The following is a 72,089-nucleotide window of genomic DNA, read 5'->3' as shown; positions in this document are numbered from 1 at the left end:
TGTTTCTTTTATTTAGAAATGAATGTAAAAATTGGTTATAAAGCCATTTATGCCTAAACTTTGTTATTGTTGAGATTGTTGATAGGGGAGCACTGGTTTAGCTGAACCCACAATCTCAGTGATATCTGTGTTTTTTATGATGACAAAACATAATTAATAACACATGAGTATTGTATGTTACATGTTTTGTGCTTACATGTTATATGTTTTTGCTTACTGTGATAAATTTGTACAAGCATATTTGTGAACATGATTGTGTTGTTCATTGCATATCACTGTGTTTAATATGTGATTTTATATTTGTATGCATGACATAAGTTTTTGGAAATGGAAAATCACAAGCACTTTGGTTGAACTTTAATGTGTAGCAAAACAACAGTTTTAAGTTGATTACATTATGGGATGAATCAATTAAAACTTGTGTGTTTGCACAAACTTTTATCGACTATGTTGTGAGTTATTTTGAAGAAAAAAGTTTTCAAAAATGTGCTAAGTGATTTTTTTTAATCGACTGCATGCAATTTGTATTTGACTAAGTTGGTTGTTATTTTGAAAACTGGTTGAATGTTTGACATAACTGTTTTAACGGACATATTTTTAAATATATTGACCAAGCATTTATTGTGAGTCGACTATATTAAATGTGCATTCAATTAATAAGCTTGACTGATGTTAGTCTATTATAACTGCAAGATGTATTTGATTACATTAGTAGCTAAATCGATTAAAATGTGTCTGATGTGTGTATTACTATAAATTGACACTGATTTGAATTATGTAAGAACTTTTGTGCATTTGACACTTTCATATCTTTTACAGAACATTGTGTGATCTTACAGAGAAAGGAAAAGCTCCAAGAATCAAGATTGACCGTGGTGATCAAAGACCTGAGGTTTCTTGAGAAGCAATGCTTGCTGATTTGAACGTCTGATCAATCTACACAACTGGTGTATTCTGCGCGATCAGGATTTGCAATCTTTAAAGATTGGCTTGGATTCCCTGCGGTGTTTGCAGAAGAAGAACAATGTTCTTGACTTGGAGGGTGCCTCAAAAGGATAAACAGCAGAAGAGGGGGTGTTCTTGTTGTTGGTCTTGTTTTTTTGTTGCTTATATTTAGATTAGATGGTTAAAGAGGTGTTTTACACTTTTGACGTGAGGTCTCTGTTAAAACCTTGATCTTTATAGTGTATTTGCTTCCCGTGGTTGGAAGGACACTCGATGTAGGCAGGTTGGCCGAACCACTATAAAAATCAACGTTTGAATTCTCTTATCCATGCACTCTTTTATTAAGTCGATTAAGCTGTCAGTATATTCGATTAAGTTTATTGCTGCATTGCATATCTTTTAACTTGAAATTCAAGAAAAGTGTAAAAGCATCTTATTTTGTGAAATAAATTTTGAAAGCTTATATTTTTACACTTCACCAATCCCCTCCCCCCCTCTCTTATTGTGAGAAACTAAGTCATTCTATTTTAACAATTATAATGAATGAAATAGACATATTCTGGATTATGTCTTGTTCTTGATCAGTTGATTGATTGAATGAATCTGATTGGATATATTTGTTGTAAAAGTGCAAACTGCTTTTTCACTATCATACACATTATTGCATACTCATACTCATTTGATTATGTTTTTTGCTTCACAACTGTGTTGTATCACTAAACTAACACTCAACATAATTGAGAAAGATGTGTTTTGTAGGTCTATTACTGAATATGACAAGTGTACATGAACATACCATTGATCTGAAATGGATTAGCAAATGCTCTGCAGAAGTTAATTGATTACAAAAATAGTGAAATCGATTATCACAAAAGAATGTGATATTAGTTTCTTTTATGTTGAATCATCAATTTTGAAACATTTATTCTGAAGTTATATGATTTCATGCATTCTAATTCTCATTACTTCATATCTGTTGTTAATCAATTTTGAGTATTCTGAATATTGCACACAAAAATTCATTGGAATCGAGCATTACTTTTACTCTGATACATGTTACATGCTTGAAACTAGTTCTACAAATCATGATCTAATACTTTGATTGGACTATACAATGTTAATTGTTTCTGTTAGCTCTGATATGAAACTAAGTTTTATATTTGGAATGTTTGAAAAGAGCTAATGCATATTGATATGGGGAGCATCAATTTCTACAATTGAACTTTAAAAACACATATTGATGTATCTCTGTATGCACTTTTGTTTCTGTTATTTCATACCCTTTTTTTCATAATTCCCAAAGGCGAGAAATTGGAAATAACACTAGAAAAAACTGGAAAAATAGTTTTTAGTTGTGCATCATCAAAAAAGGAGGAGATTGTTGATAAGGGGAGCAATGTGAAAGCTAGACTCAATCCCTTGTGTGTTTTTGATGATGACAATAACAGAAATGTTTCTATATGTTACTTGCACAAACTGAAATGGTTTTAATATGCATAGCTGCATTTACATGTTTGTTAGTGCTTGAACTGTTTGATTTGCATACTTATTGTAGTTATACATGTGTTTATATCTGTAGTATGCATATTCATATTTTTAAGTGTCAAAACTATTTACACTACACATATTTGTATGAAGTAATCGATTACAATGTTTATGTAATCAATTAGATTCATCAAATATCAGTTAATGCTTAAATTGTGGAAAACTACAAGTTTTAACCGATTACACTACATGCATAATCGATTAAAACTCGTTCCTTTGCTAACACCTTTGCTGAGTGCAGTGGTGAATTTTCAGAAGAAAAAGTTTTCAAAAATTTCTTAAGTTTAATACTTAACCGATTAAACAATTTCCTTAATCGGTTAAATCTAGTACACATTGAAAATTGTTTTCATGTTAAGTCTTAACTGTCATAACGATCATATTTTGAATTGTTTGGACTTACAACAAGTGTGTAATTGATTACATTAATTGTGTAATCCTTTAAATCTGTTTTGATGTAATTTTGGTATAGCAGTATTAAATGCTTAACCGATTACATTAATTTTGTAATCGATTAAAATGCGTCAGACATGAGGAAATCTATATATTGACGCATAGCGCTCTGCATTGATAACTTTTGTTCATTCAATCTTTAATATCTGATATAAGAGAGTCGAGATAAGATTTTCTAGGTGTGTTATTTCTCCAAGAATCAATAAACGATAGTTTTGCAGATTTGAAGGGTTGCTTTATACTTTCATTGGCTGATCAATCATCCGCACTCTGAGGTGTTTTCTTTCCAGATCAGTATTGTGTTTACAATCCATAGATTGTGGTTTCCCTATTGCGTGTTGTCAGGAAGAGAATGTGTGGCTCTAGTGTCTTTGGGAGGAGTCTCAAAGGGGTTCTACAGAAAAATGGTTGTTCTTTCTGTATTGTGTTTGTTCCTATATTAGATTTGGAGTTGGAGAGGAGATTACATTGAGAGAGGGTCTCTATAAGTCTTATTATATAACTTAATCTTTTCTAGTGGAAGGTTTTTCAATCTCAGGTTGATTGAAAGAGACTTGATGTAGACCGAACCAATATAAAAGTCATTGTGTTTGTTTTCTATCCATTGACTATTTTACTGCATTATATTCTTTATTGCGTTGTGTGTTCAAGAAAGCGCTAAAGATTTTCCAAAAGATAATAAAAAAACACATTTTTAATAAGAACCAATTCACCCCCTCCCCCTCTCTTGGTGTTGAGAAATAAGGTCTAATTTGCATTTGTATTTATAGATTTCGGGATGAACTTTATATTACCACCAACCTAATCACGACTCAATTAGTAATGACAATAGATTTCGGGATGGGCTTTAGATTACCACTAGCCTAATCACAGGCCAACTAATAATGTTCATGCTTTGGTGTAAGCTAATCACCACCAAACTTAATTGTAATTTAAGGACGATCACTCGGTGCATAATGTCCGACTACTCCTTGCATAAGATCCAACCGCTGGATCTTTGAGATGGTTTAATCGATATTCCTAAATGTCTATCCAATCTTAAATTAATCAAACAGTCATATAATACAATTTTTTTTCTTCAATTTCTAATTCTCTTTTGATAAACTAACACATCAATATGCATCGGCACATGTTTAAAACTATTTTTTTCTTGAAAATGATTACATATGGAAATATAGTTTAAATTATTTGAACAGTAACGTTATTTATGAAAGTTAGGTATAAGTTTCTTTTCGAGATTCACATCTTTCAATTCCACACGACTCTAGCGATTTTTTTTGTCTTATTCCGTGAGTAAGTAGTTATTCAAATGAGTGATAATAAAATTAGTTTTAAATAAAAACTATTTTATAAATTAATTTTAAAGTAACATGACTTACATTTAAATAATTTTTTTCTTGCAAAACACAATCTAAATATATTATTTTTATTTAACGCAAAATTACTTAAAAATTAACTCCACTCAACGTTAATTCTAAACCTAAAATATATTTCTGAGCAAGAAATCAAACGTACTAAAGTTTAATTAAAATCACGTTACCAAATTTCGACATCATTCTAAAAAGTTTATTATGCAACCCACACACAAAGTGAAATAAAGTTCTGATGAAAAGGTTAAAATGTTCCTGAATTGTAAGTATTTAGTTGTTATACTTTTACACGTTTTTACTACCTATGAACAAAAAGTTGAAGAGAATAAAAGAAAGTTAAGCTAAACACGTGAATTAGAGTCTTATAACACAATTTACAAGATCATAGCAATGTAAATATTCGAAAAATCATTCCGAATATAAAGGGAAATGCATTGTGCCCAAGATCAAGACTTTACATATCATATCAGGAATTCGACATGATTAATTAAAATCATAAAAAATAAAAAAAAAATGTATATGATGAAACAAAAACAATTGATTATAAGAAAACATGTTTAGCATTTCTACTAAAAGAAAATTACTTAGCATTATTGTTTCAATCTTGTGAGATTTTGGCTTGCAGTTATTATATATAGCAAAAGAAAATGAGACATCAAAAGCTATGCGATCAATAATTGATGATATAATTGAGTTGATAAAATTGTCATGACAAAATATGAAAGTACATAATCTACTACACATTTGCAAAAGTAAATAATAATTAAGGGAATGTGATGGGATGAGAGACTAATTAATACACATTAATGAAGGATTTATGATTAAGTATGAGAAATGCTATGGCATCCAATATATCCAATTTTAATCTACATTAGTTGTATTAGGCTTTAACATCACCCCATAGACGTCGGACAACAAAATAACCAACGTAAATTATTGACCAGTAGCATTTTCGTAAATAAGTGGGCATATAGACGTCTGTTAGGAGGGGTCCCGACATCTATAATATTATAGACGTCGGACCCCTCCTAACAAACATCTTAATGTCTGACAGGTAGGTGAAAAATCATTTTTTTCCGCCTTCAAGACGTCCGATCCCGCCACCCCGACGTCTATATTCGATTATACACGTCGGTGCCCCTCCTAACGGACGTGTATATGTCTGACAGGTAGATGGAAAGTTATTTTTTTTCAGCCGTACAGACGTCTAAATGGCCTGTGAAAGTTGTTTTGGACGTCATATGAGTGAGAGCCCCGACGTCTAGTTTAGAATAGACGTCGAGGCACCTGAGGAGCCGACGTCTAGTTTGTTGTTAAATGAGACATGAAATCCGCTGTTTCGAGCACTTCATCGTCTTCATTCTCTTGCCTTTTCTCTCCGCAGCATTGCTTTTCCAAGTGGTTTTTGTCTCTTTCGAACTGTTTAAACGTACTTTTATTCCGATTATATTAGTCTTTGGTTGATTATCTTTCATTTGAACCGATTAAAATGAGTTTTTGTTGTGTTTTGGTGCAGTTTTTCTCGTGTCTTTGGTTAGCGTTGTACCGCATTCTCCCTTTGCTAATTTCCTCGTAAGAAAAGCTTGCGTCTTTTGGATGTCTTATAACGTTTCAACCCAAAACCGAACTTCGGTCCTTGCCTAGTTTTATTGTCACCATTCGTTTTCATTGTCGGTTTTAATGGAACTAGGCAAAGACTCAAATTCGGTTTTCGGTTGAAATGGCATAAGAGATCCAAAAGACGCAACATTTTCTATGACGAAACTAGCAAAGGGAAGAAGGTGCTACACTACTCTACCCAAAGACGCGAGCTGCAGTAGATGTCGGTTAATGCAATGTCCAGCCTCCATGAAGCTCTTTAGACGTCGGGGTAATGTAGTAACCGACGTCTATAGAGCTCTTTAGACGTCGGTTACTGCATGACCCGACGTCTATAAAGACGTCGGACCTATTGGTGTCCGACGTTTGATTAACGTCATCCACAAAGACGTCGGTTCTGGAGCTGACATTAAAAGGCCAAAATAACATACATTAAATGCCCGCACTAGTGCTATAATATAAAAAATGGTACAAACATATTCTTGGATAATTTTTTATTGATAAACATATAATGAAATTATAAAATTAGAGACTTAACAAATTTTGTAATTTTCAATATATCTATTAATAATTGTTTTCGTTTCAAGAAATAATATTATCATGGTTAATTATTGAATTTGATGATTAAAACTTAAATTATTCATAAAAAAGTTAATTTTATAAATTATTTTTATTTTAATTTTTAATTAAAAAAAACCGTTACACCCGACCTTTAACCCACCCGATCTAACCCACGAGTTTAACAAATTAAGTAAAACAGGTCAAAGAAGACTGACAGATTAAAATACCAACCCAACTCTTACGATGTAACCTGTGTATATCTTTTCAGATCCAAACGTGAAAAGTAGCTCATCTTTCACCGTTTCTTTTTTTATTTTCATGGTAAATTAGATCCAAATTTAGTGTGAAAAATATTAACCGAGCGGTTACAAACAAACCAACCGGATATTCAAGTAATCTGTGTATATCTTATTCTGTTTATATTTTATTGGGCTTATATCAGCTCAGGATCCATGAGGTAAATTATAAATACAAAGCCAGGACCAAAAGCCAGGTACGTTCCACTTACGCATTATTTATTCTACATGACTCTCAAATACTCAATAGTGATAATCATTCACTAAATATTCAACCAAGAGCCGAGGCTCTTCAAATCACACGCCTAACTTGGGCGTCGGAGTACCTTTTGCAGGTACATCCCCCTCGTCAAGAAGGAGACCGATCGGTTTGTGCCAACACCGATCGGCCAACAGGAGGAGTTTGGAAGCGAGCGAGCGGCCCAGACGCGTCAGCAGGTTAGTCTCTCGGTCCCTAAAAGTATCTACCGAAACATTTTGGCGCCCACCGTGGGGCCGAGCGGCAAACCCAAATGGTGACCACGAGGAGCATGGAGGAACAACAAAGCACCAGAAAGATTATTAGAAACCACAAGAAACCAAGACGAGCGTTCGGTCTCGACATCACTATTTCGGATCAACACGAGAAACTTTCGACAAAGTAAAAACTACACGTGAGACGTCGTCAACAAGATAAGTATTTTTTGAAATATGAATATTTCATAAAATATCTAATTGATAATAGATATTATAACAACTATTTTTATGTTAAATATATAGTATAATCCATAATATGATATATGATATATAATATAGTACATAACTATAAATATAGTTATCTAATTATTATAACCGAAACATTTTCTGGCATGATTCAAATAGTCAAATAAGTTATTGTGTTAGAGATAACTATCAACAACAATATTATAAAATCTCGAAACGGTTTTGATACCTTGTTTATTATCTATGTTATTTATTCGGTGCAATTCATAATATCTGGTAACCGAATCATTTATTATACGGTTATATACCATAATATATATCATCATGAGAATTTCAGCAATGAACATCTTGAACAAATATATATCGAAATCCACGCCATCAACTATGCAAGTGCAGACTAAGATCTAGTCATAAACGAACTTCATGCTTAAAGTATCATGGAATTCAATTAACGAAAGGGAAGTCTCCTATTGCAAACACTGATTGCCAATTTTGTCAGCAAAGTTCATAATTAACGATCAAGTCCAAGACCGAGCGGTAAATCCCTCTCGGGAGAGAGGTAAAGCCCTCTCAAAGCCGAACGGTAAAGCCCGTCCACTAGGAAACAATCCTAGCTCAAAACAGAGGTAAAACCCTCTCAAAGCCGAACGGTAAAGCCCGTTCCCTAGGAAGCACTCCTAGGTCGAAGACCGAGTGGTAACTCCCCCTCGGGAGAGAGGTAAAGCCCTCTCAAAGACGAACGGTAAATCCCGTTCACTAGGAAACAATCCTAGCTCAAAACAGAGGTAAAACCCTCTCAAAGCCGAACGGTAAAGCCCGTTCCCTGGGAAGCACTCCTAGGTCGAAGACCGAGCGGTAAATCCCTCTCGGTTCATGTTGAAGGACGAGCGGTAAATCCCGCTCGGTTAATGTCAAAGGCCGAGAGGTAAATCCCTCTCGGTTCATGTTGAAGGACGAGCGGTAAATCCCGCTCGGTTAATGTCGAAGGCCGAGAGGTAAATCCCTCTCGGTTCATGTTGAAGACCGAGCGGTAAATCCCCCTCGGGAGAGAGGTAAAGCCCTCTCAAAGACGAACGGTAAATCCCGTTCACTAGGAAACAATCCTAGCTCAAAACAGAGGTAAAACCCTCTCAAAGCCGAACGGTAAAGCCCGTTCCCTGGGAAGCACTCCTAGGTCGAAGACCGAGCGGTAAATCCCTCTCGGTTCATGTTGAAGGACGAGCGGTAAATCCCGCTCGGTTAAAGTCGAAGGCCGAGAGGTAAATCCCTCTCGGTTCATGTTGAAGGACGAGCGGTAAATCCCGCTCGGTTAATGTCGAAGGCCGAGAGGTAAATCCCTCTCGGTTCATGTTGAAGAACGAGCGGTAAATTCCTCTCGCTTAATGTCTAAGGACGAGCGGTAAATCCCGCTCGGTTAATGTCGAAGCCCGAGAGGTAAATCCCTTTCGGTTCATGTTGAAAGACGAGCGGTAAATCCCGCTCGGCTAATGAGGTAAAGCCCTCTCGGTTGATGTTGAAGACCGAGAGGTAAATTCCTCTCGGTTCATGTTGAAGGACGAGCGGTAAATCCCGCTCGGTTAATGTCGAAGGTCGAGAGGTAAAATCCTCTCGATTAAGGTTGAAGACCGAGAGCTGTTGAAGGCTGAGCGGTCAATCCCGCTCAGTTAATGTCGAAGGTCGAGAGGTAAAACCCTCTCGACGTCGAAGACCGAGAGGTAAATTCCTCTCGGTTCCTGTTGAAGGCCGAGCGGTCAATCCCGCTCAGTTAATGTCGAAGGTCGAGAGGTAAAACCCTCTCGACAAATGTCGAAGACCGAGAGGTAAATTCCTCTCGGTTCCTGTTGAAGGCCGAGCAGTCAATCCCGCTCGGTTCATGTCGAAGGTCGAGAGGTAAGACCCTCTCGACAAATGTCGAAGACCGAGAGGTAAATTCCTCTCGGTTCCTGTTGAAGGCCGAGCGGTCAATCCCGCTCAGTTAATGTCGAAGGTCGAGAGGTAAAACCCTCTCGACAAATGTCGAAGACCGAGAGGTAAATTCCTCTCGGTTCCTGTTGAAGGCCGAGCAGTCAATCCCGCTCAGTTAATGTCGAAGGTCGAGAGGTAAAACCCTCTCGACAAATGTCGAAGACCGAGAGGTAAATTCCTCTCGGTTCCTGATGAAGGCCGAGCAGTCAATCCCGCTCGGTTCATGTCGAAGGTCGAGAGGTAAGACCCTCTCGACAAATGTCGAAGACCGAGAGGTAAATTCCTCTCGGTTCCTGTTGAAGGCCGAGCGGTCAATCCCGCTCAGTTAATGTCGAAGGTCGAGAGGTAAAACCCTCTCGACAAATGTCGAAGACCGAGAGGTAAATTCCTCTCGGTTCCTGTTGAAGGCCGAGCAGTCAATCCCGCTCGGTTCATGTCGAAGGTCGAGAGGTAAGACCCTCTCGACAAATGTCGAAGACCGAGAGGTAAATTCCTCTCGGTTCCTGTTGAAAGCCGAGCAGTCAATCCCGCTCGGTTCATGTCGAAGGTCGAGAGGTAAAACCCTCTCGACAAATGTCGAAGACCGAGAAGTAAATTCCTCTTGGTTCCTGTTGAAGGCCGAGCGGTCAATCCCGCTCAGTTAATGTCGAAGGTCGAGAGGTAAAACCCTCTCGACAAATGTCGAAGACCGAGAGGTAAATTCCTCTCGGTTCCTGTTGAAGGCCGAGCAGTCAATCCCGCTCGGTTCATGTCGAAGGTCGAGAGGTAAAACTCTCTCGACAAATGTCGAAGACCACGAGGAACATTCCTCTCGGTTCCTGATGAAGGTCGAGCGGTAAAACGCTTTCAATTCCGCAAACACAGCCTCCCTCACACTCATCAGTCCTATAGTTAACCACGGCTAAAGCCAAACGCTTAACTCGGACTTGGGGGGCATAGTGTACAGTATAAAATATTAACCGAGCGGTTACAAACAAACCAACCGGATATTCAGGTAATCTGTGTATATCTTATTCTGTTTATATTTTATTGGGCTTATATCAGCTCAGGATCCATGAGGTAAATTATAAATACAAAGCCAGGACCAAAAGCCAGGTACGTTCCACTTACGCATTATTTATTCTACATGACTCTCAAATACTCAATAGTGATAATCATTCACTAAATATTCAACCAAGAGCCGAGGCTCTTCAAATCACACGCCTAACTTGGGCGTCGGAGTACCTTTTGCAGGTACATCCCCCTCGTCAAGAAGGAGACCGATCGGTTTGTGCAACACCGATCGGCCAACAGGAGGAGTTTGGAAGCGAGCGAGCGGCCCAGACGCGTCAGCAGGTTAGTCTCTCGGTCCCTAAAAGTATCTACCGAAACACATGGTAAATTAGATCCAAATTTAGTGTGAAAAATATTAAGACGACTATAGATCTTTAAGTTTTTTTTTATTATATATTACTATTTTTTTTTAGTTATATTCCATTTAAGATCTAAACTGATAATTGAATTCTTAAGAAATCAAAGTACGTGTCTTAGTAACTGTACTAGGCATGTTCAAAAACATTATCCGTACATAATTTTGTTTGTTTTTGTTTTCTTTTTCCATGAAGATGCGGTGCAGAATGAAGACAACGAAGCTGCTGCATCTGCCCTTCAAGACGAAGTAGATGGGTCTCCGACAGTGACGGGTCAACATCCAAGACTATTCCAATAATTTAGTATTCTTCTTTTCTCAAAATTTTCTAACAAAAATATTTTTACTTCAAAACCAATTAATTAAACACCTCCTAGATCTAATAATATCGAGATCATTATTATATGTCTACCAATAATATTAATAAATATTTTGCTTATGTTTAATTTTGTAATTCACATTTAATATATATGTATACTTTAAGAAATATTGAGAGAATTCTTTTATAGATTTTTTACTCTTGAGTATTTATTTTAAGAAGCATACTTTCACCAATTAAATTTATCGAGAATCACAAACATATTAATTTTACTAAATTTTAACTAGGCTTAATACTATATTTTGAGTGTTACTCCCTCTACACTTCATCTTCTTCTTTCACCTCCTCAATTTTTTCTAAATTTCAATCTTACCATTTTTACTTTTACCTTTATCTATTTTATTTTTTTATTTTTTAAAATTCTAATCCCTTTTCACTTTCATTCTTTTTATCAGAGGCAAACCCCCACCCCAACCCCCATTTTCACTTTTTATAATCTAATTAATCTCTACAATCTTCTTCACCAACAGTGTCACGAGTCCCCTTCACCTTCTCTACGTCACTACCATATATCACATCCTGTGACTTTGAATATCAGAACTAGTTTATTGAATCTACACCGCATTGAGAAATCATCACATTTACATATGTTGATGAACTACCAAATGAAATTTGTTGTTCAAACTATCAACTTCTTTCCATTACTTTTTAAAAAATATGACAAAAGTGATCAAACCATATATAATATAATGTAACTAAGCTTTCCAGAATAAAGAATGAAGAAAAGACGGAAATGGAGAATGGTGTTAACAGATGTGATGTGAAAATTGAAAATAAAGAGAGAAAGTGAAAGTGGGGTGGGGGTTTGCCTCTGAGAGAAAGAATGAAAGTGAAAGGAGATTAGAGTTTTAAAAAATAAAAAGTAAAATAGGTAAAGGTAAAAGTAAAAAGGGTAAGATTTGGTCTCGTTATGGGTAATGTTTGTTCAAAGTCCTACCTTTTATAAAAAAAATTAAAATTGTCTCATATAAAAATAGTTCAATTTGGTCATTTTTACTTATAGTTTTAAAAATACTAACTACAGAATTGTCCTCATTATGCGTAGCCCTTGTCACCATTAACCAACTACAATGAATACAAGTCACACCGCAGCCTCCATCACAACTTCTCCTTCATTCCACCACTGATTCCCGAAGCCATTGTGAGCATCCTTGTTCAACTGTGAAGCTTACTGCAAACCCTCATTTAATCCTTACATCAGCCATTGAAATATCTCCGCACCAGTGCAAATTTGGGAACCCTAAAATTGCAAAAACCCCAACATCAAAAGAAATCAAAATCGTGAATCATAGAAAGCAGATGTCAGCCACCCAGTTTTGTCCATCTAAACCTTATTCTCTTCTTTTCTTAATTGATTTAAAGAAATTTAATTGTTCTTCTATTATGTTATTAGGTTATTAAGAATAGGGAAAATTGGGGAAGAACTTGAAGCTCTGAAACAAACCTTTTGTAATTCTCCCTAATTAAAATTGTAAACATCTCTCCTTAGCTTCGAGTGAAATTGTGAAGCAACTTCCTCATTTGATCAATATTGTATAAATTACAGAGTCAAAGCAACTTCCATAATTAATTCTAATCAAACATGAAGAATTGAAACTATCAAAATGAGTACGTAAGACGAAGAATCGCAAACCCAATTTCAACTCCAATTTCAGCATATTCTTCCACCCCAAATCGTCCTAAATCACAAATTGATTTTAACCTAAAAGTAATTTCTTTAACCCTCTGTTGTAACTAATCCACGTCATTAAGTTTTATTTTTAAAATTGACACCTCAATTGACCTTAGAGTGTCGCGTAATGATAAATTGGATAGCTCATTCAGTTTTGTCCAGAAACAACTTTATCGTTAGTGTTTTTAACCCATAAACAAAAAGGACAAAATTGAACGTTTTAACAAAATATGAGACAATTTTAAACTTTTTTTATAAAATGTATAACTACTTTGAATAAACTTTACAAATCGCTGGACTAAAATTGGTATTAAATAATTTTAAAGAAAATGTATCTAACGATCTTTTTCAATAAATATTTCTGAAGTGATTATATATGTTTATAACTTAATTAAATAAAATATATATTCTTCATCAACTTTAAACTATATTTTATAGTAATTATTAAATACGTCGTACAGTTTTTAATTCAACAATAAAACAAAATATCTACTGTTACATTGACTTAACATTCAATTAAAAATAATTACTTTAATGTTAACGGTATTATAGGAAGTCTTTAATTTAATTTTATAATTTTTATAATTTTTGAATTCGATTTTGTTTTATTACTAAATTCATTTTACCAAATTCTATGTTTCATATATATATATATATATATATATATATATATATATATATATATATATATATATATATATAACCAACTATGCTTGAATAAATAATGTTATGTCATTTGTTTTTGGTAAGAGAAGATCGAAAAGTTAATTGTCTATCAACTTATCAACTTATGTTTAATTTATAATAGTGAAATATTATTTATTGAGTAAAGTGTCTAAAGTTGTATTTATTAAGAATAATGCTAAATAAAGTTGTATTTATTAAGAATAATACTAAACAAAAATATGTATTGAATGAAATAAATATATATCGATTTATGAAAATAATTTTTTCTAATACATCTTTTGATTAATAGACACATATTTCGACTAATAGACATGTGAAAACATTTAGCAAACGTTTAACTAAACACTAAAATTTAAGATTTTATATTTAAATAGTGTTTGAATAGAAAAGTGTCTAAAGAAATAAATCATATAGATATCACTTAAATGCATCAAACGTTATCAAATAATATGAGAATACCTTATATCACAAGAGTGTCTAACATATACATAAAAAGCGTCAAACGCTATAGAGCGTGTCTAATCACTATATCATCTAGTAAAAAGATAAAGCGTAAAAACACAAGTTTCGCTAACTAAACAATGTTTTGACCAGATGAAGTGACATGTGCCAATATGTTTTAAACACCAATGTTGGAAACACTTATTGAATCTACAGAAAAATGTTTCTTTACTTGTATGTTTTGTTCTCTTTATCATTATGAAAGTAAAAAAGACCTTTCCTCAAATCCTTGCACAAGATGAATAAATACGTTAAGAGATAAGAAGACATTCTTGGAATGTGTTCTCAATATTTTAAGCTTTGAAGAACCATACAAGTTACTTTTGAAGAAAGCTTTATTAAAACATTATCACTCTACAACGTACACTTGAGTCTGACTACCTACCTAAAAAGGCTATGAAGTCTACATGGAAGTCAACTCTATGTATAACGGTTATCTCTCAAAAAAGACTATATAAAGAGGACTCACTAGAGAAAACAAGAATCAAGAGAACAATACTATGAATTCTTGTTGCTATTCCTTTAAGTTCATATAATCTAAAGCCTTTCATTCAAAAAGAAAAAACTTTTACAAGGTTTCAGAAGTTGATTGTATTGAATATATCATCTCTTGGAGAGTCATTTGATTTTGTACTTGTATTAAAAAACACTTTGATTGTGGTTGATTCAAAAGTGAACTCAAACACTTGTATTATTTAATTTAGTAGAGTTAAACCTACTAGATAGTTTGTCTAGTTTGTGTACCAAGAGTGGTTAAACTCGTCTAGTTAAGTTGCCTAATGTTGTAACCAAAATGGTTAAAATACTTGTTGTAAACTCAGAGTGGTTAAACTTATTGTAATCTTTTTGTACATATATCACCTGAATTTGGAACAAATCGGTGTAGAAATACTTGTGCTATTAATTTCTTTCTTTAAAATGTTTTTTTAAACACTATATTAAATATGCATGTTTCCAACTTATAGATCTTCTAACATCTATAATAATAGTTAAACATTAATTTGTAAAAAAGTTTTAAAATATTATTCAAACTCCCTCTTTCTATTGTTTTTCTTTATTTCAATTTCCATAATAAAATTAATTTAAGCAATATTTTTTGAATTAAATAAGTATATCATATATGAATTGAAGTAGCTGAGAAGAGTAACCGACAGTAAAATTATTTCAGTTAAACTTTTGTATTTGTTACCGTGAAAGAAATCTACTATAAATGTAAATATGTTTCTTTTTTTTATTTACGATATTATGCTATTTTAAAATATGTTAATTTAATCATCAAGATTATCTATGTATCTCAATCCTTATATAATTTTAGTCTTTATAACTCTTATTATAGTCTCATTTAATTATCATAATATTTCAATTGTTAAAAATAAATTTATCGTGCCAATATTAACGTAGATGACCAAAATTTTACAAAATATTTGACTAAAATAAATCATACCTATACTAGTTTGTACATGAAAGCTACGAATGTTAGAACCTTTATATCATTTATTTACACCGTCCTCACATGTCAAATCTCAAAATAATGTATAATAAAACTACATAAAAATAAAAATAAAGAATTTTTTTACTTGCATTTAAACTATATTGTATATTTTTTAATTTAATATCTTGCAGAAATTTTATCACATGTGTCCAATATGTTCGGTTTGTACGTTTTGTTTTGTATGATGATATCTCCCGTGAAGGTACTCTCTACTTCATATGTCTCATTCAAAAGTGGAATCTTATCCATATCATTTTACCAAAACCTGTGGTATTAATTTACTACTGTTTGGAAACAGTTTCAGTATGACACTCTAAATTCTATATTTAAAAAAAAAAAAGAGAAACTATGTTAAAAAAAATTCAAGACAATGTGTTCTTAGAGAAACCGTGTTTACATTATTTTAATTTTGAAACATGACATTGTATATTTTAAAAAACATTAACCACTTTTAATAATAAATATTTTGACTATAAATATTTTTAGTTTATTTGTATTTGTTAAGTTTTTTTTAAAAAGTTTATAAGTCAAATTTAGATTAAAATAATGTCAATCCATTGAACTTATATTTGATTTATATTATTTTTCTATAACGAAATCTCTTTGAAGATTAAGCCATTGTTTACTTCTAACATGTTTTATATGTATGCAGATGTAATGACGAGAATCACGCATGTTCGTTTTAATGAATTAATGCGTATTTGAAAATAATAATTTGTGGGATAAAAGGAAAAAGGTTAAGGGATCTCTGGTGTGGAAAGGAGAGAAGATTTATAGTTAATATTAGGTATTTTTACATAAATTTCCTACAACCTTTCTACAATTACGAAAATATTTCCTGTTTTTTTTATTGTTTATGGATGTCTAAACAGATATTTGCCCTAGTAGATAGTTAAACACAGCAAAATTTCACTTTTTCTCTATTTTTTTAATTACAAAAATAAATATTTAATATTTATTTTTATGCTAAGTAAATTGTGTTTTTTGTTACAATAATTAATTTTTTTTTCAAAACTACTCATCATAACATTTTCAACAAAAAAAAATCAACTGATCTAAAAATAATTTTATATTATATATAACATTAAAAGTAAGTTGATAATTTTTTTCTTTTTTTATTAAAACATTTTAATTTATCACAGTTAAAAAAATAAAATTTTTATTTTTAAATTCATTCTCTGTTCTTCTAAAACTCTTAAAAAACAACAATAAACACTTTGTTGTAAAATTTACTCGTATCTATAGTTGAACAAAGTATACGAACAGGTAATCATTTGATTGAAATAGAATTTGCGAACTTTTAGCGACATGGTTTGTTAGGTTCTCTTCTTCTCGCTGTCACGGCTCTCGTCGCTGTTGTTGCTTCAGATATTGTTTTCCGTGTCTGCCATCCATGGTTGCTACCACTTTTTCTTGCAATTCTAGGTTGTTTGTTTGTCGTCGTTGCCAAACTCACTTTTTCTTCTCTACTTTAATATCACGTTCCATATTCATACTTTATTAATGTACGTGTACGTGTTCTTCAATATTGTTATTTATAATTTAAGCTATTTTAAATTTAAGTTTTCTGTATACATATATGTTGACAATTTTTATTAGAATTTAATATTTTGTATTTATCTTTGATTTTTTTTAATTTAAGGTGATATTATAAATTTAAAGAATTATTATTTATAAGTTAAGTTAATAGTATGGTAGATGGGCTTTGGTATTTTGGATGTTATATAAACTTTGATATATAACTAATAATGTTCAAGAGTAATTCACCAACCTCTTGATGAATGTAAAACTAGGATTAAGGTTGGATAAAAAATTCAAATTGTGAAATCCAATTTGTAGTTATCTAAATATATATTACTCTAATACTATTTAAAAGGATTTATTCAAATCCAATTCCATATTTTTGGATTATAAATCTAATTCATTTTACTACATTTGGATTAATAAAGATTATATAATTTTTAGATTTTGAAACTTTAAAATTAAGATATTTCTATGTTGAGTTGGTATGGATAAAGGGTGAGTCAATTCAACTTTGGTATAAGGTTGAGTAAGTCGATTTTGGTAAAATTCGTGTTGAGACAACCTAGGTCAAAGGTTGAGTTGTGTCAGTCTAACCACTAGTTAAGCCAAGCTAGTTTAGCATAAAGTCGAGTTAGTCAATTCAATTCCAGATCAAGTTGGGTTAGGTTTAGCCAATGTCAAGTTGAGTTAGTTTGGGCTCATGTCAAGCTAAGTTAATCAAACCTAAGTCAAGTTGGTCGATTCGGGGCTTATGTTGAATTGAGATTACCTGGGCCCAAATCTAATAAAGTCAACTTGAGTATGTCTCGATACGATCCAATGTGGCTCAAAAGTTTAAACAAATAGGCTTGGACCCAATTCTGATTGAGCTTACCCAAGCCCAATTTGAATCGAGTAAGTGAAACCCAAATCAAGTTCGGTCGGCTTAGGCCAAAGTTGAGTCAAGTTGGCTCAAGAAAAGGTCAAGTCGAGTTGGCTCGAGCCAAGATCGAGTTGAGTTGATCTTGGCACAATTCAAGTCGAGTCAGTCCAAGTCGAAGTTGAGTTAGTTCATGCCTATGTTGAGTTGAGTTGGTCAAACCCTAATCCGATTTGAGTAACCCAAATTCAGGTTAAGTTGAGTTGATCAAAACTTAGATCAAGTCAAGTCATCTAAACCCAAATTAAACCAAGTCGACCTTGGCTTAGATGGAATTGAATTCTCCCAAGCTAAAATCGAGGCAAGTTCACTTAATGTTAGGTTAGGAAAAGTTTATTGAATCCTAATTAAGTTAAGTCAGTCATAATCCAAGTGAAGTCAAGCTAACTTTACTTGAAATTGAGTCAAGTTAGTCCTAACTTAGAATTGACCAAGTTAGTTCAAACCTAGGTCTAGTCAAGTCGTTTCAATCTCAAGTCAAAATGTGTTAATCAATCTAAGTTAAGGCAAGCCAACCAAACCTAGATCGAACTTAGTCTACTTGAGTTCATGTCAAATTCATATGAGATCAAGAGAGACCGAACAAGTCAGGTCAAGTTAAGTTGGATTTGTGTTCAGATTAGGTTGATTCAAATCAGATGTAATCAAATTAACAAAGTTAATTTAATCTAATTTAAATTAAATTTTAAAAAATATAAATCAATTTAATTTTATTAAAATGAATTTAAATTATAAATCTAATCTATTTTATTATATTTAGATTAGTTTTAAAAATATAATCCATAATTATATTTTATTAGAATTAATTATCTAGTTAGAATTGTTTTTTAATACACAGATCCCGAATCTTTAACTTCAATCAAGTGAAGAGCTTAAAGTCCATCATTAATGAAAGTCTATTTTTTGGTTATTTTTTTTTTCAGTTCAAGTTAATTAATATTAATCAACGACAAAGGTTGGTCTTAAAAGTCGTAAACTTCACTTTTTATTTCTCCATTTTTCAAGTTCTTTTTTCAGTCCCTTGAGTTATGTTTGTTCAAAGAAAACAAAAATGTAGAGAAAATTGACAAGAAAATGAGGGTTTAATTATTTATTTGGTTTTTATTTTGAAACGAAAGTTCTAAATTGATATTTTTTTCCAATTATGTTTTTATTTTTTAAAATCTAATATAATTTGGTCATTTCATTATTATTTACTTTAAGTTAAAGATGTATCTCGCGTTAATTTGTAGTTTTTTTTAATTTTAATTAAAAAGTGTCACGTGTTAAGTTAGTGTCATATCATAGGTATGATATATGACAGTGATAATTTTTCGTGTTAATATCATTATCTTAATCTGAATTTAATCTTTGTATTTATTATTTTGATTTAATTTTGTCCTAATATTTTTAAAAAGAAAAAATTTTGTTCTTCTTCAAATTGAGATAAAATTTATTTTTTATATAAATGTTATACTAATATTTTTATTAATTTTTTTTAACAATATTAAATTTATAATTTGCATTGAACTTTGCTTTTTTTTTTTAAATTTATTTGTATTGATATTTTATTACAAGATATTTTAATATTATTTTTTATTTGAATGTATATTTCAAACAATTGTATATAAATTTTTAAAAAAACTACTAATACAACATTTAATAATTTCTATACAAATATTAGAGTTGGTTTATAAAAATTCTAAAAGTATGTAATGAAAATGTAAATTTTAATAAAAATATTAACATAACATTTATATCAATATAATTTGGTTGTCAGTTGGTTGTCATTTATATTAATATAACATTTATATCAATATATGATGTAATTTTTGGACACTATTTTAACATGGTAAGTAGTTATATTATATAGGTTGAGATATGATTTTGTTGGAGTTATGGTGTACTATGGGAGACTTTATATATAATGAGACCCTCAAATATACTGATGATGGAGAAATAAATAAACAAGTTTGTGACCCATATTAGTAGAGTTATTTTAAGATATTAGAGAAATTTAAAGAGATGAGTCATAATGCTGTGACGGAATTATGATATAATTTTGGTACTGGTTTTGTATTAGAGAAAAAGTTGTAATGATAACGTGACAATGCATGGCCAATATTAAGAGAAGAAATGGTGAGCTGCATATGTTTATAGTATACATAAATCTAAAGCGGAAGTGAATTCTTTAATATCCATATTTATAAACGGATATTATGAAGATTATATTATATGAATTTACGAATATATATTACTCACAAAAAAATAAAAATAAAAATAAAAATTTAATTTATATAGTATTAAGTAAATTTAATTAAAATTATAATTTGACTCATATTTTATAAGATTAAATTTAATTAAAATTTAATTTAATTTAATTTATATTTTGTATATTTTTTAATTTTATTTAGATTTTATTTTAAAAATTTATAAAATATTTTTTTAAATAGAATGGATATATGTTTACATGTTTTAAAAAATTTATCATTATATTTTAAAAAATAATGATACTTTTAACAACATTTTCTTGACAACACAGATGGTATTAAAATATTATAAAAAAATGTTGTCAAAGTACTGTTTTCCTATTTTAAATAGGTATCTCGAATAACTAAACAAATTAACTTTTTTTTTATTACAAGATAGTAGATAGACTATGCTTATAACTTATTATTATTCTTAAATATAAGTTGATTTAACATTGACAATCTTTTAATTAAAAATAAAATAAAAAATTACTTGTAAATGACACATTATGTTATTTGTATATGAAAATAACCAAATTATATCTTATTTTTAAAATAAGAATCTATTTGAAAAAAAAAATTAGGAACCAATTTAAATCTTTTAGACAAAACATAATTGTACCGACAACAAACATGGTACCATATTTTTTGTTCTTTCGAAAAATGACAAAAATGAATTCATTTTAATTAGATTTACATCTTTTCTGCTTTCTACTCAAATGAGAAAGAAAAGTGACATTTAAAAAAAAAAACTAGCTTCATAATTAATAAATGTAAAAATAACTTTATAATTAAATAATTTATTTAATTTTAACTCATTCATATTTTGAAAATAATAATATTTTATAATTTCTACGTCGCTTTCTCTTCCAACCATCAAATATTTACTTTATTTATCCCACTTTCCTTTTCTTTCGTTTTCTTTTATCTCCATCTCATCCATTACATGCTAACCCTTTAAAGAAGCAAAAGATTGTGATAAAATTGCTTCATCATTCTAAATAAAAGTTCTTTTAGACGTTATTCTTTAATAGAATTTTCAAGATTTCTTCACCGTAATTTTTCTAATCTATCATTTTCATCTTTATTTCTAAATTAGATTTCAATATTATTTTAACAAAACTATTATCTTTTTATATATTCGTTAGAATATAACAATCTTAAATGATAACGTTTTAATGACTTTCCTCAAACCAAAGCTAATTTAAAAGTTTGTCTACAACAAATTTTTAAAACATCTAATTCTCTCTGTCAATCTTTTTCACCTTTTACTTTTTAGCTGAAGTTTAATATTTTTAAAATAAAATAACAAGTAGTTAAAAACTAATTTCGTATCATAATATAATATAACTTGAAAGATAGAGATACGACCAACAACTTAGTTATCTTTAATATTATATTTAAGATATTATTGGATTATATATATACTTATCATATGCATTAAGAGATACTAACACATTAGTATTAATTTTTTTCTAATATCATAATATAGATCCGTTAGAAGTAAGTTAAAAGAATTTATGAGTAGTTTCTTTTAATGATATAGAAAACTTACGTAGTTATAAATTTCTGAGTAGTTTCTTTTAAAGATATAGAAAATTTTAATACGTGAGTGGATAATATTTTTTTTTATTATATATAGAATTTAAAGATACAGAATTTTGATTTATTTTATTTTATTTTTAAAATGTTTTATAAGGAATAAAAAATTTAAACTAATTTACTTTTTTCTTTCATACGGATAAAGTATTTCTATTGTCAATCAACACAATATAGTTGTAGTATTAAACATATTTAACTATTAAAAGTACTATTTCATAATATTGTTTAGTTTATGTTAGTTAAGATTATTTGTGGATTAAAATTTTTATAAGAATTTTTTAGTTAAAATTAATAAGAGTTTTGTATCGGTTAAAGTTACTTTTAATCAATAAGCCATTATTATTTCAGTTCGTATGAATCAAAATAAATTTTTTTATGTGATAGGGTTTCTTTTGTTGATTTTCAATTAATATCAATAAAAAGAGTTTTCCAACTGAAATTAATATCATCTAAATTATAAATTTCAACATTATACCATGCTAAAAAAAATATCTATAATTTCTATACACATTTATAAAGTCAATGATTATTTCAAAATTAATAATGTACAATTATATATCTTTTGAATTCTCTTGTTGTAAAATTGACGTTAACTAGAGCGACATGTGGACTTCCCTGCTTTTCAGATTCTCCTAAACTCTAAATCAATCCCATCAAAATTCAACCACATTGCGTGTAGAACCACATTATATTTATTCCTCTTTCTTAGACCATAAAAATGTTATATTTTAATACTAAAATATAAAGAAAATAAATTATTTTTTGCAGATTCTTAAAAAATATTTCTCCAAAATTAAAAAGAGTAATTTTTTTCTTTGGTTTTAATTTTTGTAAATTTTCATATTCAAAATTATATTTTATATAGTGTATTTCCATTTTTTTCTTATTATTCATTTAAAAAAATTTCTTAATTATTTTTATTTGATTCATCTAATATTTTGTTAAATTTGTGAATAAGTTTTTTTTTTTTTAAATTTTAATATCAATAGGGATCACACGTCGTTGAATACAACCGGCGAACATATAACATGGATGTTTTTTCTTTTCTCCAATTTAATTTAGTTTTCAATTTTTTAATATGGAATCTATTTTATTACTTTTAAAAAAATATGAAACTATATTCTAAAAAGAATCCGAGACAACAGCAAATTTTATTTTATTTATTGTCTTCTGTTTCTTAAAAAAATTGATTTCACTTGAGATTTGATTTTGAGTGTGTTCATATGTGGGCGAGAGAGAGAGAGAACAAAAACTGAAAGTGAAAGGATCATATTCATATTCACGTGTTGTAGCTGGACACATACACCGCTGAACCCCCATACCATGAAATTTTTTGTTTGAACCAGGGTCAGCCCATGACCAAGATCTTCGACACTTCTTCACGAATTGCATGTGGTAAACTTATAGATTTTGAAAGTTTCTTTTTTTATGTTTTTTTTTTGTTATTGAATTTTGTTGGTATATTGCATTTGTAAATGTTATATTTTTCAATCCAGGGCTTTTTTCTTGTTTTTCCAGAACCGCTTCAGATTGAATTTGCTGGTGAAAAGTAGCTATGGCAGCGGTGGAGAGGATTTTGTTGGCCCTGCAGAATGAGGGTGCAGGAGGAGAATCTCTGTTGGGGTCAATAAGAATTGCTGTGATGCCCATAGTTAAAGTGTTCACCATGTGTGCTTTGGGACTCCTTATGGCTTCCAAGTATGTTGACATTCTGCATGCTTCTGGAAGAAAGCTTTTGAATGGGGTATGTATGTGTATGTGTGTGTAATATGTGATGTGACCTCAAATTCTCACACACCCTCTTCTTGGTTCTTGCAGCTGGTGTTTACACTGTTGCTACCTTGCTTGATATTCTCCCAATTAGGACAAGCTGTGACCTTGCAGAAGATGCTTGATTGGTAAGCTTTGATAACTAGTGCCGAAATTCCAAAACTTTTATTTTCCCTTTTCTATTATTTTTCACAGACACACCTCAAATCATTAATCTTGAACAATATGCAGGTGGTTTATTCCTATGAATGTTGTTCTGGGTTCCGCAGCAGGCTCACTCATTGGTTTTATTGTTGCCACCATCATCCGTCCTCCGTACCCTTTCTTCAAGTTTACAATTGTACAAATTGGAATTGGTAAGCCAATCCTGAGCGGACCTTTTTCAAATCTTGAGTCTTGGACTAGGTCACGGACACCTTCATCTTTAGTGAAGGAGTTGTTTTGAATCCATCTGCTTTTGCTTTTTCTCGAATCCTAACATTGCATTTTATTACACAGGGAATATTGGGAATGTTCCACTTGTTCTGCTTGCTGCTTTATGTCGAGACCCATCAAATCCCTTTGGTGACTCAGAAAAGTGTACCAAAGATGGAACTGCCTATATATCATTTGGCCAGTGGGTAGGTTCTCAAAGTCTCGCTGACTACTGTTGATATCTTGTTTATTCACCTACAGTTGATTTACTTCTTAGTCATTTTTTCATTATGTTCAATATTGTTCTAGATATAAACCTAGTACTAATTGGGAGGTATTGTTCTCATTTGTCCTAGGTTGGTGCTATCATCCTATATACATATGTATTTAATATGTTGGCACCTCCTCCAGAAGGCACATTTGATATTGATAATGAAAGTCTTCCCTTAAAGAGCACCCCTATGGGTGATACTACACCTGAACAAGTTCCGTTGCTCACTAGGGAAGAGGGGGTCTGTACAACATCTCAAAATACATCAAAGAAGTGGGAGGTGAGTTTTACTTCTTCTTCTTCTTCTTCTTCTTTTCTGAGAGGAGAATAGTTTCTGTGTTTTAAGGTGATATCCATTTAGATACTGATGATATAATTTTCACAAGTATATTTACCTATAATCTAAGTCTGCATTTCCCCCTTCTCTTTACACTTTTGTTATGACACTTGACTATTGTGGCATGCAATGATGACATTTGTACCATTCTGTACTCTAGTATATCGTCTTCATGACTAATTTTGTGTAAAAATTAGTGTTTATATTGTTTCATGGTATTTTCTTTATTATGTTCTGGGATTTTTCTGGACGTGCATTTTTTATTTGAAAATTTCTTTCTTATATCTTTCAGGCTCGACTTTTAAAATTTCACTATTTGGCATGTATGAGGTTAACATTTGTTTGCTGGTGCAGATTAAAAACCTATTGCCGTATCTATATGAGAAGTTAAAGCTTAAGCAAATTCTTCAACCCCCTATCATTGCATCAGTAAGCTTTTCTTAATTGACCTTATCATATTTGGTTTATCTTTTTTCATTTTATATTCTGGATTCTCCTTATTAGAAAGTCTCATATTGCCTCACTCAAATCTTTGGGTGTAACTTATATATTGGTTGGGCCGCTTTTCTTAATGTCAATTGGTTTTGAGTTGAAATCTGACACTCCTCAACTCCTCTTTGTTTTGAGTCAACATGTATATGGAGGTTGTAGATTACTTTGTTGTCCTGATAGGGTTATGTAACTTACCTATGATGTATTTTCTGCAAAATCTGATACATTAATTACAGAAACACATCTTTACACTAAATCTTGATTTCCTGAAGGTTTTGCCTGCTTTCATAATAATCAAATTTGCAGAGTAAATACTTCACACTTCACTTGTTAAAGTAGATGTTTGTGAACTAGTTTACTGGTATTGTGGTAAATAAGCCAGCGTCATGTTGGCATACTAATGGAATTGATTTTGATTGAAGTATTGCGTATGTTTTGCAGATCCTTGCCATGGTACTTGGGGCAGTCCCATTTTTCAAGAAACTGATCTTTACACCTGATGCTCCACTGTTCTTCTTCACCGACAGCTGCATGATTCTTGGGTATGTCTATAGAAGAGGACATTCTGTCTTCCTCCATCTTTTTTCTCTCAACAAAATACTGTAAACATTTTTCAACCTTAATTATAATAAGTCAAATCCAATGAACTTCAAAAATGTGTTGTGGGACTAAAGTCTAAGTATCTTTATTATTTCCGAGATAGAAGTTATTTAGGAATCCTTAAGATGCTATTACAGCAAACACATTCTAATAGTTCCTTTGGTGATCAGGGAGGCCATGATTCCTTGCATTCTGTTGGCTCTAGGGGGCAACCTTATTGATGGTAAACTTATGTCCTAATGTTCTCATTATATTAATAACTGTCGCTTTACATGTTTGTAAGAGTCAAATGACCTTTTTGATTGAAGCATCTAAATGAACCATTTTGTCTTGGCTGCAGGACCTGGAAGTTCAAGACTTGGTTTTCGAACAACTGCTGCTATTATTTTTGCCCGGTTACTTTTAGTGCCTCCTGTTGGAATTGGGATTGTCATGTTGGCTGACAAGTTTGGTTTTCTTCCCCCTGACGATAAGATGTTTCGATTTGTCTTGCTCCTTCAGCATTCCATGCCAACATCTGTCCTTGCAGGTATACCACACAAATCTCCCCTAACCCTTTATGGTAGAGACTTATCTATAAAATCTTATAGGAGTTAAAAGTACAAACTTTTATACATGTTCGATAACTAGCACATACATAACTAGCACAACAGAGGTTCTTCTTGGGTTGCCAGAATGGAAAGCTCATAAGTAGTTACTGCTTTGGCTTTTTAGCTGCTCCAACGAATTTTGTCCTTTGTAAACAAGATTGTTGATATAAACTAGTTAACAAATAGCAAAAAAATGTTAAGTTGGTTTTTTACGGACAAGTATTCTTTCTGTTGATTTTTACACTCATATATTCCTTGCTCACAGGTGCTGTTGCTAATTTAAGAGGATGTGGAAGGGATGCAGCAGCTGTACTGTTTTGGGTTCATATATTTGCTATAATCTCTATGGCAGGATGGATTATTCTATTTCTATACATACTTTTCTGAGACTGTAGAGAGCCCTCATGGCTTTACATGATTTTGTATTTTAGTCCTATTCATTTAGTTCATGTGATGTTGATATTAGTGGAGAAACGTTAACATATATATTATATAATGATCAAAATGAACATGGTTGCTGTCTACTGATTGTGGTACGCATATTAGGGAGGTATAGCTGATAAGAGCTGGAAAACACTTCAAAGTTTGATCATTTGTTTTAAACCGTTGGTCTATTAACAATTCCAAAATGGTCTGGAGAACCCATTCTGCAGCATTGCACAAGAATGTTTTTCACTTTTTTCAATGCATTATTATAATGATAGAGACGAATCATCAATAATTATCTTCACATGCTTATGCCTGAACAGAGGGCACACCGTACCCAACATTATCTCTCAATTTGTTTTCCAGTTGCTAAATCACAGGAAGGACAAACTTTGTTGTTGCATCAAAAGAGAATTGTTTTTTGTCATAACTGGTCGTAGTAAACTCTTTCCATTTGTACATGGATAACTTGAACACATAAAGCGGTATCTAGATTAGAAGAGCTATGGCAACAGTCTTTGATGCAGAACAATTTTTCAATACTTTATTACAAAGTTAATTTTCAATTTCAGAAACTATTGACACTCTGGCAGACCGATACTGTGCCGTATTTACCTTCTCTAACTGGTAGTTGTGCTTGTTCACACACAGTATGGTCCACCGATGAACAATAATTATGATGTCATTGTTCGTGAGCATGACTTCATGAGGTTGCTCGAAGAAATTTGTCTATGTAATTTTTAAGAGAAATGATAGGTAAATAAAATGTAGTTGCATTAGTAGTTTAGTTTAGGCCATTTGCATGCATAATTATATTAATTGAATCAATTTATTAAACATTATAGTCGTTTCGGATCATACAGTTGGATTTTGTTTTTTTTATTGTTAATAGGTGTTTTGTGAGGGTTAAAATCACAAGTCAGGAAGAATAAGTGCTTAAGATGTAGAGGTGAAACCAAAGAGCGTCCTGAACTATGGTTTTTTTTCCACAACATGTGAATTTAACTAAGGTGTGCAGAATGGAAACCAGAGAGCTTCACAATCAGATTGTGGATTTTTTCATGAACTGTGGAAACGGTCAGAGCAGTAATCAACCTCTGATATTACGTGGAATTAAAGATTAAAGAAAAAAAGCAGAAAAACAAAAAGGGACATGAGAGATGGAACAGACCAATTTCACTAATTTGGAGGGGGAACGCACGTAGAATTCCACGATTTTGGAGGGGGAACGGACGACATGCGGAGGATCCAGAACGCAAAATTTCTTCTTCTTCTCCCTGGGGTTTTTGGTGATTTTTATTCCAGTATGCAGAACTAATTTCCTTTTGTTAGAGAATTGATGTAGTACTTTGATTATAACTTCTGAACCTTTTCAATTGATGTTTCGTTAATTTTAATTTATCTCAGTGTTATATTTATGTTTTGAATGTCTTTCTCTACGAGCAGTTTCACAATTGGAAAATTGGGGATTGCTTGCGATTGTAAATAGAACAGATTAGAAATTGTCTTCGGGGTTAGAATTTGATGAATATGTTTGCCTATCTAAGGGATTAGGGGTAAACAAGCTCTTAATAAACTTAATTAGATAATTATAATTTGCACATCAATTCTCTAACATTGTTTATCTTAATTGAATTTTTGTCATTTGTTTATGTTCACTATTTTACTTGATTTTTGGTTGCTCAAAATTATACGAATTAGTAATCTAATACTCAACTATTTCAATCTCAGATGACGATATTTTATTACTACAATAACAATTGGTACACTTGCCAAATTATTTATCAAGAAAACTAATAGAAAAAAAAAATCTAATTCGTTTTTCTTTTTGTAAATAAAATTAGCTTATGTATAGTTGCAGAAACTAAAAAGGAATAACTTTTAGAAATCGACTTATACACAAATTACTTTTAGTTTATCGAAAAACTGATTTTTTTTTCTTGAAAATACTTGTGAAAAAGCTTTTCTAAACTTATCATGGGTTAATTAACTCAGTGCATCATTTAAGGATTTGATTTTACTCAATTAGACAAAGGAAACTTCCTTCTACTTTTAATTTATAGGAAAATGAAAATGTTTGTGAAAACACATCTAAAATATATTAAGAATTTATGACAACTAGTGAAAACATGGACGTTGTTGTATCGCATTTTTTATAAAAATTGACGCAATAATTTGAATTATTATTAAATATTATAATAAATAAATAAATTTCTTAAAACATATTTTAATTGATTTTCTCTATTTGTTAGATATATTAAATGTGGAGCAAATGTTATGCTAAAGATTAATCTTGATAAAAAAAAGTATACAATGACATGATTCCTACCATGCTAAGTTACTTGGTTAATTGTTCATGTACCGTCATTTATTTAATTTAATAAATAAATCTAAACTTAAAATTAGGCTTGATTATTTAGATGATCAGACCAAAAGGTTTAAAACTGGACCACAAGGGTTCGATAAGTCGACTTAATTTGTGTATACTTAGAAACATTATTCCTTGATCATGTTTTCCGAAAAAAATGTAGATTATGTATTTGTTATTGAAATTCTAAACGAAAGTTCAATCTGTAGCTGAAGCGCGAGAAATCTTTAAGAAAGAGGGTGTTAGCCTCAGCCATGGCAGAAAGTACGTAACAAATGTGTAAATCGGACGCAACAAAAGCAATGCTGCAGTATTGTAATCTAAACGAGCCACGCAAAATTCAATTTACTGGGAGTTGTGTGTATTAGTTATGGAGCTGATAAAACCTGCCACATGTGGACTCAGTAGTTGGGAAAATTTGCAATGAATAGGATTATAATAATAGTAGCGATAATGGTGCTTTCCAAGCTAAGAAATTTCAGTCAATTGAATGACTGATATAAGTCCAACACACTGAATCATCAACGAAAGGTCACCAAATATTCAGACATTGGGTCATTGAAGCACAAACAAGGAAAGAAAGGAAACAAGAGTGTCAGAAAACAGATAAGGTATTACAAACTAAAATCTGTACATGTCTTCTTGAATTGGTGAGGAGACATGGCACGCCATGAGTCAGTTAAAAATTTCATCCCAAGTGGCCATCAGGAGGCATTATTCATAAACAATTCAAGAAATACTTAAAATGGGCACCACCATCTTCTGCTTCTACTATCCCTCTGGTTTGGAGATGCATAAGCATGTTGATTTTGCCCGGATAAGTAATGACTGCCCAGATGTCTATTTCCCTCAATTTCAGAGTTATTGCCTAACCACAATACAAGAACAATGCCCACTAAACTAACAATTGGAGCTGCAGCAAGAAAAAGCCATCTTCCTCTACCACTTCTTCTTGTAGAAGAAATTGCTGTAGAACCTGAGCTAACATCTTGACTACTACCATTCTCTTCATTCAACTCATCTCCATCAGAAACATCAGAGGAACTATCATCTATTACATCCATTTGCTGCCTCTCATGGATCACATTTCTACCATCAATGTTCTGCTTTCCTTCTTCATAATCCTTATCATCGGTTGGAAGCTCATAACGACAAAGAGGGCATGAATTCCGTGCACTCAACCATGGCAAAATGCAATCAATGTGATAAAGGTGAGAACAAGGAAGTTGATTTACTTCAGTGCCAGGTGCCAGGACATCCTTGCAAATGGCACAAACTAGTTCATCATTCTTCTCATGTTCTTTGCCAATGACTACACGTGGCAGATTTTTCGTGAAAGACACGGCCGCGGGAGGTGCTCCTCGTCTTGAGTTGTCATTCTCAGCAAGATGCTCAAGTAGATCTTCGAAACGTCTAGCATCAAGATAATCCCCAAAGTTTGCTCCATGAGGTAAATCAACATCCTCAAAAGCTTGCCAAGTATCCCTGATTATATGGCTAAACATTCCCTCAGATTCAGTAGAATTAAACCTCTGTTCCCAATTGTTGCGATCTGCGCTCTCACTTGGACTTGAGGTGAAAAAAATTTGAAGGCGGGCTGTGGCTTCAGCTTCCTCAGCCTCAGCTAATTCCCATTCCCTATCCTCCTCCTCTTCATCATAATCATCATCATTTTCTTCTTCTTCTTCTTCTTCTTCTTCCTCCTCCTCCTCCACCTCCCCATCTGCATCCTCTTCTTCATCATCTTCATCTGAAATCCATTGGCCATGGCCAGCATGCATTGGATCAATGTCAGTGTCACTATCGAACTCATCTCCCTCATCTCCCTCATCTGGCAAATTAAAGAGTCCATTGCCTACAAAACTATGAGTATCCATAGAAATATCTGAGTCGCCTCCATAAGCAGAGAAAGACTCTATCTCATCATCATGGGGAACCCTGTACCGTCTAAAACTCACACTTGATTCATTTTCACCATAAAGAGAAGTCCAATTATCAAAACCATCACTGTCAGTGTCAGACAGAACATGCCTCCACCTTCTAGACCCACTTGGGGTAGTGTGTGTACTAACATATTGCATTGACCAAGCAGGGGTGTCACCATCCACAAGTTGATCATCCTCTCCAGAGGCAAGTGATTCATATTGTCTCACCATACTATGCACATGAGGGATCTGCTGTGAGAAACTATTATCCACGGATTCAGAACTGTTGTGCCTGAATCTTCCTCTAAGCCTCCTTCGTGAACTTTGGGTAAATGTATGATTCCCAAAGTCTTCAAGTAACAAAAATTTACAATCGCCGCACACACCATGGCTAGCAAGATCGCTTGCCATCTCATTATCATGTGATAGGGCCTTATCACAAAGGGAACACACTGCAACGTGGACAGAATCAGTATCCCCATGGGCCTGTGAACCAGATTGAGACGATGCAAATGACATGTTCCCAGAATTCGCAGCCATCTGAAACCCCATAAAAATCCAGATTAAAAAAGACAATAATATATAAGCAAACAGGCAATAAAGCAAGCTAGAAAATGTCAATAACAAGGCATCTAAATTAAGCACTAGCAAGACACGATAATTATTAATTTGTTAGCAATACCTAGAATTAGGACCAATCTGCATCTAAGAAAGACAAAACCCAACAGACCAACGAGCCCTCTAAGTTCATCAAATCACGCAAGTTAAGCTCAAAAGGAAGACACTCAGAAGCAGAGCCTCAATCAAGTATCAAATGTGATTGTAGGCACGTGGAATTGCTTGTAGTATGGGGGAGCATTTCAGCTCCCCAGACACTGGTCTGCCTAGAACAAACATGATTTTGGAAAACATTGACGTGTCCGGTTACAATGCTTCAAAATCAACTTTGTTCTCGTATAACTACAACTGGAAAAAATATATGTAACAACTTATGTGCTAAGCCGAAAATTTAATACTATAAACTTACTTTCAAAATAAGAGTACTCAATCAGGCAATCAAAATCACTTCACTTCAAACTCACCTTCACCGAAAATGAAGATCACACAAAATCACTTATTACCGCTCTCGCAATCAGTGGCAGCACGATGCTAACCAGTTCAAATTTAGGTCTATCTCATAATATTTCTAACTCTAAATGCACATAAGTGGTGGAAATGGGACAGCGCGTGATTTAAGGAAAAGGTAAAGCACAATACGAAACATTACGATAAATAAGCAATTAAAAAACATAATGATAAAATATTATTATCATAAAGTGTAATAATCGCAACTAAACCACTACAATTACGAAATACCCAGAAGACGCAAATTGTCGATAAGAGCGAGAGCAATGTGGAGGAAGTGAAAAGGAAGAACTTTTGACGGTATTATACAGCATACAGATTGCGAGTTAAAATGATGCAAAGTGAGAGAAAAATGACCTGAGAGAGAGTACGAGGTTAGCGCGAGCAGAGAGAGCGATCAGCGAAGGAACTTCAAAAGGGATTCGAAAGATTCGAGTGAAAAAGTTGTAGGATTTCGATTTGGGAAGAAGAATGAATCATGAAAAACGAAACCTTTTTCTTTCTTTCTATCAAATCCTCAGCCGGCGACTCCGTTTGCCTCGTCAACACGCCCCAAACCACACGACACGACGCCGTTTCTCTAGCGTTTCTGGTAAATAACCTTTTTAACGGTGTTAGCATTTCTATTGCATTTAGTTCTGTAAATATAATTACTTATTGTTATTTCTGTTTCTCTCACGCGTGAAATTGCACACGCTAAGAGTAGTTTATACTAAGGTCCCAAATAATATATTATTTTAAGGTCTCGATTATCTTAAGACATCGTACATGTGTATATTTCTTGTATATACATAGATGCACACTTATGTATACATAATATATCAAAAGAATCATCTAAAATTTATTATTATACAGATTTCAACCCAAAATTTCTACACATGTTTATCATACCATATTTATATGGTATATTTATACGATAAAACAAATTATCATGACTTTGTTTCCCTTTAGTATTAAACTCTATTTTAGGATAATTCAACAAAATTATACATACATTCGTAAGAAAATTCAGTGTGTTAAAATTTTATCTCCATGCATATACAATTTTTTTCCAACAACAACCATAGATAATCATATCCAAAATCATGCACCTATGTATCAAGATCAGAATTACCCAATTAAAATAATCAATAATTCATGACATAAAACAACAAGTAAAACAAAGGTAAACTTTCCTAGGTCAATCCTAAGGTTTTATCTACAATTCCAAAACACGATCAATCTTTCTTTGCACTAAAGGTTTTTGTTGCTCTTTCTCTTCTCTTCCAAACTTCTCTCTTCTTTGCTTCTTTCTTTGATTTTGAGTTTCTAGAGTTTCTAACCATAATTACACCCTTCTCTTTGTATCTTAATAGTTATAAATCAACCCAACTTTATCTCTAATACCTCCTCATTTATAATAATATAATTTTCAAACTAAATCTATTTAAATCTTTAACTCCCTTTTATCTTACCTTCTCTCTCCATCTTTTATTTTATTTCATTTAATTTACTCCCATTTTACTTCTTACACTCTCTTATTTAATTTCTACACCAATTAAATAAAGAAAAAAGATCAATTTTCCCCTAAGCAAAAATACAAATAAAAAAAGTTTTTCTTTAACTCTTTCTCCCTATAATTGAACTCACATTCATTCAATCCTAAATCACCCTTCCATTAACAAGCCAACAGATTATATTGATAATATCACACACACATATCACTCAATCATCATATACCAATCATGTGTTGCACTTTATTAATAAATACATGAAATAATTAACACAACAATTATAATTATAAGACACACCTAAGTTTCACACCAATTAACAAACAATAACATTCAAAAATCAAACCACTTAATTCTCTATTTACTACATTTTTCTTGGATCTTACATTATGTTATTGTGAATTCATGACTTTTAGTTTAACTTAATATTTGAATTAGTGAAATTTTTTGTGCATAGTAATTCAAAAGATATACAATATCTTAATGTTTTAGATTTAAGTTGGACTAAAACATTTTATTTTGATAAAAAAATGTAAAAAGTTGTATTTATTTGAAAATATTTGAATCATGTTTCTCCTTTAAGATGTGAATCTTCACTAACATTAAAAAAAACTCTTAACGTATGTAATCTTAGGTTCGTCAAATTGACGTATGTCGTATCTGAACAAATGTCAAATTGTGTGTTTTATTTTTCGCCAATATTTTCCTCCACTAAAACTATGGAAAATCAATATATAATACAATAATACACCACAAAATTTTCATAATTTTAGTAGTATGTGTATCTAAAATAAAAGTGCAAAGTATAGAAAAATTGGTGAAAAATACTAGTGCTGTCAAAATGGGCCACCCAGCCCAACCTGACTCGGCCCACCAAGGGTTGGCTACTTAGCGAGTCAACCCAACCTCGCTTATTCATTAGCGAGTCGAAAAAATTTGAACCCAGTCCGATCCACCATGGGTTGATGGGTTAAACGGGCTGACTCATTGGCTGACTTAATTACACGTTTTTTTTAAAGGTTTAATTGCTTACTTGGTCTCTACATTGGGAGGTTTTTTTCTGACTAGTATCTGCTTTTAAAAATACATGTATTGCTTTTCCATGTGGTATAATTTGCACAAATCAAATCTCTTCCTTTTAATTGACAGAAACGGAATTAACTCTGTAGTGACTACACTTTTTTTTGTCTCCTCTGTCATCTTTTTCTCTCTCTTCTCTATTCCTCTCAACATTAGAAAGTATGACAGAAATTAGTTATAATTTAAGCAATGATTTTAAGTTTGATAATAAGTTTCAACTAAAAAATCTGATTTGATCAAGTAATCAAATTTTTTTATATGTTTCATTGTTAATTCAGATTATGATTGCTTTATAATAAAATGATTGTTTTGTATTGTGAACGTTTATATACATGCATAGAAAATATAACAAAAAAATTAATCAAGTTTAAAGTTTTTACTAAAATTTGTTGTTTAATTGGACTTTTAAAATTTTTATACTTTTAATTGAACTTTTATCATTAATTAAAATTACATGATCATTTGATTTAATAATTTTAAATAAAATATAATAAAATTTATAAAATACTAATTATTTTTACAAATAGTCATTGTTTTATATATTTTTAAAATTCTAAAATATTATTAATTAATTTTCTAAGTTCAAAGTATTATATTTAAGACGGTAAAATTAATTAGTTACTCCATCACAATAAATGATAACGACTCAGTTAAACAAAATATAGACATTTTAAATATTTAATAAAAAAATTTAATAAAATTTTTAATAAAAATTTAATTGAAAGTATTTAAATTCACAAAAGAATTAAAATTTAAATAAGTTTTTTAATTTTTTATTTAAAATTAAATAAGTAATAATAACATAAAAATATTTATGACAAATATTTAACTAAAAGTATAACAAATTGATGACTTAATATAACAATTTTTTTAATAGAGTTTTAGTAAACACTTATGTTTCGGTAGGAACCCCTAACTCATTGCTTCATCATTCAAGTTATGTTATTCTCTCTCTTCTCCTTATCCTAGGTGTGGGAGAGGTGCCTACAAAAGACACTCTGACGCTCAAGTCAATAACTTTGCGTAATAATCTTGTAATAAAATAAAGATTATGTAATTAGAGTTAAATTACCTCCCTTTTTTGTCAAACTTATATTTATAAATATTATAATGAGCTTACCATTATGTTTGACTCATTAATTACTAATAAATGACTTTATTCCTATTAATTGTCAATCAATGACTATTATTGTCATTAATTATCCATTAATGACTATTATTGCTTAGAATAATTTAAAGACCTGTTAGTCATTTTCTCGCTGAACGGTCAGCCGCCGCTCGGTCCTTGGCTGACCGGGTGGCCATACAGTACATCAGTCCCTCAGGCCCAAGCAAGCTCTTTATTGAAAGAGGTGCACAAGGATTATTACGAGCTTAAGAGAGGATTTGAGGGAGGTAGTTCGCGTTGTATTAGGTAGTCTGTTTTCGATGCACTTTAAGTCTTCATTCCTCTCTACACCGAGCGGCGGACGCTAGGAGTTACGAAAACGTTCCCTAGATTGAAGAGGCTCAGGTTAGAGCTACGGAAGTGTTCCCTAGGTCGGAAAGGCTCAAGTGAGAGCTACAGAAGCGTTCCTCACCAAGCGGAAGACTCTAGGAGCTACATAAGGGTTCCCTAGGTCGAAAAAACTCAGGTGAGAGCTACGGAAGCATTCCTCACAGAACAGCAGACTCTAGACTAACACATTTATGACATTAAACAATTAATATTAATATATTTTGTTATAAGGTCGGACGATCAGGCAAAGGCAAGCGACGTTTGAAGACCAAAATAAAGAATCGATATTAGGATGTATTACATTTGATGTTAGTGTTTAATGGCTTGTGACCGAGGTGGAGGGAGAACAAGGTCTGTCCGGGCTATATCTTTCGCTTCCTTATCTCTTTTCTTTATCATTATGAACTTTTCTAAAAGTTTCTTAATTAAAAAAGGCATATGTTTAGAAGTTATTTTTATAACCTTTTACTCTTGTTGTAAAACCTTTCATAGAAAATCATATATTTGTCATAAAACGAATTAAGAAATAAAATCAACCATGATATTTTTAATTAATCAACATGTTTAACCTCTGCACAGAAGCCACGTCATGGGACGAAAAGCTATCTCTTTTTATTCAGAGACTAATGCATTATGAAAGTGGTTATCTTTTCAATATTCAATATTTTATAATATATTTCATAACGAAAATCTTATTCATAGTTTGGGAAGAAAGTGCTTATCTTTTCAGGGGCTTCCCTGGAAAAACTGAGGGAACCTCTGACACGTATCTCGTTGGTGGAATTTGACAAGTGTTCATCTTATAACGAAATTTCTTAGTGTTGATCCTCAAGACCGACGGCGCGTCTGGTTTCTCGCGGTTTCATGGGAATGCCGATCGGCCCCACGGTGAGCTCCAAAATATTTCGGTAGAATTTAGAACCCTAATCCAAAACATTCAAAGTTGTCTGCTCCAATGTCCAGGGGTGTTGTCTTCTCTCTTCTCCTTGTCCAAACCGCGTGGGAGGGTGCCTGCAAAAGACACTCCGACGCTCAAGTCAGTGACTTTGCGTAATAATCTTGTAATCAATATTTAGTTATCAGAGCTCTAAGTTTCATTAACCACCAATGAATGACAATATTAATTGTCAATAAATGACAATTATTTTCATTAACTCCCCGATAGTTATTACTATTAATTACCTTAACGGCTGATTTAACCGATCGGTTCACTGACCTGAGAGGTATCATTGGTCGGGTTGTTTTTACCGATCAGTTCATTGACCTGAGAGGTATCATTGGTCGGACTGTTTTTACCGATCGGTTCATTGACCTGAGAGGTATCATCGGTCGAACGACTATTCTGCACCTTTACCGTTCGGTCGGTTATGAGTCCATAGTAACAATTATCATGAATTTTTAATGTCAAAATTTACTACTTCGGACATGAACATGGTGACGTTATGACCTCTTTTTGCACTAGTTCTCATTACCTAATTATTATTTTTTCTCCAACAAATATTTCTTCGAAAGAGAGTCATCAAACACTTGTTTTAAAACTTTGATTTATTTAGATGAAGATTTTATCTCTCTCTAAAATTTATATATGCATTAGAGAAGAAGAGATGAGTTAAAGGAATTCATGCTAAACTTTTATAATAAATGAATATAAGAGAAATAGACCTTATCTTCGTACACGGTTTATGAGAGTTTAAATGATGTATCGATCATGAGACAAATGTTTAAAGTTTCCTAACCTTCTTCCTACTCATCTTTAGAGTATATAGGTTCTTTAGTTATGACCTTCTTTATATATTTTCTGGTGAAACATTTGTATTTCTCGACTCTTTTTGATCTCAAGGTATTTTGATCGAAAATGTCATGATTTCTCATACTGATAGCAAAAAAATTGAGTTTTTTCTTTTCTTTTAAGACTATTCCTTGTGAGGGATAAACTTTTCTCTCTCTGAACCCTCAATTACTTGCCTAAATTTGGTGAATTTTATATGAAATGGAGGTGGTTTTATCATCAATCCATAATCTTCTTTATTTGAGGGCTTCTCTGATAATGTACTTATGAATTGCTTCCAACATTCAAACTTTTATCCTTTGAACAAAAGAAGTTTATTGATTGTTTTCCTTTTGTTCTCTATAATATTTTGGATCTACTCTTAGTACTACAAAGAACTAACTCAAAGAGTACTACAAAGAACTAACTCAAAGATGTTAGTGATAAGATGAATTTAAAGAAAATGTTTGCTTTACAAAATAAGTCTTAATACAATTTCAAAATATTTTGGAAAACCTTTTTGCAAGCTTATCCAAGTAGAAGTTGAAAGAGTTACCAATAGTACTATAAACAAGTTCGCAAAGCCTTAAGATGATGGCATAGAGAGATAACTCAAGTAATAAGAAGGGAAGTGAACACTTTTAGTTTTATATGTCCACTTCGACCTATGCTTGGTATAGATTTCCTTTGCAACCTTGAAAGAGTTTCAATATTGTCAAAAGATTATAACTATTATTTTCTATCGTTTATGGTTTAAAAGATTATACAAAGTTTCTCTAAACATTAAGTACACAACACCTATCCAAATTAACTATACAAGTCTCTTCAAGTTATACAACAATATGTTTTCTAGCATTTACAAATAAACACTAAAAAAACTCTCATAGAGATAATTATTTAAAATTATATTTGGATTAATTTATTATTGACATATATATATATATATATATATATATATATATATATATATATATATATATATATATATATATATATATATATATATATATATTATTGATTAGTTACCAAAACTTTAGCTAATTAATATTATTGATTTAAATTAATTTCTATAAATTGGAGACTGTTGTAGATATAATTTAAAATTAGAAATGTTTAATATAATTGAATAAATAAATAAATAAATAATCATATTGTTACTTATATTTTTATGGAGTATTAATTTTATGAGTAAATGTTATTCATGGGTGAACAATTTTTAATTTTATTAGATTCACTTTAGTATAATAAAACTTATTACTATTTATTATTTTATTTTAATTAGATTTATTATTATTTTTTCTCTTCTACTTATCAATACAACCTATATATACAAGAAAAAGATACAACAAACACAACAACTTATATAAAAAGTGTTTTTAGTCTTATGTTCTATATGATCATAAAACATTAATATCCATAATATTAAGATATTTTTGCTACACTCAGTTGATTTGACGAGTTGTTGTATCTTGAGAGAGGAGCTCATCTAATTTTGTTTTGTTCTATGGAGTGAAATACATTTTCTCTTCAAGGACAATGCTCTATGTGTTTCAACTCAGACTCTTTTTAATTATTTCTTCATTCATAATTTTCTTCTATATTGTTAGTATTTGTATGACTTGGTCAATTTTCTTTTTATCCTTATCTTTGTCTTATTATTATTTATTTTGATTTATTTTCTAACATTTATAATCAGTAATAATTAGTTAAAACTTTGATAATTAATGTTAGTGATCAATTTAAACTCTAATCCACAAATAAGTATACTTTTTTATTAATAATAGATTCTATTTTAAATAATAGTAGCTTTTCGTTTATAAAATAGTTTCTAACTTAATCAATATAATAACTAATTATTTCTTATCCCTAAATTTGATTACTATTTGATTATTTTCTTGAAGCAATATTTTCTAATAAATAATCTGATTTATTTTATTTTAAAAGTATTAAATTATTGGAATAAACATACTTTGGGGAAACATATCCCTAAACTCAACTCTCAAATAGATCATAGAATAGACGAGGAGTGAAATACAATTAATTTGTTAGAAGAAAAAAAATACGCATTCATTAAAATGGATAGTATTTAGCCTTAAAAGCAGATGTTAATATGTTACAACAGAAATTTTACTTTACATTTTTATTATGCATTGGATTTTATTAAGATTCACTATAAATAATTTACTTCTTATCAAGTGAGTTTAACACAAAAAATTATAATTTAAAAACTATTTAATATATATAGATTAAAAATATTTAATGAAAAAAATATTAAGACTTCTAGACTAAGCAGCTTGATCTTTGAAATATGTATAAATAATAAATATTGAATGAGGGTATATTTGAGAGAGAAAGAGTAGTTGGTGTTTAAATTTTTTTAAATGTTGATTGTGTTGAGATAGAAAATAGAATGAAAAAAAAAAAAAAAACTTAAAAATATAAGAAAGAGATAAAAAGAAAAGAATAGTGTGTTGTTGCCATCATATTATTTATAAGTCCCATTGATAGCATCGTAACCTAATAGTGCCAAACCTTCATTTAACCCATTTACCTTTATAATGATAGGGACTTCAATGTTTCCAAGTTTTTTTCCTTTATTTTAGTCAGAGACTTTTCCACATTTTATTTTATATATATATATATATATATATATATATATATATATATATATATATATATATATATATATATATATATATATACACATAATATTTCTTTTATGATGTTACTTTTTATACCCGGTACAACTTTATGTCTATATGCTATTAACCAATTATAAACTATTTCAACCAATATTCTGTTAATCATAGAAAAACTATAATTTTCTTGTAAATATCATTCGTCAACTAAAATTAAAAAGATATTTGTCCTTAGGATGGCAAGAGAGGAAAAGTGCACATTTAATCATCTCATTCTTTATTTTGAAAGTAAATTTTTTTATTTATTATTATATTTAACAGATATGAAATTTTTACCTCACATATATCTCATTGAGAAATGGGTATTATATATGTATGTATATTCATACTCATTTTTTTACTATTTTTTAATATTAATTAAATAATTTGTTACAAAAAAAAGTAAAAATCACAACAAATAATGATATTATGAAATATGCATTGTTAAAAAGATATATATTTTCTTTTCTCTTATGTAAAATATAAAAAATGATATTATAATTGTATAAATATCAAATAAGAATATTAGATAATAATTTGATAAAAGTAAAATAATTACATAAAAGAATAAAAATCAATCAAATATATGTTATAAAAGAAAGTAAAATAGATATATAAAAGAGTAAAATTGATCAAATGTATTATCTAAAAGTAAATTAGGAGATCAATGACAAAAAAAGTCAATACAAATTTTTAAGATTACTTAAAAATTAAAGGTGTTTTCGTAATTTTAAACGAAAATATATATGAAGAACGAAACATGAGACAAATACAAGATGGACACGAACAATTATATATATATATATATATATATATATATATATATATATATATATATATATATATATATATATATATATATATATATATATTTATTTATTTATTTATTTATTTATTTATTTATTTATTTATTTCGCAACATATAGTTTTTTGATTTTATTGTTGGGATCGTAAGTTAGAGGTACTGAGGTTAGAGATATTAATATCACATAGTAGTTCTGTTTTTGGGTTTCTCTATCCTTAACTTTTGATATTTAAGAGCATTATTGTTTTAATATACTAGTTTATTATAATAACTTCATTTGTACTTTTGATTTGACTATCTTGTATATTTAGATTTAATCTTAATGAAACTTGATTTATTGATTTGTGTACAAACTAGTGCATAAAAGACTTTTAACACGTCACTTTTTAGACATATGATCCTCGAATATCTAATATAAAAAATTATTGGTGGCATTTTCTGTAAATAAAACAATTATTTAGATGTCGGCTATGAAGGGGTCCGACGTCTAAATATTCATATACATCGGCTCCCCCGAATATACGCTAAAACTAAACGAAAAAGTTAAAAAAATAATTTTTTATTCTATTTAGACGTCGGTTATTGAGGGAACCGACTTCTAAAGCCCTTTAGACACTTGTTATTGGGGGAACCGACTTCTAAAGCCCTTTAGACATCTGTTATTGGGGGAACCGACGTCTAAATACTCAGCACAGAAATTTAAAAAGTCACTTTTTGACTCCATTTAGACGTTTGATCTCGCCACTCTAACTTCTAAAGTCATTTAGACGTCTGTTATGGGGGAACCGACGTCTAAATACGTAGCCCAAGAATTTAAAAAATCACTTTTTGACTCCATTTAGACGTTTGATCCCGCCACTCCAACTTCTAAAACCATTTAGAAGTCGGTTACCATTTAGATGTTTGTTATGGGGGAACCGACTTCTAAATACGCAACCTAGGAATTTAAAAATCACTTTTTGACTCCATTCACTAGTAAAAAAATGTTTTTTTAACGCGCTATATACGCCTCGGTTCTACTGAAACCGAAGCGTATAAAAGTGCGGTGGCATTTCGGTAAATAATATAATCGAGGCATATAACCGAAATGCCTCGAGTAGAAGGCCAACCGAGGCATATAATATGAATTTTAAATGGTTTAGGCACCAATTTGCTATGTAACTGATGCACTTAAAGGGTTTAGGCACCGGTTTTAAATCAAATTGAGGTAGTACCCTTAGGTTAAAATAAAAAAAACCAAATGATTTCTCTCTCGCACTCTCGCTATTCTCATCTTTGCCTCCCTCCGCCTCAAAATTTCTCCTCTCCACCAAACTCCAGCATTAGGTCGCCACCATCACCAGCCATTAGGGTCACCGCAAACACCGCCATTCAACCACGCCGCCGACCACCACGCGCAAACCCGCAAGCCGCCACCACAGCGCCTTCGTTCTCGTCCAAACTCCATGGACGCCGCGACCACCATCTTCATCTTCTCCGCCATGAGCACATCCATGGTCGTCAACCAGAGAACGCACAACCATTCCAAGTCACGCACAGCCATCACTTGCAAAAAGGGAAACTCAAACAGATCTAGAAACAGAACCCTAGGCGCGAATTTCATCTACCCATCTTCTCCACCCTCGCGCCAGCCACCGCATTTCAACCTTCTTCCATCACCATCACCGAACCTGCAACTCTGCGATAAAAACCCTTAATCGCGTCACCGTCACCAGAATCCCTAAAGCATGTCGCCGTCGTGGCGAGAGTTGCCATGGCTGTGCGATTAGGGTTGATGCAGTTCGCGTTGCTTCCGGAGGCGCGATTTTTGAATCGGATCCCTGCGTGATGGTTATATGGTGTTAAATTTGGTTTCTGCAGGTCTGATTGTGGTTGCAGGTGGAGGCGCGATTCTGATTTAGGGCTTCCCGTTCATTGTTCGCACATGGAGGCTCACATCCCGTCGCCATGGTCCTCCCGTTTCCAATCTCTACTTATTCTGCAGATTTTTCTAGAAGAGGCTTTGTTGGTATTCTGCAGATTTTTCTAGACTCCTTGGATGACAAAGAAAATGGGAAAGATCAAATTTTGAAACCTGTGAAGGTTCGATCACCAGCCCTTTGCTCAAAGGGCTCAAAGAATTTCATGTCTCCAACCATTTCTGCTTCCTGCAAGATCAATGAGTCTCTCCGAAAGAGAGTCCTAACTGAGCGGAACAATGACATTCACGGAGGATACCCAATCTGAAGGCTCCCAAAAGGAATCAGATTTTGGAAGAACTGATATTGCCTCGGTTCATTGAACCGAGTCGAATCCTAGACACTACTTCGGTTAAAGAGAACCAAGGCGAATACTTTTTACCTCGCCTACGTATGCCTCGGTTATCAAACCGATGTTTATGACTGAAAATAACCGATGCCTATTCCTTTAATTGTACTAGTGATTTAGACGTCTGTTACGGGGAGAACCGACTTCTAAAGCCCTTTAGACGTCTGTTATGGGGGAATCGACTTCTAAATGTCGGCATTAAAATACCGCAAACGCGAGACAGCCGTTACGCGCACTCATTGTTCATCATCTTCGTCCGCGTTTTCTCTCTATGGGTTACGCTTTTCAGGTTCGTTTTCTCACTTTTGGACTGTTTTAAATTAATTTTACTCCAATTACATCACTCTTTGATGCATTATCTTTCATTTGAACCGATTAAAATGCGTTTTCGTTGGGTTTTGGTGCAGTTATTCTCGTGTCCTTAGGCGGCATTCTTCGGCGCGATTTCTTGCATTTTGCACTCCTCCAATTCCCTCCACTACGTTTTTAAAACCATCCAATACAAAAAAAAATGTACAATACATTCTCTTCAACTAAAATATAAAGTTGTAAACTCGAATACCCATGAACCAAGAGCAACCTCAGAGACGTCTGACCTGTATGGATCAGACGTCTATATAGACGTCTGATCTATATAGGCTTGACGTCTATATAGACGTCTGACCTATATAGGCCCGACGTCTGACCTATAGGGTCCGACGTCTCATTAACGTCACCCATATAGACATCGGACAGAGATCAAACGTTAAAAGCCCAAAATAACAGACGTCTAAAGTCCTTTTTGCACTAGTGACATGGACTTTTACTTTCACATTGAGGAGACGTTAAAAACATTGATGTTCTCTTTTGCCTATTGTTGTCATTTTATTTTATTTTTCTCTTCATATTATAAGTTTGGATGGATTATTTCAGCTCCATATTTTGAAAATTTTGGTTGTTGTTATGGTTTTCCATCAAAAATAAATTAAATTTCTTATACTCAAATATCCTTAATTGCAATTTTCTTCAACTGTTTAATAAGAAAATCTAACAAAAAAAATCTAAGAATTATTAATTTTATTAACTAGAGATAAAAAAGAGGTTTGAGAAGAAAGAATTTAGATCATTTGTTTATTAGTATTGAATAGACTTATTTTTGTATTTGTTTCTGTATTTTTTTAATAAAAAGAATCCATTTAGTTTTAGTTTTATAAATTTTGATCCAATAATTTTGTAAATATTCTTAGATTGATTAGTTGTAAACAACTTTTCTTAGATTGATTCGCTATAAAGAAATTCTTAATTGTCTGAAATTTATTATCTACCTAAGTTTCAATTATAACTTGTTATTCGAATAATTTGGCAAGAATACTAATGGCTTTTTGCCCTTTTACAACAATAACCTTATAATTAATTACTGGGAGTTGAGTATTTCAATTTAGTTTTCCAGCACACATATACACTGAAAAAATATAACATTACACGAAAAATATATATTGTTTATATCGGAAGTAATTTAATTACTAAAAGTTTAAGGAGTAAATAGCATATTACACATCTATATTGAAAAGATAGTTTAATTAATACTTTTATGCTTGGTAAATCATCTTAACTATTCAATATTATAATAAGAAAATCTAATGATATATTATTGCCTTTTAGGTTATGGTATGCCACTTAAAATTATAATATTGACTATAAACTCACGTTAAATAGGTTATGTGATGTGGTAATTAATATTTAACTTAATAATATTATATTCACTCAACCATATTTTTATTCAATCTTAATACACCACTAGTACAAAAATCACGTACAACGTCAAATATGTTGTGCTTTTAACAAAAAATTCACGAATGACGTCATATAAGAAGACGTTAAATTTACGTCGAATTTAAAAAATTCAACGTTAAATTTAATGTCAAATTTTGTTAATATTTGAAGTTAATCAATTTTCAATTTTTTTTTGTTTTTTTAATTAATTGTGATCCTTTTTTACCACTCTACGAGACCTCTGAAAAGCAAAAAACCAACAAATTTTAGTTTTTGGTATTTTATAAAGCATGAACTATGAACGTGTAGTGTAGTATCAATAACAAACAATAATAACCAACAACACACAAGTTCAATCAAACAACAACAACAAACAAGCTCAACTAAACAACAACAACAATAAACAAGTTCAACTAAACAACAACAAACAAGTTCAACAAAAAAATCAATAACAAGTTCAACAAATAAATTCTTCAAAACGAAAACGAAAACTAACCTTCAAAAGGTGGGTTCGTCGGAATAAAGTTTCGTCACAGTGAGAGAGAAAGCAGAATGCGCCTATGAAGGACAAGAGCACGAAAATAATCGGTTAAAACAAACAAAAATCATACATAAAGTAATTAATTAACATGCATTTGTATCAAATGAAAGAGAGATTATATGTGATGCTCGTCAAACTTCGTTCGAGAAAATTTTGAGAAGAAAAGAGGGTATCGCGCGCTAAGATAAAGTGAATGAATTTTCAATCTTCCGCTCAAATATAAAATTCAGTAACCTTTTGACGTCGAATTTAAAAGTCATTCAACGTTTTATGTCCTTTTACGTCGAATTACAATTCTAAACGATTAAGTGGTTGGACGTTAAACGCTTGACGTTATACGCTGTTTTTGTACTAGTGATATTTGTGTAGACCACATGTTTGCTACTATTTATTTCCCATTAAATTGATTTCAAAAAGAGTTAAATATGTTTTTAGTCCCTTAACTATCAAGTGATTTTAGTTTTAGTCCCTCTTTCAAACTTGGTACAAGGAAACTATAATTTTTCGTCCTCCAAAACCAACGCTGTTAAATTTAATCTGATGTGGCTAACGGTGTGCCTGTGAACACAAGTAAGTAACAAATTGTTTTTTGAATGTGATACTTTCTCTGTCTATTTGAAAACTGAAAAAGAATACATCTTTATAGGTGAAATTATCACCGTGGCACACAAAAGAAAACAACTGAACTGCCCACTAAATGTGGGAGGTTACAAAAGCTAAATTTTAGCTATCTCTTCCTAAAGACCCGGTCAAAAACTAACCCTTTTATTTAATCTGCATAATTGGATTAAAACAAATATTAAAATGCATAAATAATTAACAATCCCTCCCTTAAACTAAATACTCAAATAAGCCATTTAGTTTATTTCTGATGCTTCAATTAGTCCTAGCATGCTTCTAAATTTCACGAACTGCTCTAGTTTGAGTGGCTTTGTCATTATATCAGCTACTTGATTCTGAGTACTGCAATAGTGTAGCTTGATTTTCCCTTCTTTGACAAGATCTCTTAAGAAATGAAATCTAACATCAATATGTTTACTCCTACCATGAAACACTGGTTTTCAGATAATTTAATATTTGAACTGCTATCACATAGAACCATAACTTTTTTATGATCTTTGAAACCAACAGCCTCCAATATTCTCTTAATCCAAATACATTGTCATGCACTTGTTGCAGCAGCTACATACTCTGACTTTGTTGTAGAAAGAGTTACAATTGGCTGCTTCTTGGAGGACCATGAAATAGCTCTAGTTCCTAACATGAAAACAAACCCAGATGTGCTTTTTCTGTCATCTATATCTCCAGCAAAGTCATTGTCAGTATAGGCAACCAGTGTCAATTTTTCTCCCTTTTTGTAGAGAATTCCAAATTCAGTAGTCCCCTTCAAGTATCTTAGAATTCGTTTGGTTGTAGGCCAGTGGGTTTTTGTGGGGTTAGCCATGAATTTGTTGATTAAACTGACAACAAACATTAAATCTGGTCTAGTAGTAGTCAAATACATGAGACTTCCAACTACTTGCTTGAACAAAGTAGCATCCACCTTGGCCCCTGCATCATTCCTAGACAGTTTTGTTCCCGGTACAATCGGATTTTTGACGGCATTGCAGTTCAGCATACCAAATCGAGATAAAACCTCCTAAGCATACTTTCTTTGACACATGAAAATTCCATGTGTATTCTGCAGAATTTCAACTCCAAGAAAATATCTCATCTTCCCTAAGTTAGTCATGTCAAATTTCAACATCATGGAATTTTTAAAGTCATCACACATCTTTATATCATTTCCAGTATAAATTAGATCATTCACATATAGACTCACAATTAAAATTTTACCTCCTTCGGCTGACTTTGTAAACAATGTATGTTCACAAAAACATCTTTCAAAGCCATTTTGTAGAAAATATCCTTCTATTCTGTTGTACCATGCTCTTGGTGCCTGTTTGAGTCCATATAGTGCCTTTCTTAGCTTGTATACTTTATCTTCTTCTCCCTTCTTTATAAACCCAATCGGTTGTTGTACATAAATTTCATCCTTAAGCTCTCCGTGAAGAAATGCACTTTTCACATCCAATTGAAAAATGATCCATCCATTTTGTGCAGCCAATGAAAGAATTATACGAATAGTGTCTAGTTTGGCAACAGGTGCAAATACCTCTGTATAATCCACTCCATAATGTTGTGCATATCCTTTTGCTACTAGCCTTGCTTTGTATTTGTCAATATCTCCATTCTCCTTGAGCTTGGTCTTGTATACCCATTTGACTCCAATTGGCTTCACTTCTTTTGGCATCTCAATTAATTCCCACGTTTCATTTTTTTCTATGGCTTCCATCTCCTTTTCCATTGCATCACGCCATTTCTTACTCTTGACAGCTTCTTCAAAACTTTCTGGATCAATTACTGTTGTAAGCATTGCCCTTGTATCATCATCAGACAATTCTTCTCCTTCTTCATAATATGCCATCCAAACAGGTTTTTTTGCATTGCCTTCTAGCCCTCCCTTCAAATGCAGTCTCAAGTACTGGATTATAAGACTCAATCCTATAATCTGTTTTAGCAATACTTTGTGGCTCTGCTTGTTGCATTTCTTGTTGCATTTCTTCACTGTATGATGTGTCAACTCTGCAATCTATTTCAACAGTGTTTTGTGACTCTGTTTGTTGCAGCTCCTCACTGTTTGGTGTGTCAAGTTGTATACCAGAGCTATTTTCATCATGTTTCTCCCATTCAACAATATTTTGTTGATTCTCTTCCTTGTTATACTCCCCATTCCAGCCCTTATGCTCTTCAAATATTACATCCTTGCTAATTATAATTTTTTTGTTGACTGGATCATACAGCCTGTATGCTTTTGATTCATCGCTGACCCCAAATAAAACACACTGTTTACTCTTGTCATCAAGCTTAATTCATTGTTGATCAGGTGTGTGAACATGGGCCAGACAACCAAAGACTCGAAAGTAATCTACAGAAGGCTTCACTCCACTCCAAAGTTCTTCAGGAGTTTTATCTTTTACTGCTGCTGTTGGGCTCCTGTTCAGAATATAAACACACCATTTTGTTGCTTCTGGCCAGAAAACTTTAGGTACATGCCTTCAATTCAAGGTTGCACGAACCATATTCATAATGGTTCTATTCTTCCTTTCAGCAACTCCATTCTGCTGGGGAGTATATACAGCAGTTAATTTCCTCCTTATTCCATGATTTCTACAAAAATCATGAAAAACTTTTGAAGAAAATTCACCTCCCCTATCTGTCCTCAAACATACAATATTTTCTCCAGTTTCTTTTTCAACCATTGCCTTAAAGCTTTTAAAGAAAGAAAAAGCTTCAGATTTCTCACCCAAAAAATATACCCAAGTTTTACGTGATAGATCATCAATAAAACTCTTTGATGTTGGTTGAATGGGCCCACATAAATCTGCATGAATCAACTGCAGTCTCTTAGAAGCTCTCCATTGACTTTTCTTAGACATAGCTTTTCGGTGATGCTTTCCTGCTAGACATGGTGTACAGAGACTCTGAGGAGTGGTAATTGAAGACAGCCCTGTCACCATTTTCTTAGAGTGAAGCAATTTTAAGCCATCATAGCTTAAATGTCCAAGTCTATTATGCAATAGTTGAGACTTATCCTCCACATTTGCCTGGAAGCATGTTGTTGCTACCTTTGTTGTCAAAACAAACATTCTATTTGCACTCATTTGAATCTCCATAATTTGCCACTTCTCTGGATGAACAACACTGCACCTGTTATTCTAAATATTTATGCTCAAACCCTTTTCTTGCAGCTGTCCAAGACTCAATAAATTATTTTTGAGTTCAGGAACATAGTAATACATGAGAAACAACATGAACAACACCTTTCACCATCAACCGCACACTTCCTTTCCCCATTACTGCTATACGAGTGTTATTTCCCATTTTTACCTTGTGTCGGAAACTCTCATCCAATTCTGAGAACCACTCCTTATTACCACTCATGTGATTGCTGCAACCTGAGTCAAGAAACCACTCATCCCCTCCTTCTTTGCTCTCAACAATAGCCATTAATAAGAGTTCATCCTCTTGTTTTTCTTTATCTTCCATTTATGCATAATTAGCTTTCCTTTCCCACATAGGACATTCATATTGGAAGTGTCCAAATCTGTGACATTTGAAGCATTCTACATCAGCTTTATTAAACATTTGCCTGCCCCTTCCTCTACCTCGAAAGGATCCTCTTCCTCTTCCTCTTCCTCTTCCTCTTCCTCTTCCTCTTCCTCTACCTCTTCTGTTGTTTCTATCTTCAACCACAGTCTGCATAACTTGTTCCTCTTCAACTGACAGCATCATTCTTTGCTCATGTACTAATAAGCTACTTTCCAATTCATCTATAGTCATCATATCCATATTATTGGATTCTTCAATGGATTGTCATGGATCGCAAGATTTTTGCAGTTATCACGTTTTCTTTCATGGTTTCTCCAATTGCCTTAATGCTTTTGGCTATTTTCAAGGTGCGTGCAAAATAGGAGTTTACTGGTTCTCCTTCCTTCATCTGCAAAGTCTCAAAATCCTTGCGTAGAGCTTGTAGTTGAGCTCTTTTCACCCTTGTTGACCCCTGAAATTTTTGCTTCATGGAATCCCATATATCCTTGGATGGTTCGTCATTTAAGATGGTGTCCAAAATTTCCCTATCAATTGCTTGATAGAGATAATTTTTTATCTTTAAGTCCTTGAGCTACTGTACTTCCATCCTTTTGAGATCATATTCTAAGGCTTCTTCTGTGTCTGGTACCACATCAATACCTTTTTCCACTAAGTCCTAATATTCATTGGAACGTAAGAAATTTTCCATCAACTTGGCCCAATGTTCATAATGACCATCAAATTTTGGAATAGCTGGTTGAACGTACTTCACTGTTTCAACCATCTCTAAGTTGATTTCTTTCAACACTCACAACTCAGTGTTCTCTCTCTTTCTAGGTGTTTCAGTTTCTCTCACACATAACTTTCTGGTTCAGGCCCCTGTGAAGGAGCTCTGATACCAAATTGTGAACACAAGTAAGTAACAAATTGTTTTCTGAATGTGATACTTTCTCTGTCTATTTGAAAACTGAAAAAGAATACATCTTTATAGGTGAAATTATCACCGTGGCACACAAAAGAAAACAATTGAACTGCCCACTAAATGTGGGAGGTTACAAAAGCTAAATTTTAGCTATCTCTTCCTAAAGACCCGGTCAAAAACTGACCCTTTTATTTAATCTGCATAATTGCATTAAAACAAATATTAAAATGCATAAATAACTGACAGTGCCACGTCACTTTTCTTTTCTTTTTTTGAAATGTGACAATTTGTACTTCTATCTCTTAGTCATCTCCATGATCATCTTCAATGCCTTTAATGTCGTCAACAATGCCACCACCTTTCTACGAATTGCGATTCCAGAAAAGAGAAGGGAAAATAGGCTTTCTCCTAGCAGTGTGACCTTATGCCATGGCGGAAGAGGAAGAAACTCTTCTTGCGTTGCGTGACAAAGAAGTCCTACTCAAATCGCACCTCCACATCATCACCGCCTTCTCCGAACAACTAGAATCATTAGCTCTTCACTCAGTGTCACCTCACGAGTCAAGGTTCTAGATGTTCATTACCACCAAAACCACAATTGCAAAGAAATCCTCTTTTTCCCAAAGTTGGGTGATCCACGAACAAGGAGAAACAGAGAAATTGGAAAAAAGAAAAATGGACTAGAGTTTTTTCTCGATTTATATGGAGCAAAAATTCTAAAAGATTTTTTCCCAATTTGGAAGAATTTGTTGTTGTAAACTGTGATAGCACTAGGCTATCTTGTAGGGAGAGGTCTTGAGGGGAGGATATGAGAATCGACCGTATATTAGACCTTTGGCGATGTACTTATATGTTGCTTTTGTCAAATGAATTCCATCCCAGTTTGCATGTGTGGATGGATTTGCACATACCTTTGAACCAATGTGACCACACCTTGCTGAGATATTGAAGTTATATGGCCCAGGTGCTCTCAACACCCCACTAGAAAGCCCTGTATATTCAATTAACTCATACAAATGTAGGTCACTTTTAATAATTACAAAATACATTTCTCCAACCAAATCCACCAAATGTTGAGTACGATTTCAAAATGATAGCACGGCATAATAAATAATTTTTAAATAATGTACGATGACGATCTTGTTCATACGAAATATCATTATCTTTAACATAATTTAACATTAGTTGATAATATAAAATTGTTTCATATGATGTAAATTTTTCAAAAGAGCTAACCATAGTGTCCTAGTGCATGGAAGAACCATTTGGCAGCGCCATAATAATCTGCATACAGTATCCTTGCATGAGGATTTGTTTGCCTTAGAGTCTTCAAAGCTAGCTTGAGCTCCTTGTTATGGTACTCTGCAAAACCATTGAAAGATTTCAAGCATCTATTTCCATCATAGTCCTCCTTGTTCTCGCTTCTGAATAAAGTCAGGTATAACGCAGAGCACCCAATTAGCAAATTCCACGGCACCAACAGCTCCCTTGCTCCTTCAGCTATCAATTCCTATCAAAATAAGGGAGGAAAGTGAAATCAATTGATGGAATAGAACGCACTCATATTGTTATCAACTACGTTTCTCAAGAAAAGCATTATCTTGTTGAGCAATGCACATTGCCATAAAACCTCCTTTACAAATTAAGTTTTCTCGGTTTAATAACAGATCCCCTTGAACTTATGGTGGGACTGGTTAACACCATAAATTTTATCTTTAAATTTATGAAAGAAAGAACCAGATACACGTTTAGTTAAAATATCAACAACTTGAAACTGCATTGGAAGATGAATAATGAGATGAGCCAGCTTCTGTTAAACACGATTACAAACAAAATGTAGGTTTAATTCAAAATGTTTGGATGTTGGGTGCATAACAGGATTTGTTGCAAGAAGAACGACGCCGAGATTGTCTGAGTAAATGTTGTATGCTAGAAGAGATACGTAGTTCAGTGAGAAGAGAAACGATTCAAGTGATCTTCGAATGCTTAACAACAATGTTCTTAGACTTAGCTTTAGCTGCGAGAGACAACTTTCAATGCCCATGAAACGATGATGAAACCAACATACACACAATAACCAGTTGTGAATCATCATGATCAAAACCCCAATTCGTGTCACTAAAACCAATAATAGAGAAGTCAGAGCAGAAAATGAAGTCCATGATGCATGTACTAACGCTTACACACACGGTAAGAGAGGTTTAGAGAAAATATATAGCACCATAGATCACAGAAAACAATAAAAATGTCAACCATCATTCTCGTATAACAACTTATCTGAACACAGACCAAACTTCAATCAATACCGAAGTTATCTGAACCATTGTCAAGCAATACGTTCCATTGCAACCCAATTCGGTAGATGCTACATTGCAATATTATCTTCTTGTTTTATAGAAGTTATAAAACACACTGATTTTATTTCTTAGTCATATATAACTCGAGAAAAAATCCTAGTCCATTTTTCTTTTCTCCAATTTTTCTGTTGCTCCTTGCTCGCAGATCATCCAACCTTGGGAAAAAGAGGATTTATTTGCAATTGTAGTTTTGGTGGTGGTGAAGAGCTAGTGATTTTGGTTGTTCGGAGAAGGCGGCGGTGCTGTGGAGGTGCAATCTAGGCAGGGCTTCTTTGTCATGTAATGCAGAAAGAGTTTCTTCCTCTTCCACCATGGCACAAGGTCACGCTACTAGGAGAAAGCCTTATTTCCCTTCTCTTTTCTGGAATCACGATTCGTAGAAAGGTGGTGGCATCGTTGTCGGCATTGTTGACGGCATTGAAGGCATTGAAGAGGATGATGGAAATGAATAAGAGAGAAGTCTCACGGCCTGAATAGATAGCCACATCAGAAAAAAAATGATGTGGCACAATATTAGCCACATCAGATTAAATTTAACGACGTTGATTTTGGAGGACGAAAAATTATAAGTGTACCAAAGTTTGAAAGAGAGACTAAGACTAAAATCGCTTGGTAGTTGAGGGACTAAAAACATATTTAATCCTTAGGAAAATTAGCTATAAACTAATCTAGAAAGTGTAACTAAGAAAGATACTTTAATCATGACCAAATCATTGGGAAAAAAAAGTAAAAGAGAGTAAAAAAAGTTAAGTTATTTATATTAAAAAAAGTGAAGAAAAACGAAAAGGAAATTTGTGTTTAATAAAAAAAAAGTAAAAAGATAATATGATGAATTATCAGAATATTTTTAATAAAAATTTGATAAGAATTATTGAAAGATGATTAATTATTTTATAAAATTATCATTAATATTTCAAAATTGAAATTTATTTTATTTAAATGAGTAAGTGCAAATTAAGAATAATTTTTTCACTAATCAATTTTTTTTAAAAGTGTAATAAAAAAATTGTAAATAAATTGGAAACTATATATTAAATTGACAGATATAGATATAAAACAAAAATTTTAATTAATTTATACTCTAATAGTAATATATTTAAGAAAATTTTGTAAATAGTGTTGAAAAAGAATTGAATTTTATTAGAAAGAAAAGACGTAAAATTGAATTTTGTTGAGCTTTTAATAAGACTAGTAGATCATTGCTATTTACGATTATAACATAACTTTCTAAATTGATTTGAGTTGTATTTTTATGAATTTGGACAAAAACATATTTTGTGTAATGTAAAATTGTGATCAGAGTGCCACTTTTGTTTCATTATAGTACACAATAATAACGATGAAAATAATTTATCCAAAAATCTGTTTTCATTGTGGTGAATATGCTTTAAGTGTGTTTTCTTAAAGACATTTTTTCTGAAAAAAAATAGAAATGGTGAAGATAAAAACTGGGTGTGCAAAAATCAGATCCTTAGTAGATTAACCCAACCCACTATAAGGCCCTAATAGCTTTGGTAGCATAGTGGATAAATTGCCACATCTTACAAATAATTGGAAAATTTTATTTTGACACCCGTATTGCCCCTTGAACAATTTAACAACTCTAAACAATACAAAATTATTAAATTAAATTTTGTAATAAAAGTATTGTAAAATAGGGATATAAATCTTAAAAGTGTTGAAGTATCACTTTTCTAACTAATTAACTAGAAAACTTTCAACTGGATGAATTAATTTTATATCCGAGCAACGAATCATTTCAACCTGTTTTAAAAAATTTAAAATAAAAATTATATATATATATATATATATATATATATATATATATATAATCATTATATATATATATATATATATATACGAATAAGATATTGTCTGGAATTTATTCATATTTATTTTGTCTTTAAAAAGTATCTTGTAAGGTAGAAGGTATAAAGCATTTAAATTATTTTTAGCATCAACTCCTAAATAAAATAAAACTATTGAGTGATAAAAACAATATATATATATATATATATATATATATATATATATATATATATATATATATATATATAATTTAAATTATATCATTAAATTTAGATTTAGATATAATATTTTAGTACATAATCAAATATAAATTATAATTATTTATACCGGTGAAAATACATGTGTTCAATTTTTTTAGGATAAGAACAAATAATAAAATTATTGTTATTGTTACTGTTGTAATTATAAAATTAAATATAAATATTTTTTATATTTTTATTATAAATAAGTTTATTTATTTTATAGGTAATTTTTTATTTAAAAAATTGTTAAGCTAAAAAAAGTCAAGTAAAAAAAACGGTTAAAATTTAAAAAAGAATTATTTTAGTAAAAACATGGATTGAGAGAATCTTTGAGTGCCGAGGATGTTCTATGATACATGCATGTTTGGGTATATATATTATATATCATTAGTTGGCCATTTGAAATGTTTCCTTGTTGTGTTAAAAGTAAAATATGAAAACTTTTTGAAAAGCCACCAAATATGAACTTTAAGGAATGGACGTAGTTGCATACATGTTTACATATTCTGGCCTACCAAACCCACACAATTGCTTCGTTTGATGGGAAAGGCATCACAATTAATAATAATGTCATGTGAATACAGTTTATTTAGCAGAAAATCTGGTGTTTGATTTTAATTACGTATGAAAACTTCTGAGGTATTTATATGTTAGAGATTACTTATGCTGTAACATTATAGGTTTAGAATACAATGACAGAAAAGAAAAAACACCATAAGCATCTCTTGAAAAGAATTGAAGAAACATCTCTGTAATCTACTGCTTTATTGACATATTCATTCATTCTGTGTTTGCTTCGCTGGTTGTTTTATGAGTTGAGTTGTCATTAAACGCGCATGACCCTCCCTTTTCTTTGATTTCTCAACCAACAACTTCACACATTGTAATAACAAAACACAAAAATCTAATAAAACTGAAAAAAATATGCCATACTATATACATATATATCATATAGTATACTATATCCAATATTTTTTTACTATACAGTATAAAAATATCAACGTAACCATGTTTTTTTCTTTTCGGGAGAAGCAAAAGACTCAATGGACCATAAAAATTATTGCCATTCCCATGCAATGATGGAATTATGAGAAGAAAAAAGCAAAAGAAATAAACATGGAATTCTGTGACATGAAATCAACCTTTTAAAGGGGTTATAATATGAAATCAACTTAAAATTTAATGGTTAAGAACATGTATAATAATTTAGTGAATGTTATTTAGTTTTGTATTATTATTAAAAATATGAAGCTATTAACAGTAACTGATAATTTACTGTGTGTAGATGAGAAATGATGTGGAACGGGAAACACCACACACCTGTTCGTTTCGGTTAAAAGCAACATTTTTTTTTCCTCTCTGTCTATATGATATGTCATTAAAAAGCAATTGTTAATATATATATATATATATATATATATATATATATATATATTATGGTTAAGATTTCATTTTATGAACCCCCACGAAAGAAAAATGAAAACAGGAAGAGTTGGTTAGGCAACAGTTGAATCTCCTGGTTCTGGTTTTTGTGATCTCTGAGGTTGTTGTTGCTGTTGTTGTAGCATGGCATACAGGAGAAGGCAAAGTCTATCAAGGGCTTCCACTTTCAGGGAAGAATTTCATGATCCATTGGATGTTGCTAAGGATTCTGATCATAGCCATGCTTCTCCACCAATCCTCTCACCTCCCTCTTCTTCTACTTCTTCTTCTTCTTCATCTCTCCCTACTCAACCCCCCAAACCTTCTCCTTCTCGTTACCAACCCTCTCTTTCCTTTGCATTCGCCACCCCTGACTCCGACCATCAAAGATCCAAGGTATTTCAACAACCTCTCATCCATTTCCCATCATAACTCTTCAACTATTGCTTACATAGATTACATTAGATTCGCTTATAGATATCTTTACAATATAAAGGGAGAAGAGATCGTCTGAAATCTTTCAATGATGAATTTTTCATATTCCTTTTATGTCAATCTAATCTGAATCATTCAATCTCGTCACTTGATATGTTATGTGTGCATATATGTAAAGTGAGAGTGTGATAAATCTTGATTGAATGATCAGAATTTCTTTCAATCTCAGTACACTTGAACACACACGTATATGGTTAATTCTTGAAATGAATGTATGCAGAGCTTTGAGGCTTACGGAAATAGCAACTCCAAGTCTGGTTTCTGGGGTGTGATTGCGCAGAAAGCCAAATCAATTCTGGATGATGATAAGCCAATCTCACCACACGGAACCAAGCCCCAAACAACCAAATCATACTCTTTTAATACCTTTGCAGCTCCCCCTGCAACTCAGGTGATTGTTATATACACAATGCAGGAAGACCTGTAGTATGTTTTATGTTATGATGCTGCTGCCTAAAATCACATGAACCGTAAAACTAAGTTGTGTGTTCCTGTGTTTTTTTCTGTGGCATGATTAGAACTCTCCTTCAGAATTCAAGCCAGTATATGAATCCCTCGACACTAACAGAAAAGTGGACAGTCCTAAATTTCGGAAGGGCTTGGACAGAATCACTTCATCCCTCAATCAACTAGGTGACACTTTTGAGAAGGCTTTTGAGGTAAACTCTCATGTACACTTTCATTATACAATTGGATTTCTCCACAAGTCTATATATGCACTGATGCACTTTGCCATTTCCATCATCACACTTCAGAAATACCTTGTGCAGACATAAAATTTTCATATATATCAAGGTGTATTACAAAGTGGTTAAATTACTAACACATTGGTAATGCATTAACCAATAATTTAACCAACGGTAATCAGTGTTAAAAAGTATGGTTTGCAAACAGAGATAGACACAATGCAGTTATATGAATTCCATGTTTCAACGGCAGATCAGATATTCATATCCCAAGTAGGAGTACAAGTAGAATTTTGTATTTAATGTGTTACTTGGCTTGCTAAATCACTTTCTCCAATTCAATGATTCTTGTCTAATTTCTTCAGGAAGGCCGAACAATTATGGAGAGTAAGACAGCAGACCTGAGAACTCAAATCAGAAGAAAATCAAGTAACTCTGGGGACACACAGCAGACTTCAGATTTGAGAAATCCATTGCAAGAAGCTGCCGAGAAAGAGAAGCAATCTAGCCATGAATCAAAACTCAAGGCATCACGCGACGTAAGGTGGCAACTACGCAATCATCATGTGACACTGCCCTCACTAGTTCATGTAGTGAAGGCATGCAGTGTCTTGCATAATTTTGGAGTTGTTAATAGTTTTAAGTTAGCATAAGAGTGTCTCTTGTTACCTATATAGCCATTCATACTCAATGTAGAGGCAGGAAACTATGTCTTACTTATTGTGAGCATGAAACTGAGGGAGTGATAGTTGTATATCAGAATCAGCAGTTTTGGTTTCTTAATGTGAGTAGAGAATCATAATTTCCTTTTGCTTTTGCAGGTGGCGTTGGCAACAGCTGCCAAAGCAAAACTACTTCTTCGGGAGCTAAAATCAGTAAAAGCAGATTTAGCTTTTGCTAAAGCAAGATGTGCTCAACTTGAAGAAGAGAATAAAATACTCCGGGACAAAGGGGGCAGTGACAAGGGACAGAACGGTGAAGATGATGATGATATGGTATTGATCATTTTGATATTTCTGCTGTTCACTAGGGAGTGATTATATATATACATATATGATATATGAGTCCAATCTATATAAAGATTGATACCACTTTTATCTCAAAATCTCTTGGTTTTGTCATTTCTAATCAATGTAGGACTTAAACTAACATTTAGATTGTTCCTAATAAACTGTTTGTTGTTGTGATGTGGTCAGATAAGGCATCAATTGGAGACACTTCTTGCTGAGAAGGCTCGTCTGGCGAATGAGAATGAGACATATGCAAGGGAGAATCGTTTCTTAAGGGAAATTGTGGAGTACCATCAGCTGACTATGCAAGATGTGGTGTACATAAATGAGGGCATGGAAGAAGTCACTGAAGTTTACCCTTCAGATGCCTCTGGGGTGACACGGTTCTTATCAGTCACACCACGTTCACCATCACCTGCTAGGGATGTTCTTGTCTCACCAGGCCTACCTATGCTGTCAAAAGAAATATTTACTGTGAAAGAAGAGGATGAGAACAGCACTACAGAAGTTGAGACTCCTGCTACTGTCTAAGTTTCTCCACATACAAAATCTTCTCTTTCTTTCTTTTTTCTTTTCTTTTCATGGTTCAGCCTTAGATGAATTTCTCTTGCTTTGAGGAAAATACGTGCATGCTTTGAAACGATTACTTATTTTTCTTCAACCTTTTTAGGAAGAGAGTGGGGTATGTGAAGAGAAAGCCATATTTTTTGTTTTGTGTGTGACTTTCCTTTCATGGTGAGGTTGGTTTGGCAAATTCATTTTCAAACAAATGTATTGATTGATCATAAGTTTTTGGAGCTGGATCTATTTCGAATGTGACACTTTTTTCTGACATTTTACAAGTATTATAGAATAGACCAAAGCAAATGTTATACTTGAGATCAAATATATATGAATCTTGGTCTTGGGAGTTCAGAAACTGAGATGCTTTATGAAGAGTTGTAATATGAAGTGAATTTGTCATAACATGAAATTGTGACAAACCAACTCAACTCTGAAAGTGAACTTTGTCTGAAACACTTTGCAGAAAGTCTTGTTTGGTTCAGCTCAAGGAAATTTGACTACCCTCTTTGAATCTTATGATCCATTGCAGCAAATTTTTAGCAATCATTAGAGCTCTTCACTACAATCAATTCTATTATCTTTGATCTTAAAAAAAAGTACTGGTAAAGAGAAAACTTAAAAAGAAATTTTAGACATAATGATTTTATAAAAAGAATTAGAAAATTTTCTTTATAATTTGAACTTTTATTGTTAAAATATTATAATATTCTTTTTACTAATATAACTAACTTTTTATTGTTAAAATATTATAATATTTCATACTTTTACACTGATATGTCTAGATATTCATCTTCTCTCAGACAAATGGATTTATTTATAGAAGATACTCAAATACTCAAATAAAAATAAATACAGTAATCAATAAACGTAATTAATTTATCTTGATTGACTATACTTAAGCTGAGTACATCCCAACCCAAGTAATCAAGATGTATTTAAACATATATAATACGTTAACCTATAGACTTAACATGCCATATGTTAAACTATAATCTTGTACCATTAAAATCATTTATGTTAAATTTTAGGTTTAATCACATGCTTTCTATTTCTCAAATAAGTCTCCCAGTTGTTTTTTTATCTCAATTGGACTTTTACTTTTAAAATATTAAAGTTAGTGATAGTGTCAACTTGTAATTTTTTTAAAATATTTTTTTAAAATATTTTTTTAATTACTTTTTTTATTTTCTTTTACTTCTTTTAAGAAAATAAAAAATTTGTCACGTGAAAAAACACTTATAACACACATGTTTTTGTATTTTTATTTTATTCTAATTTAATCATAATTTTTTTAAAAATTAAACAAATTTATCCTTTTCAAATTCAAACAAAATATAATTTATATATAAACTTTTATAAATACTTTTATTAAAATTGATATTTTTATTAAATATTTTTAATTAGATTAAATTTATTTATATTTGTTTTTGTATTTAATTAATTATATAAAAGTTAATTATATTCTTTAAATATATCTATAAAATTAAAAAAAATTCAAAATAAAGACCAAATTAAAAGACATAAGAAAAAGATTGATTTAAGATTTTCCTAAAAAAATATAAACAAATAAGATCATCATTTACCCAACTAAAATATAAACAAGTAAAAGTTGCCATCTGCACTGAGTTTTAAGGAAAAACTGATTTGACCTCTCTCCCTACACCTTACCTATATATACTTTTCCAATCCTATTGATTGCTCTTGATTTCAGGTACAAAGGAAATATTTGGAACCACTCCATTTACATCCACACAGTTGATTAGTTATTGCCACAACGATTAAAGAAGGGAATATGATGAACAGCTGACATTTCTTTCCAACAAATTAAGTACTTCAATGTTGTGTACATGGTCAAATTAAGTACTTCAAAAACACACTAGTAACCACAATTTGACCCGTCTAATACATGAAACGAAGTGAGATCTTTAACCGTAACCTGCCAGTGGGCAACACTCCTTGAGGTGTGCATCAAAACCCACTTAAAGAGGATTTCAAAAGTAAAAAATATGTTTAAAATTGACACATTGAGAGGCACTATATGACGGAATAGCTATGCAATTTTGAGAAAGAGACCTTCATTCCTTGCAAATGAAGAGTCGCGTTTAATTATATTTTCAATCAACTTCCTAGTTTACAGGGTCATTTAGATACACTCCACCTTTTACTAGTACATTATATGAACGCCTGTACTCAGCTGCATTCATCTTCTCAGTATCCCCTCGATTTCCTTCCATAGCATTTTACATGTGTCGATGACTGCTGCTTTGAGAAACTAAAGCTTCAAAGCAGAAAAAACTTCCTGGCTTGTATTTATATATATATGATTTCAGAATAACTGGAAAAACAAGCTAGTAGAGCCATCTCCAAATGACCTAAGGTCTGCAGGTTTTACCAAAGCCCTACACAATGGACAGGTCCTTTCTCTCTCAAACCTGGCAAAATAAGATAATCAGATGTCAGAAAAACCAGAAGAAAAAATATGCAGATAAATTAAAATACGTGTGTTCACGTCAGTAGTAACCAAAAAACAGGAAGCAACATAAGACCTGCTAACATTTAAAACGCATGACATAAATGTTGTAGCATACAAATAAGAAACAACATATATACTTCAAACTACCAGCTTCAAAATTTACATACTGGCGATAAATTGGTCTTTTAACATTATTCAACTCAAATGTAAATTGCAATTTCAGATTATTATGCAGACCCGAAGACTAAAAAATCAACAGCCAAGAAAGTCTCACCACTCCGATACGCAGTCTTCACAGAAAATATGTTTACAACGTAGTAAGATTGGGGCATGCATCTTCTCCTGACAAATAGCACATAGATCACCGGCTGCATTGACCTGCCATCAGATAAACTATCTGCATGAACAACTCCCTCTTCCCAGACATGCATATTTAACATACTGTGAAGTGTGCAAACGCCTGTTGCTTAGATATTAGCAAATTCTATCATTTAACTAGCAAAAATGTAATTTACAGTGAAAACGGATGCACTGAAACTTCGGCTATTGATTGACCAACTCTGAAATCAACAATCAAAAGAAGACACTAACGGTACCTGCTCTGATGTTGCATAAGCCCCATAGTGCATTTCTTTACGTGACAATGCCTTTATTGCAGCAAAGAAGGATTGCACCTGAAAACCACGCCACGGATAAGAGAAAACCAACCAGACGCAAACAAATGCAATCCACAGATAATTTAAAGCAAAAAAGAAACCGAGCGCTTTATATATCCCAGCTAAATGACATCAGTATACGTGGGGTTCCTTAGGACTTTCTTATGAATAATTAAACTAGTAACTTAACAGACAATACATGATAGAAAAACTCTTCCAAACATCCCTCACTTGCTAAAAAATCTTTTACTTCGAAAATTTAAAACCCACTTGGAAATAAAAAAAGAAAAAAAATTAAGCTTCTGAACAAAACATTATCATTTTCATCCCTTTTTATCTTGAAACTGAAATTTTAGATTTTACAAACAAAAGAAGTCAGCAAACTCGAGTTCAAACAAATCAAAGAATGCACAAACTGGAAAAACAATAGGATACAACTGGCAGATAAATATAAGAATAACTGAAATATTACTGTTAATGATTTAATGGAAGAAAATCATCGACGTTACTCGTCACAAACTACATTCAAATAAAATAGACTGTACACAAATTTTAAAGATCAACACACCTTTTCAACAACAGACGTGAGTTTAAATGTTAGATACAATCCTGTCATCAGTGACGAAAAGAGGCTTCCATATTCTTTGTTCAGGAAGAAACGATACCAAACTGGTGTTGGCAACAAGGCACGGTAAAGCAGAAGGAGATATTCAACTAAAGTCAGCATTTGACCCTGTCAAATAAATGATAGTACTATCAGAATGTAAACTTGAGAGAGATGATATAGATCCTGAACCCATAACTCCTGGAAATATTACAAGAGATTGCAAAGGCATGTTCACTACAATATAACTTGAGAAGAAATGAGCCATTTTAAATTGTTCTTCTATCCTCAGCACACAAATGCTTAACTCAACTTCTCCACTACTTCATAATTTATTACCTCACCTGCTTACGATAATTTCGGCCTCTGCTATTCTTGTAATACATCAACAACATACACTTGACTACCATTGCAGCTTGGCGGACCAAAGTATCTGACATTGTGAAACACAATGACAAAGCAAGAATATTAATCCCCCAATGAGTTCAAATCAAAGAATAAATACATAATTCTGAAATCTGCAACAAGCAAGACCTTCCATCACATAAAGAAGCTCTGTGTTATCATGGTAATTGCAGCCACATATCAGTTAATCAACATTCAAACCAAAATGAATTAAAAAGAAGCACAATTTATGCTTCGACAGAATCATGGACAAAGGATACAAGTTAGTTACTCATACAGTTTAAATCCTCTTTCGCCATTCTTAGAATAACTCATTCTAAAACAAGAAATAACTAACGAGGGCAATATTAAATAGTTCCAACAAACGAAAATCACAAGCCTCTAAAGAGACATGAAGCAGTGATAAGTAGAAGACAATTAAAATACGACACATTCAATAATAACTCTCTCAAACACTCTCAATAGCAAGTTTAGGTAAAATTAAAATGTCATTTAAACCATACAGCAAGCAATCGTTGAGGAGAGGACGAGAAACACACCATTGACCATGATGATGAAAATGGCATGCCAGAAAGGCGGTATTTCCTTGGGAGGAAGCATGATCAAGGGATACATGAGATCATCATTCTGATACCACCAATAAACACCAACCACATGAAGCGCGAACCCAACAGAAATCCCAATCAAAACCGGTATTTTCCTCTCTCCCTGCACCCGCCAAAATCACACACACAAACAAACAAACTCAATAAACAACACAATTCTCATATACACCCTAACAACATTATGTCGCTTCGCGGCTACACAAAGAATAAGCAGCACACCTTCAACGCAGTCTGTTTCCTCATAATATCATTCGACTTGAAAAGCACAGCCGCAATCCAAATTGTCACGAAAAACCCTGTATTCACTCCTCAACATCATCAAATCAAAACAAACAAAAACGTGTGTTCGATAGAACAGTAACTCAAAACTCACCTTGCAAATGCTGCCTTATGAAAACAACCAAGAGAAGCAACGAAAACGGCAAGACCTGCTCAATCCACCTGGCAGCATGCTGAATGTCGTATCTCTGGTAAGAAGAGTCTCTCCCAACGCCGTCCCCTCCAGGGCCAGTGCTTTCCTCAGCACCATCGCTGCGCGGCGACGACGAGGGCAACACGGCATCGTTTTGCGAATGCGCGAGTCCCACGACCAATCCCGAAGCGACAGAAGGGCTATGCTGTTCCTCCCGGGGTTGCTGCTCCTGCTCCGCGGGACCGATGATCCTAATCGAAACCTCGCCGTCATTGTTAACTGCGTCAGGGGCTGGGTGGCTGTGGTGGTTAGACGAGCGCGACGGAAGGATGCCGGAATATTCCAATAGCGCCGATAACGGAGCCTGAATGATATTTGTGGGCGACAAAATCCCGGAAATTCTCCTGGAGCTGGGGGAAGATGAGGGTGAAGAAGAAGGTCGGAAAGCGTCTGCGTTGTTGGGTTCCATAACCCTAACTGTAAATCATGAAAGAGGGGCTAGGGTTTGGGTTTCGGGAGAAGAGGATTTAGGGATTATTGTTGAGGATTGTGTTATGGTTTGAGAAGTGTGAAGTGATGAAAGTGATGACGGTGGTTGAAGGAGGCGATGGTGGGTGGTGGTGGGTGGATGGTGTTGTTCTCTGCTGTGGTGTGCAGGGAAAATCGCCACAGAGAGAGAGAGAGAGAGAGAGAAAGAAAGAGAGAAGAAAGAGAGAGAGAGAGACAAAGATAGGGTCGCTACAGGACAAACCACATAAGAAAAGGAGAGAAGCAACCATTTCGGATGCTATACTTGCTCTATGCTTTATCGTCCCCAATTAACATTTGCCATTTCACACTTTGTAATAATAATAATATCTATATTTTTTTTCTATCTACAATAATAATATACGTATACGTATATACATACATGTATTCTTCGAATTTCAGTACATACATTCGAAATGTTGGCATTTATGATATTAATTTTGTAATGTTTACTTTAAAATGGCTTTTTTTAAATGAATGTTATGTGCTGAGATATATGGGTTAAGTAGAAAGAAAGCGTGTTTTTTTAATCAACAATCTAAAAATGCTTATGATAATAATAACAGCGTATCAATTTGAACTCCGTAAAAGACTATTTTTATTCCTTTCAATAAACATTTATTCCAATTTTAAAATAACTTCATGTCAAAGTTTAAATTATTTATTATAAATATAAATGTTTATCATAAATTTTTTTTATAACATGATATGACAATTTGATGTGTCATGTAATAGAATTTAGATTCTCGATTGAATTTTTTTTCGTTATTATTTTGTTGAGCTTTGGAAGTATATTGATATTAATGTATTTTTTTTAATATATCTTAAAACCTCAAAATCATTTCTATAAACATATTTTGGAGACAACAGAATGGAGAGCACAACAATGTTAATAGTTAAGTTTAAAGTTTATGTGTAAGAATTTAAAAAAAATTCCTATTCTTTTTTCTTACGTGTTTATTTGTTCTTTTCATGCTCTTTTTTCTAAAAACTTCTGGTGTCATAGACTCAATTTGTAACATCCCAAAAAATATAATATAAAATTATAACATAGAATATTCACAACTTAACAATATTACAATTCAATTCTGAAAGAGAAGAGGTACGTTTATGGCCGAACGGCCTTACAATAATACTCTAGAATTTAAACCTTACAAAACAAAAGTCTAGACCGAACAGTTCCAAGACTAACTTACACCGAACGGTCATATGGTTCAGCTTTCACTTCCACTTCTTCCAAAGCTTCTTCCAGCAAACACTTGTCCCCTTCTGCTCACATCTACAAGATAATCATTGCGACACAAAGAAGAATCGGACGGACAACAAGACAAGACAGAAAAATAGGGTAAACTTATGTAATTTAATTAATTCAGTAAAACATATATCTCACATAATTCTGATATAATTCAATAGTCAAGCATGCAACAACCAATCACGCATTTCCAACCATAACCATACATCAATGCATGCAATGACCGACCACTTTACTCTGACTGTCCGGAATGTATGAATTTTGTGTAGCTACGACGTTTTTGCACTCGGGTGATGTAGTAGCTAGGATGCCCTCAACAGCTGCCACCCGAGGTTAGTCCATTATACTTCGCTCATCTTGACCTTATGGAGTAGGACCTCCTGCCATTCTCACACATGATTTCCTCCTCTCTACTTGAGAATGAGTAATCATAGAATATCAAGATAAACGTCACCTTAGCATAACCACATTCATACTTTACCATTCCATAACAAATTATGAGATATTCCTCCCTAGAATACTCTTTCATATTCATACTATTCCATTCATATCACATTTTAAATATCATATACATCATCATCAATACAGTCAAACCGAACCAAGAAAACCAAATTCCCATCTTAGAATCAAATTGAAAAAGATAACTACAATCTTAGAAACAAAACTGAACAAGAGAATACATGTTAGACTAATCTCGTCGAACATTTTGTGTAAGACCGAGCGGTCTTTCACTTACCCACATAATAAGACCGAACGGACCATACTAGATAAGACTTATCAGAAGCCTAACACTTATGATAATACAAAACGTTTACTACCTACTCAACAAGTATGACTGAAAGGTCTTTACTAGACAGAACTCAAAGAATGTATGGAATATTATATAATACATATAATTAAACCTAACCGAAAATGATGAAAGCTTTTATAATTGAGTATTATAACGAGACCGAGCGCTTGGTTTAAAACCTAGCACTACTAAACAGAGCGTTTGGTTCAAAACCGAGCACTACTGAACTTATACAATGAAGGAATATATTCTAAATACAATTACATATAACTTATTTTCAACAAAGGATAAATATAATATTTAAGAATTATTGAATACCTTAACTAAGCTGATTTAAGAAGTAAAAATAGGAAACTATACATAGATCGAGCACTTATTTACAAGTATAATTGTAACGTCCCGGCAACTCACAGGGACCGTTGACTGCCCCCACAGACCACCACCAGGCTTTCCAGTGTGCTTTGTCCTCACTCGCACACTTTCCGGGAAAACTTCCCAGAAGGTCACCCATCCCAGAATTACTCCAGGCTAAGCACGCTTAACCATGGAGTTCTTATGAGTCAGGCTACCGAAAAGTAAATGCATTTTGGTGATATGAGTAGCCAAATCAATTCCTTTAAGCTATCTTTCAACTGTATAGTCCCATACCTATACAGTCTCCAGATCCCTCTCATTCCGGTGTATGTTCGATTCATCCATGTACCCCTTCCACCCGAAGCTGCCAGGAGCCGCTCCTTGTCTGTGCCCCCTGCACCATGCTCCCTGCACCGGCGTCACTCCCCGCCCTCGTCAGTGCCCGGGTGTCACATGCCCACCAACTTCCGAATGGTTCGTCCTCGAACCACACCGTACTGGGAGAGGCTAGGCTCTGATACCATCTGTAACGTCCCGGCAACTCACAGGCACTGATACATATGTAATTTTTTTTTTTTTTAACAAATTTCAGCACCCATAAAATATTAAGTTCTTTATTACAGCACAAGTCTTCTAAAAATAAAAGTCCACACAGTTCATAAACTTCTGAAATTTAAAATTTCACACAGTTCGGAAATTCAAACATAGATCTATTTTAGAAATTCCCCATGTCTCCTTTTCCCCGCAGATCTCTCATCTTCTAAGCATTTTCAGAACCATCTGCTAATTCATCTGAAATAGTTTCTGCTCCCGTATAATATCACACATTATACGATCATTGCATTCACATACACAAACACAAACAATAGGGTGAGCTAACCAATTCAAGAAATATACATCATCCACAATCTTACTAACATCACAAGTGTGGCAATCAGTCAAATACATGCATCTCAAACATACTCAAAAACCAACTATTACACTGATACTTTATAATATTTCTCCAGTCAAAATCATCAGTCGATTCACTAGAGTCAATACAACATATTATTAATCTGCCTACTTACCAAAGCACAGCAGTCAACAATCCTTCTGTCTACTTACCAAAGTAGTATAACCATGATATACTGATTACTTACCAAAGTAATCTAACAAGGCGATCTACTTACCAAAGTAGTATAACCATGTGATACTAACTACTTACCAAAGTAATCTAACGAGGTGATCTACTTACCAAAGTAGTATAACAAGGTGATATTGTCTACTTACCAAAGTAGCACAATAATGTAATATTATCTACTTACCAAAGTAGCATAGCGTGGAACACTCCGCCTACTTACCAAAGCAGTGCGGTTTATGTCAAATTCACCTCTCATTTTCCCACCTACTTACCAAAGTAGTGTCCGACTTCAAACCTCTCCTCTCCCGACTTACCAAAGTCGTAGGAAAATAAATAAAATTTCAGATTTACAATTATGGCAATAATGCCTATACCACCCATCCAAATTTACCATCAACTTATTTACAATTCATGATTTAACTCAAATAATTATTACAACTCAGAATGTTCAATATAATTAAATTTTCTAATATAGAATATATTATATTACTCATCCTCCAATCTCCAAAATACAACTACACATACAATTTAAGAATATAATTATCCAAGTTTTTACCCAATACAAATAAATTTACTATTTCGTGAAAATATTACTCTTCACTCATATCATTAATTACAGATCTGAACCAATCAAACTAATAAACAACATGTTTAACTCATATGGTAAAATTTTCAGTCCAATCCAACGGTTAATGAGGCGGAAATCATAATTTATGTATAAATGATCCAAAAACATAAATTAAGCAATATTAAGATCCCTGAGAAGATACGAAATTAATATCTATAAATCTGTATCTCCGATTTCAAATCGGAACGGTCCAAGTATGACACTATTGTTTAGAAACAACATATTAAAATTTCAGGGTAATCCAACGGTTAACTAAGTAGATATGGAGGTTTTACCGAGGTAACTCAGAGACAGAAACTTAAGTGGTTCTCGGTTAAACTCAAAATGCGGAATGAATTCCTCTAAGCACAGACATCTAATTCCAAATCTGAACGGTCAAGATCACCTAATATGTCTTATGAACTACATACTAAAGTTTGGGCTCAATCTAACGGTAAATGGAATATATATGAAATATTTACCATTATAACTTAAGAACAGAATTGCAGTGTTCATCAAATATTTCAAACTTTCGAAATTTCTTTCTCTAAACAGAGACCTTCAATTCCAAATCCGATCGGTCAAATTGTAATAATGTATTCTAAGAATCATATATCCAATTTTCAAGTTGATCTAACAGTCCCATAAGTCAGAATCTATACTTTACCAAGGGAACTCAGTAATAGAACTGCAAGGGTAATTAATTCACTCAAACATGCAGGATATATATCTCCAAGCACAGACTACTAATTACAAATCCGAACGGTAAAAGTGTATTAATATGTCTTAGGGATCATATATCAAATTTTGAGGTTGATCTAACGGTCCAATAGGTCAGAATCTATATTATACCGAGACAACTCAGTAACAGAACTACAGGGGCAACTAATTTACTCAAACTTGCAGGATTTATTTCTCCAATTACAGACTTCTATTTTCAAATCCGAACGGTCAAAGTTTAGTAATAGGTCTTAGGATTCACATACTAAACTTTTAGCTAAATCCAACGGTGAAAACAATTAATAGAAAATTTTCACCACAGTAACTCGAAAATAAGAAATTATAATCATGAAACCCAAATTTTTCACAAGTCAATAGATAACTACCATTACCAAATTTTAACACATTCATACTCATATTCATGATCATAATCAAGAAAGGATTAGCTCCCCTACCTCTTCTCCTTGCAAGAAATTCTTCACTCTTGATACCTCTAGACCACCACCTTTGCTTGTTTTCACTTTCAATTTCAAGGAAAATTCTAACTTAAATCTCTCTTCTTCCAAGAGAGCAATTCTTCTCCTCCTTGCTAGACCAAGTCAGTCTCCACACTTAGAACACTTAGGATTTTCGTTCACCTCCCACCAAGGACCTCTCTACTCTCCCCCAAAACTCCAAATCTGATTTGGAATTAAAGAAGATGCCTTAGACAACAAAGGACCTATGCACTTGGTACTTAGCAATAATAAACAACCAATGAACCATCCTAAACCATTTTTTTTTCAGCCCTAAAACATGGTAGGAAAGTCTCCAAAGGTTCCAAAATGTTCTCCTAGTTCAGAACACAACCTACCCACTCCAAAAAAATCGCAACTTGTAAAAATGTACCTAAAATTAAGGTTGGACGCTAGCCCCTGGACAGCAACACTGTCACGTTTTCCCCAGCTCAGTTAGACACCTTCCCGAAGTCCAAAATATGTGTATGAGTAGTCAAATTGAAGCTCTTTGAGTCTAGTTTCCAATGAAACAAGAATCAACTCAATTGGAGTTCGGTAGAGAAAGTAATAAGCAAAACAGTCATCATAGGTCAAAACTGAACATACCTGAGCGTGATTAACGTTTCCGAGTTTTAATAATTTTACTGCAGCTAGCCCGGTAGTCCAAAAATTTATATTTATATGTCCAATTAAAGATATTTGAGTCTAGTTTCCAATAAAACAAGAATCAACTCAATTGATATTTTCTACAAAAAGTTATAATTAAAATAGTAAACCATGTCAAACCTGACAGCATTCCATTTTACATTATAACTTGAACTTTTTACAACTTGGTAAATTCTTGAGGTTCTAGGGTCTTACAATAATAATATAAAACCGATCGGTCATTAACTGAAATCCTCTACAGAAGAAGAATCCAGTTCAAACCGAATGCTCAAAGGAAAAACCGAACGATCAACAATGACTCTCGGTTTCAAACACATAAAATCACGCAGAATAAACTCATGTAAAAGACCAGATTACGAAACTGAACCAAGTAAAAGACCATAATTGCTATCAGAATTTCGTAGAGGAAAATGATAAACTCATGCAACCAGAAACTTGGCTTGCATGTGCCAGAAACAGTCGTTCTAAAAGAGAGAATGAACTTACCAGTTCAAACCATTTACTTGATCGATGCAAAGTGAAGCCCTTGCCACTAGGAGAACTCAGGAGCTGCCTGAATGATGATCAGAAGAAGAAAAGGGTAAGATTTTGTAGTGAGAAGAAGAAAATTGTAGAGAGAAGGAGAAAATGAAAACTCAGAAGGTTGAAGATGAAGGGTGCATCAGAAAAAGTAGCAC

General features: G+C 32.6%; 5 protein-coding genes and 1 long non-coding RNA gene across 9 annotated transcripts; 2 read left to right on the top strand and 4 right to left on the bottom strand.

Annotated features, from left to right (window-relative positions):
- Positions 1–23,040: 23,040 nt before the first annotated feature.
- Positions 23,041–26,846, top strand: LOC124837874 (Auxin efflux carrier family protein). Of its 3 annotated transcripts, none has more exons than XM_047313337.2 (11): positions 23,041–23,243; positions 23,345–23,592; positions 23,667–23,746; positions 23,850–23,974; positions 24,117–24,238; positions 24,389–24,583; positions 24,995–25,069; positions 25,574–25,674; positions 25,903–25,955; positions 26,073–26,261; positions 26,588–26,846. In XM_047313337.2, the coding sequence occupies exons 2-11, from the start codon at positions 23,404–23,406 to the stop codon at positions 26,707–26,709; spliced, it is 1,251 nt and encodes a 416-aa protein (XP_047169293.1). In that variant the 5' UTR covers positions 23,041–23,243; positions 23,345–23,403; the 3' UTR covers positions 26,710–26,846. The 3 variants fall into 3 exon arrangements, with proteins under 3 accessions (XP_047169293.1, XP_047169292.1, XP_087964345.1); XM_047313336.2 differs by having other exon boundaries at positions 23,042–23,243; positions 23,367–23,592; XM_088108219.1 differs by lacking the exon at positions 23,041–23,243 and having other exon boundaries at positions 23,405–23,546.
- A 2,703-nt stretch (positions 26,847–29,549) lies between these two features.
- On the bottom strand, positions 29,550–32,774 carry LOC124837871 (RING/U-box superfamily protein). Its single transcript, XM_047313333.2, has 2 exons — positions 32,524–32,774; positions 29,550–31,581 (listed from the first exon to the last, which is right to left on the bottom strand). Exon 2 carries the CDS (start codon positions 31,579–31,581, stop codon positions 29,857–29,859), a length of 1,725 nt encoding a protein of 574 aa, XP_047169289.2. The 5' UTR covers positions 32,524–32,774; the 3' UTR covers positions 29,550–29,856.
- An 18,666-nt stretch (positions 32,775–51,440) lies between these two features.
- LOC148202259 (GDSL esterase/lipase At1g28600-like) lies at positions 51,441–53,300 on the bottom strand. Its single transcript, XM_088109572.1, has 4 exons — positions 53,217–53,300; positions 52,375–52,648; positions 52,050–52,129; positions 51,441–51,500 (listed from the first exon to the last, which is right to left on the bottom strand). Exons 1-4 carry the CDS (start codon positions 53,298–53,300, stop codon positions 51,441–51,443), a joined length of 498 nt encoding a protein of 165 aa, XP_087965698.1.
- A 3,708-nt stretch (positions 53,301–57,008) lies between these two features.
- On the top strand, positions 57,009–59,956 carry LOC124837267 (heat-inducible transcription repressor). The gene is made up of 6 exons (XM_047312583.2): positions 57,009–57,364; positions 57,684–57,854; positions 57,982–58,122; positions 58,515–58,688; positions 58,971–59,144; positions 59,346–59,956. The coding sequence occupies exons 1-6, from the start codon at positions 57,113–57,115 to the stop codon at positions 59,688–59,690; spliced, it is 1,257 nt and encodes a 418-aa protein (XP_047168539.2). The 5' UTR covers positions 57,009–57,112; the 3' UTR covers positions 59,691–59,956.
- A 1,545-nt stretch (positions 59,957–61,501) lies between these two features.
- Positions 61,502–65,647, bottom strand: LOC124837268 (RING/U-box superfamily protein). The gene is made up of 8 exons (XM_047312584.2): positions 64,840–65,647; positions 64,686–64,762; positions 64,401–64,569; positions 63,801–63,889; positions 63,421–63,585; positions 62,793–62,870; positions 62,471–62,574; positions 61,502–62,155 (listed from the first exon to the last, which is right to left on the bottom strand). The coding sequence occupies exons 1-8, from the start codon at positions 65,345–65,347 to the stop codon at positions 62,050–62,052; spliced, it is 1,296 nt and encodes a 431-aa protein (XP_047168540.2). The 5' UTR covers positions 65,348–65,647; the 3' UTR covers positions 61,502–62,049.
- Positions 65,648–67,791: 2,144 nt separating this feature from the next.
- Positions 67,792–71,593, bottom strand: LOC148202258 (uncharacterized). Of its 2 annotated transcripts, XR_015784789.1 has the most exons (3): positions 71,138–71,592; positions 70,705–70,929; positions 67,792–68,606 (listed from the first exon to the last, which is right to left on the bottom strand). It is a non-coding gene; the product is annotated as an uncharacterized LOC148202258 (long non-coding RNA). The 2 variants fall into 2 exon arrangements; XR_015784788.1 differs by having other exon boundaries at positions 70,705–71,593.
- Positions 71,594–72,089: the final 496 nt, after the last annotated feature.

The sequence above is a fragment of the Vigna umbellata genome, chromosome 3, assembly GCF_029865625.1.
Source record: "Vigna umbellata cultivar VRB3 chromosome 3, Vumbellata_1.0, whole genome shotgun sequence".
NCBI lineage: Eukaryota > Viridiplantae > Streptophyta > Magnoliopsida > Fabales > Fabaceae > Vigna > Vigna umbellata.
Note: the sequence above shows the minus strand (reverse complement) of the source record. Positions and strands in the feature narration are given on the sequence as shown.

What these genes read in the sequence shown, in the direction of transcription:
- LOC124837874 (XM_047313337.2), top strand. Translation starts at nt 23,404, where the DNA reads ATGGCAGCGGTGGAGAGGATTTTGTTGGCCCTGCAGAATGAGGGTGCA. An exon ending in ATATATCATTTGGCCAGTGG is followed by an intron (nt 24,239 to 24,388) that starts GTAGGTTCTCAA and finishes CATTTGTCCTAG; the next exon opens with GTTGGTGCTATCATCCTATA. An exon ending in AACCCCCTATCATTGCATCA is followed by an intron (nt 25,070 to 25,573) that starts GTAAGCTTTTCT and finishes TATGTTTTGCAG; the next exon opens with ATCCTTGCCATGGTACTTGG.
- LOC124837871 (XM_047313333.2), bottom strand. Translation starts at nt 31,581, where the DNA reads ATGGCTGCGAATTCTGGGAACATGTCATTTGCATCGTCTCAATCTGGT.
- LOC148202259 (XM_088109572.1), bottom strand. Translation starts at nt 53,300, where the DNA reads ATGGACTTCATTTTCTGCTCTGACTTCTCTATTATTGGTTTTAGTGAC. An exon ending in ATCATGATGATTCACAACTG is followed by an intron (nt 52,649 to 53,216) that starts GTTATTGTGTGT and finishes TTATTTTGATAG; the next exon opens with GAATTGATAGCTGAAGGAGC. An exon ending in CCATGCACTAGGACACTATG is followed by an intron (nt 52,130 to 52,374) that starts GTTAGCTCTTTT and finishes TTGAATATACAG; the next exon opens with GGCTTTCTAGTGGGGTGTTG.
- LOC124837267 (XM_047312583.2), top strand. Translation starts at nt 57,113, where the DNA reads ATGGCATACAGGAGAAGGCAAAGTCTATCAAGGGCTTCCACTTTCAGG. An exon ending in CCGACCATCAAAGATCCAAG is followed by an intron (nt 57,365 to 57,683) that starts GTATTTCAACAA and finishes GAATGTATGCAG; the next exon opens with AGCTTTGAGGCTTACGGAAA. An exon ending in AACTCAAGGCATCACGCGAC is followed by an intron (nt 58,689 to 58,970) that starts GTAAGGTGGCAA and finishes TTGCTTTTGCAG; the next exon opens with GTGGCGTTGGCAACAGCTGC.
- LOC124837268 (XM_047312584.2), bottom strand. Translation starts at nt 65,347, where the DNA reads ATGGAACCCAACAACGCAGACGCTTTCCGACCTTCTTCTTCACCCTCA. An exon ending in TTTCATCATCATGGTCAATG is followed by an intron (nt 63,890 to 64,400) that starts GTGTGTTTCTCG and finishes TCACAATGTCAG; the next exon opens with ATACTTTGGTCCGCCAAGCT. An exon ending in GCCGAAATTATCGTAAGCAG is followed by an intron (nt 63,586 to 63,800) that starts GTGAGGTAATAA and finishes TTTATTTGACAG; the next exon opens with GGTCAAATGCTGACTTTAGT.